General features: G+C 53.8%; 2 protein-coding genes across 2 annotated transcripts in view; one reads left to right on the top strand and one right to left on the bottom strand.

Moving 5' to 3' along the window:
* The first annotated feature begins 9,470 nt into the window (after nt 1–9,470).
* FADS2 (fatty acid desaturase 2) lies at nt 9,471–48,593 on the top strand. The gene is made up of 12 exons (XM_030810928.1): nt 9,471–10,063; nt 19,144–19,254; nt 21,693–21,890; nt 21,983–22,084; nt 29,415–29,540; nt 38,260–38,320; nt 38,703–38,779; nt 44,239–44,336; nt 44,549–44,645; nt 44,972–45,051; nt 46,412–46,537; nt 46,898–48,593. The coding sequence occupies exons 1-12, from the start codon at nt 9,857–9,859 to the stop codon at nt 46,947–46,949; spliced, it is 1,335 nt and encodes a 444-aa protein (XP_030666788.1). The 5' UTR covers nt 9,471–9,856; the 3' UTR covers nt 46,950–48,593.
* A 6,009-nt stretch (nt 48,594–54,602) lies between these two features.
* FADS3 (fatty acid desaturase 3) overlaps nt 54,603–69,554 on the bottom strand; it is an 18,089-nt gene continuing 3,137 nt past the window's right edge. The window contains exons 2-12 of the mRNA XM_030810929.1: nt 61,122–61,232; nt 60,392–60,589; nt 59,826–59,927; nt 59,589–59,711; nt 59,232–59,292; nt 58,591–58,667; nt 57,946–58,043; nt 57,440–57,536; nt 57,183–57,262; nt 56,936–57,061; nt 54,603–54,939 (exon numbers count right to left, since the gene is read on the bottom strand). Coding sequence (XP_030666789.1) covers nt 54,888–54,939; nt 56,936–57,061; nt 57,183–57,262; nt 57,440–57,536; nt 57,946–58,043; nt 58,591–58,667; nt 59,232–59,292; nt 59,589–59,711; nt 59,826–59,927; nt 60,392–60,589; nt 61,122–61,232 — 1,125 coding nt within the window. The 3' untranslated portion in view covers nt 54,603–54,887. The remainder of the gene's footprint in view (nt 54,940–56,935; nt 57,062–57,182; nt 57,263–57,439; nt 57,537–57,945; nt 58,044–58,590; nt 58,668–59,231; nt 59,293–59,588; nt 59,712–59,825; nt 59,928–60,391; nt 60,590–61,121; nt 61,233–69,554) is intronic.

Genomic DNA, 69,554 nt, shown 5'->3' on the forward strand with positions numbered 1-69,554 from the left:
TCAGGAGTTTGAGATCAGCCTGGCCAACATGGAGAAACCCTGCCTCTACTAAAAATACAAAATTAGCCAGGTGTGGTGGCGCACACCGGTAATCTCAGCTACTCGCGAGGCTGAGGCAGGAGAATCACTTGAACCCTGGAAGTGGAGGTTGCAATGAGCTGAGATCGCACCATTGCACTCCAGCCTGGGCGACAAGAGCAAAACTCTGTCAAAAAAAAAAAAAAAATCTGGGTTCAGGTATTTATTTTTTTCATTTTATTTTTCTAATGATTCCTTTTTGTTATATTTTATGAATGTCAGTCTGTGACAGATTGGATTTTTCTTTTTAATAAGCTATTCCTTCACTACTGATAGTTTAAAAAGCACAGTGTAGAGGTTGCAAACCTCCCACTTCCTGCACAGAGCATGGAAGGTCTTTGACCTCAGGATTAACAGAAAGAAAAATAACAAGTGGTTGTTTGGCCAAACTAACAGGTGATCAGAGCCCAAAGGTCTCTCTTTAGTCTGGGGCAGACCCAGCCTCAAGGTCATCAAAGCCTGGCTCCTGGGTGGCTTCTTTATTTTTGGAGTCTCACTTTGCTGCCCAGGGTGGAGTGCAGTGGCCACCTCCACCTCCCAGGTTCAGGTGATTCTCCTGCTTCAGCCTCCCGAGTAGCTGGGATTATAGGTGCCCGCCACCACACCTAGCTAATTTTTGTATTTTTAGTAGAGATAGGGTTTCACCGTGTTGGCCAGGTAGGTCTGGAATTCCTGACCTCAGGTGATCTGCCTGCCTCGGCCTCCCAAAGTGCTGGGATTACAGGTGTGAGCCACTGTGCTCGGACTCTGGGTGGCTTCTGGACTCTCAGTGTTCTCTCCCAGGAGCAGCGGCTTCCTAAGCCATGGGTGTGCAAACGGTGGCTCTATGTGCCTTTCACTTGGGGGCTTGTTCAATCACACCCTCGACAGAGCAGCTGGGAACCTTCAGGATAGATCATCCAATTGCCCCTCCACCCTTATTGTAAAAGTAAGGAACCTGAGGCCCAAGGGGGTGATGTATTGCTTATTTTCCTATCTCCATGGACAAGGAGAGTGCCTGTCACAGAGGATCCACTGGGGTTCCATCAGAAGCCGAACTCCAGTGAGCCATAGAGAATAAGGACTTTCTCCAGGTGTCAGAACTCCTCAGTGGTAGGAGCTGGTTGGTTAGTCTATGTAAGGGGTTATCTCTGTGTCTCTGCTGGGCCTGAGGTCAGCTGGGGCGGCTCAGGGAGACAGGCTGGATGTGAAGGGGGAAAGACAAAGAACAAACTGGGACGGTATCTAGCTCTCACCACCTGCAAGTTCCATGATGCAAGGCCCCTGAGGGACAAACTGGGGATTTTCACTCTAGAGCCACACACCTGGTCCAGGAGCTGGATGACCTGCCGGCCTCGCAGTTGCCCCAGGCCAATAAGGTAAGCCAGCGTTCAGCAACAGCTTGGGGGAGGTGCCGCCACGCGCCTGCCCTGCACAGCCTCAGAGCACAGCAAAAACAGCTGTGCTACCCTTCCGCTTTCCAAATCTTGTGCAGGTTTTTCTCCTGGCCCACTCACCCCAACCCACGACCCTCTGGGCAAGGGAATTCTGGGCAATGTAGTTCAGCTTAGCTAAGTTGACGCACTGCAAAGCCACCCCGATGCCCATTAAATGCTGAACAAACACGTGAATGAATGAATGAATGAATGAAGCGACTTGTCCCGGGGCGTGCAGTAAGCAGTTGAGAGGCAAAGCTGGAATGTAATGTGGGGTGGGTGGAGGGGGCTCCGCTGTACCATGTTTACTTCTGGACAGGACCTGGAAGCTCAGCCCAGCCACAGAGTCACAACACAGGACACACCCACTGCTCAGGTGTGAGGCCTGTGGCTCAGACTTTCTCCAGAGCTCTCTTTAGAGTTGAATTCCACACATGTTTAATAAGCATCCAGCACATGGCCCACACCGAGGACTCCACGCTGATCAGACTCCGCCTCTTCTCACAGGGAACTTCTAGGCTGGCTGGTGGAGGTAGATGCACACATAATTTGATGCTATGTATATAAGAAGTGCTTTGGGAGCCCAAAAGAGAGGACTCCTGACTTTGCCACAGTGGAGGCCCATCACCAGCTGGATCTTAAGGTGGAATAGATTGCAGGCAGCCAAGGTGGGGAAGGGCACTCTGGCCAGGAGATGAGCACGGACCAAGGGCCAGGAGGACTGGCAGGCCATGGTCATGCGTGGGAATGGGGAGCCACCCTGCATGGCCGGAGGGAAGGATGACTGGAAGAAAGAATAGAGCCAGGAAAGTGAGGTAGGTGCCAAACTACCAAGGCTCTTAAATGTTGGGTGCAGAACTCTGGCAGGAACATGCAGATGGCTGGACATCGGCAGTGCCTAGGGCTGGTGAGAGGAAATACACTTTTGAGACAATTAGGGGGAGGAGTTGACTTGGCAGACCCAGAAGATCTCTTTGAGGGCGTGAGAGGTGTAGGTTTGACATTGAGGGCTTAGAGCAATGGCAGAGATGGATGAAGAAGCCCCTCCCTGCGCCACACCCAATGTCAGGGCCTGGAACAGGCAGTGAGGAGAGGTGAGACTAGCAACCTCTTTTACTCTGGACTCCGGGACAGACTCCTACAGGCAGGAAGGTCTCTAGTGTTTGCCAGTCTGCCGGTGCCAGTCCAGACAGGATTCTCAGATGACTCAGAGACCTCCAGACTGCAGGAGGTTCCTTCTGGTAGCCAGCACTGGAGCGGGCTGACTCCTGCGCACACTGACCACCCAAAGTCGGCCACCTTGGAACAAAGGAGGTGGTGCCTTGGGCTTGAAGCAACCTACCACCCTTGGAGAAAGCAGAATCACAGATGAGAGAGGAATTTAGAGGCTGTCTACTGGAAGCCATTTACCAGAAAGAGAAAAGCCAAGCAGACAGAACCAGGGCAATGAACTTGAGCCTATCCTGTTCCCATGTGGCATCCTTCTTACCACAGTGTGCTGTCATCTGCTTTCCCCCTGCTCGACTTGGCCTTCAGATGGAGATGGCCAACGACATTAAGTGGTGGTGCTAGGGTAGGGTGTCATCTCCCCTGGGGGCAAGACCCAAAGGTGGAGGATGTTGCTCATTACCACATTAGCTCATCAGAGACAGGTCAGCCAAATCGAAAAGCCTTTGCACAGATGAAGCAATTGGTGACTGCTGCATTTCAGTGATGCTTTATGTATTTTATTGAGGTCTTGTATGTGTTTTTGGTGAGAGGGTGGATCCAGATGTCTAGACTATCCTAGTCTTAGAAATAGGAAACCTCTCAGATTTCCTACTGTGTAACTTTGCATAAGCCAATCTCTGGGCCTGAGTTTCCCTGTCTTAAGGTAAAGCAAGAGAGTTGCCAGGCTGCTCTCTGCCCCAAGGTACACCACTCCTACCCCGTGGTCTCTTGGCCTGTGCCTCCAGCTGCGTATTTCCGAGGGCTCCTGCCCTGCTGGCACCTTGACCACATTCCCCCTCTGCTTCAGTACTGCCTTCATAGCTGCCATGGGCTCTCTTTCCTTGGTGGCACCTCTTCTGCCCCTCCCCAGCCTCTCAAAATTGGCCATACACCAACTTGACTCAGAAGACATCTGTCCTCTCTCAGAGCTGAGGTCAGTGCCTTAGTGATAACAGCCAAGACAAATATGCATGATAAGACCTGATCCAACACCACAAACAAATGCAAGCATTTGAGGGTGATGCTTACTGGGTCAAAGAGCTCCAAAGGGTCTCAGAGTCTGGATCCTGGAGGATCCCCCTGTGGTCCCCTTTTGCTCTATCTGGGCCCCCTCCTCTCACCTTAGTGTTTGCTGAGAGACACAGCATTAGGAGGCCACAATTTGCCTGGGATAGGGTTGAGAGAACCTCTTGGGTTGAGGGTCTCAGGTTGAGATACCCTCTTAGGGTCTTACCAAGCTAGCGTCCAGCACCTACCTCCCAGCCTTTGGTTTACGGCATGGCTGACTCTCACTGCTGGTGCCCAAACGTGGTGTAACCCAAAGGAGGCAACATATGGAGAAGTGGGCACTACTTTATGATCCCCATTTTACATCAGGGAAACTGAAGCTCTGCAAAGTTAAGTCATTGGAGTTTGACTTGGTCTGATTCCAAAGTATACTCCGTTCTCTAACTAGGCTTACTTGCGGCTACTCATTTAACCTGTTCAATGCTGTTTCCCCATTTGTAAAAAAGAGAAACATACACGTCCTGCTTGCCTCAAAGGGCTATTGTGACAATCATTTGAAATAACTGATAGAAAAAGCACTTTTAAAATTGGTATGATGCAAGTTAAATGATTCCCACACCTATCTATAGATATGACATCTACGCATATTTATGATGTTGGAGCTGGCCACAACTTAGCATCTGATCTAATCATCTGATTTGACTGGACATGAAACTGATCTCAAAGCTGGGTGGCTGCAGAGCCAGGACTAGAGTTTATGTCTTTGAGTTTCTGTTCCAGGGCTCTTTCCCCAAGGGGCCTTCAGGAGCCATCAGGACTGGGCAGAAGCAGTGCCCCTGCTTCTGTGGCACTTCTGTGCATTTTCCTTCCTCCCCCACCCCTACTGAGTTCTCTAGGCCACAAGGAACCACTGAAAATTTGGGTGCAGCGAGATCTGGCCCCAGCAAGATGACCCTGCAGCAGTGTGTGCAACAGCTGGCTGCCAGAGAGCCTTGGCCAGCGCAGGCAGCAGCGGAGGCAGAAGAAAACACCATTGGGGGTACAATCTGCTGAACACAACAATTTTTTTTCAAGGGTGGGTAGTGGGAGATGAGAAGCAGCAAAAGACATTCTGGAATTCCAAGACCAAGTCATAGGAGGAACAGTGGTACCGTGAATAGAAATGAAGGACTTAAAAGGAAGGGGCAGTTTTTGGAAGGGACGATGATGATGTCAGTTTGGGGCCAGAAACAGTGAGGGTTAGACCTGGATAGGTCCCAGAGCACATCTGGTGCGACCTCTCCCAGAGCACATCTGGTGCGACCTCTCCCTTGCCCTGAGAAGGCTGTATTGTCTTTGAGCTGCTAGCAGGAAGCTCAGTTTTGCATGTGCAAGAGCTGACTAGAAATCTGCTCTGGCCCTGGGAAAGGTCTGTGGATGTCCATTTGAGATGCAGTCATCTCCCTAAAGGAGAAAATACGGAGTAAGCCAAGGGCCCAGAGCATTTGGAGGGGAAGACGAGGAGGGGGAAGGAGGAGGAGGAGGGGGAGGGAGGGGGAGGGGAGGGGGAGGAGGGGAACGGGGAGGAGGAGGAGGGGGAAGGGAGGAGGAGGGGGAAGGGAGGAGGAGGGGGGATGGGGGAGGAGGAGGAGGCAGAGGAGGAGAAGGGGAAACAAATGGAGGAGGCAGGAAGGGGGTTGGTCCAGCAGCAAACTGGGAACTGTGCATTGTCAGAGAATCCGAAAGCAAGGCATTTCAGGACATCAGCCGGCTGGATGCCTCGAAGAGGTCTGAGAAGGCACGGCTGGACTTGCTGACCTTTCAGAGAGGGTTCCAGAAGGCTTGATGGGAGCAGGCCAAGAGGGCTGCTTTCAGGGTCTGGGGTTTGTGTTCCAAGACTCAATCTATCATGGAAAGATGGAGGGGCCAGACTTATCTCCATAAGCGCCAGTGTCTTCATCTGAAAAGACAGAGTAACAATACCCACCCTAAGCCTTGTCATGAGGATGAGGCTAGGAGGAAGAAGGATGAGAATCACCACCTACTGAATGCTTCCTCAGCCCCAGACAGCATGCAAATGCTTTTGTCCATTGTTTGAAAGTCCTTTGCACACCTAAATTGATAAGCCAATCAGAAGGATTGTTATCTTTACTATTAGAATCAGAGAAGATTGCAATGATCTGAGAAATGGATGGGACAGAAAGTAGACCCAGAGGCCAGGCACAGTGGCTCACGCCTGTAATCCCAACACTTTGGGAGGCCAAGGTGGGAGGATTGTTTGAGTCCAGAAGTTCAAGACCAGCCTGGGCAACATAGTGAGACCCTGTGTCTACAAAAACTTAAAAAATTAACCAGGCATGATGGTGCGTGCCTGTAGTCTCAGCTACCAGGGAAGCTGAGGTGGGAGATCGCTTGAGCCTGGAGGTCGAGGCTGCAGTGAGCTGTGATTGTGCCACTGCAGTCACCCTGAGTGACAGAGCAAGACCCTGACTGGAAGGAAGGAAGGAAGGAAGGAAGGAAAAAAAAAAAAAAAAAGACCCAGAGAGAGCTATTCATTCACAAAATTTGACAATGAATGGACTGCGATAGATAGGGGTGATGGCTTGAGAAAGACACAACTCAGATTTTTTAAACAATGGTTGATAAGGATTATTTATCAACCAAGGAAAGGAAGAGATAGAAGAGGCCAGGAAAGGTATTCTGCTGGTCCTTTGCCCACCAGGTTCTCCGTATCAGTGTCATAGTCCCTCTCGTGCCCCTGCTGGCTGCTGGGTGGCTGAAGGATGCCTTTCACTTTCACTCTTCCTCTAACCAGCCAGTCTCTCTTCTCCCATGACCCTGCGAGTCTCCCAGCAGACCTCAGACTCCTTGTGAGGACAAGATGGAAAGCCTCCTTCACCCATTCAGTGGGGATTGGTGGCATGGACTCCAGCCCACCAGGCCCTGTCTCCCAAAGCACGCCCCCCACCCAGTCCAGCCTTTCACCCACTTGGCTGCCTGAAAGAGTCTGGGCTCCAAGCCACCCAGGCCAATCTCTTTTGTCCCTGATCAAATAGAGTACGATGATCACAACAAGGTCCTGGCAAGATCCCCAGGAAGCTGCAGTCCTTGGCGCTGCTTGGGGATGGAGGGTGGGAGGATTCTGTGGGGCAGGAGAAAGCCATGGGAACCTCATTCCCCTCTGAGATCACCCCTTTTCCCAAGCGCCTTTGGGGTCGGATGGATACTACGGGGTTTTCTCTGGGCAGACTGTCTCTGGACAGTCTCATCAGTCTCTCCAAGTAGAGAGAGCAAGAAATAAGACAGGAGCAGGAGTCAAGACCAGCTTGGGCAACATAATGAGACACTGTCTGTACAAAAAATAAAAAAATTAGAGGGCAGGGGCCGAGTGTGGTGGCTCATGCCTGTAATCCCAGCACTTTGGGAGGCCGAGACGGGCGGATCACGAGGTCAGGAGATTGAGATCATCCTGGCTAACACGGTGAAACCCCATCTCTACTAAAAATACAAAAAAATTAGCCGGGCGTGGTGGCAGGCGCCTGTAGTCCCAGCTACTCAGGAGGCTGAGGCAGGAGAATGGTGTGAACCCAGGAGGCAGAGCTTGCAGTGAGCTGAGATCGCGCCATTGCACTCCAGCCTGGGCGACAGAGCGAGACTCTGTCTCAAAAAAAAAAAGAGATGAGGACAGGGAGGCACATGGCAGTCTCTGGTGTGGGGTCAGCCCCCTAAAGTTCTCTCTTAATTCAGGCCTCCCCTCCCCTCTCCTCGAGCACTGCCCTCATCTTTGAACGCATCGCTGTTCCGCAGTTTCTCCCCTACATCCCAGTCCAGCCCCAGCCTCTGGAGTTATCTTTCTACACCATGGATCTGATCACAGTACACCTGCTTTACGGATGTCCAAGCCTCCTCCATAGTCAAGTCCTCCCTTCTTACCCCTTACTCAGGCAGCTGGGGCTTTTCCCAATTTGAGCCCCATCTACCGCTGGCTTCATTAGAGCCGTTCTTTGAACTTCATTCATTCATTTGTGTCTTCAACACATGTTTTTATGTTTTTTCAGGACCTACCCTGGCTAGTGCTGTGGTGGGAGCCTCTGGGGACCCCAGGCCCTGGTCGGTCCACGCTTCTCAGCCACCCTACACAGGCCACCCATATGTGCTTCCTTTTAGGGCCTGAACCTTCAAAGCCTCCTCTCTGAGATACTCCCTGGTTCTGCCTTTCAGATATCACTCCTTGCTCTGAGCTCCACACCCTTTACAAATGTTCATTAAAGTTATCTATATGGTGTGTTAATCCATTTCTGAAAAAATAATTTTCTTGGTTCCATTTCCGTCAACGTTTGACAGGCATCAAGGCCACCGTACTCTCTGGAGGTCTTGCTTCATCCTCTTATCTTGTACCGAAGGCCTTTGTTTGGGATGTCTGCTCCCACTCAAAGACAGAGAGGCCTTGCTGTCTTTATGTCTGCAGTTTGTGGAGTGAATGAGGGATGCTCAGGGCTGACACCAGCATGAAATGCGATGGGAGAGGTTGGGGACTGTGTGAATGTGAGGAAAGGGAGCCCGTCTGCCCCCTCAAGTACAACCCCACCAGTTGGGCAGAGTGATCCCCCCACCACCTCTGCATCCCTGTGAAGTTTAGATAGGGCAGGGCCCGTTTGACCATCTCTCTCAATCTCAGGCTCTCCATTTTCAAGTGAGATGTAATAATATGGGTTCTGTTTACCTCTCAGCCTGTGATGAGAATCTAATGATTAGGGTGTGCTAGCACACAGGCACCTGTAAATCCCACTGAAATCTGAGGGCCCTATAACTCCTCTAGTGATTCCCAAGCCTCGTGCACCCCACCCGCTCTGTTCATCCTTACTTCCCACGTGTCCCGTTAGCCCTCCGGATGCAGTCAGGCCCATTTCCCCAGGACGCCAGGCACTAAGCCGCCCCATCCAGCTGGGGTCTGAGGGGCCTGCCTCTCGCCCCACTCCTAAAAGACTTAACCCTCTCCCTATCCCTTTGATACGGCAGTCTTTATTTCCTGGAGTCTGTACAACATCACTGCCCAATGATGTGTCTGCTTCTATGATTCCCAAAGAGACTGAGCTTACTGAGACCAGGGCAAGGACCGCGCAAGTTCCTCGTCGCCCCCTTCCTCTGCCTTCCCCTCTCTTCCCCCTCACCGCAGCCATGGCGCCCAGCCCAAGAAAGCAGAGCAGAGGTTCCTCAATTCTTTTCTAAGATTGTCTGATTAGAGGGTTCAAAGCCCTCTAATCCAAGGCCGGCTTGTGTCTCTAGGGAGGTTGCAGAAAGGCGCCAGAATGTGGACGGCGCGGACAACCTGGGATACTGGAGTCTCGACTGCCGCGCGCCAAGGAAGGGCGTCACCTAGCCAAGCCGGCCCTGGAGTTGAGTGCCCCGCAGCCCGCCCGTCCACCCGCCAGGACGCTTGCTGGCACCCTGGTGGCCGCGCCGGCTTTGTGCCTGCATCAGGTGCAAACCCCCAGAGCGCCGGCCGTGCGCGCACGCGCCCCGGAGCGCGCGGAGCCCATTCGTCGCCCCCACCCGATCTCCTCTAGGATCTCCTCCGGCGCCCGGGGCCGGAGAGTGGGGGAGGGAGGAGGTCGGACACGTAGCCTGCCTCGCAGCAGGGCTCGACTCCACGCGGGAGGGCGGGGGAGCCGGGGACCCGCCGCTCCAGCCCGCTGGCCTTCGAAAGATCCTCCTGGGCCAATGGCAGGCGGGGCGACGCGACCCGATTGGTGCAGGCGCTCTGCTGATCGCTGTGGAAACCCGGGCGGCGGGGAACGCGGGAGGATGTGGAACCCGAGGCGGGGGGAGCCGGAGGGGCGGGCAGAGGAGGTGTCGAGGCCCTGAGCTCCCGGGGAGTTTTTACTGGAGGCAAAAGTCCATAGCGGGCGGGCTGAGGGAGGGGCGGAGGAAGGGGACCGCTTGGGGGCACTGGGAAGCCAGGGATCCTCCGCCAGGAAGGCAGGGACACTCCCGAGAGCAGGCGAGGAGGCTGGGGGAGGGGGCGCGGTGGGAGGAGTAGGAGAAGACAAAAGCCGAAAGCGAAGAGGGCCCGGGCTGCACACACCGGCTGGGAGGCAGCCGTCTGTGCAGCGAGCAGCCGGCGCCGGGAGGCCGCAGTGCACGGGGCATCACAATCGGCAGGCAGCATGGGGAAGGGAGGGAACCAGGGCGAGGGGGCCGCCGAGCGCGAGGTGTCGGTGCCCACCTTCAGCTGGGAGGAGATTCAGAAGCATAACCTGCGCACCGACAGGTGGCTAGTCATTGACCGCAAGGTTTACAACATCACCAAATGGTCCATCCAGCACCCGGGGGGCCAGCGGGTCATCGGGCACTACGCTGGAGAAGATGCAACGGTAAGGGTCTGGGGGCGCCCCAGCCACCCTTCTCTGCTGCAGGCGGAGTCAGGATCCCTGGCTCCCCGGGCGCCAAACAGACCTCTGGCGCTGAATGGAGCTTGGGACGTCCTGTAGGGAAGGAAAGTGCATCTATTGCACTCGTGCCCCCTCCCCAATCCTCCTCCTCCTCTGGGCCGACTGGGGTGGAGACCGGATCTGGGACCGGGGGAGGCGGCGCTGCGGTGAAGGTCCCAGCGGTGGAGAACAGGGCAGCATCTACCGCACGCGCCGGGACCCACGCGTCCTCCCCTTCCTCGGGGTTTGTCCGGAGGCAGGGAGTCCCCAAAGGGGGCGCTCGGGCCAGACGGCTTTGGCGCCCCCAGCGGGGAAGATGGCCGCCTCTGCGCGCCGCTGAAAGGAGCGGGAGCTCAGGCAGCCAGGTGTGGAACTCGGAGCTTGTCCCGCACTCTCCATCCAGACTAGGTGGCGAGAAGGAAAGCTCGTCCCCGGCCGGGGATCGCTCCTGCTGGGACTCTTGTCTAAGAAGTTCCTCAATGGCCGCCTGGGAAAAACCGCCCAGTAGCTCGGGTTCCCACGCTCCAGGGATTATCTAGACTCACCCCAAGCTCGAGCCGGCCTTCTTGGGGACCGGCGTCGGGGATTGGTGGAAGGAGAACGGCCTGGGGTTTGCAAAGCCCAGGTCGAGTGAGGCCTTGAGCCGGTGGATTTAGCAGCACTAGACTGGCTTGGCAACAGGTCCATCTGCACTCGAGGTTACTCTCGGGCGTTCAACTCAATGGCTCTCTGTTTTTAAATCCTGCCAAGAACGCCCTTCCCTCATCTTGCACTCCTAAAGGTAGAGGGCCTCTCTAGAGCCATGGCTGCCCACATTACCCGCACCAAATGCGTGGCTCAGTGATTACCCCGCACCAGCTACCCGCACCGGGGACCCCAGTCTGAAATCCCGGCATTTATTTAAAGGTGCAGCTGGTATCCCATGGATTCGAATGGGCCAGAGGGAAAAGAACAGAGGAAAGGAGGGAAGAAAGGGCGGCTCTTGGAAGTAGTGAATTGGATGCAGAGAAAAAAGGTCTGATGGGATACAGAAATTGGGGAAAGTGAATAGGAGAGAGGCAGAAAGGAGGGATGAACTTGACGTAGATCATTCCACCTGGAGGTCTAGGATGCCCCGAACTGTTGGTGGGCTTTTGCTCTCTAAGCTGTGTAGGCCCGATGCTTAACTTCCCCACCTCTTACATCTCATGGAGAAAGGCCTAGGGGAAGGCCAGACCAGGCTGCCATAACCCAAGCTGGACGATGGACAGGTGGTATGGGCCAGCAGGGCCAGGGCTTATCTAAGATTGGGAAGGTCAGCGATATTGAAATTCCCTACAGCTTTCAGCCCCATCCTGTTTTACTTGCCTGTGGACATTGCTTAAGCCTAGTGGGTTTGTGATGCTATTTAGAACCTAGGTGGGTATGTTTCACGTACCTTCAGCGCGATCTCACCTGGACCTTTCCACAGCCCAGTGAGGAGGTTGGGTAAAGGTAATTCCTAAGTAAAGGACCTTCGGGATCCTGGCTGGGATCCTTCCACTGTATGTTGCTGGACTTGGGCTGGTCTGTTTCTGATTTCATAGGTAAATTGTAGAAGTTTCCTGTCCTGTCCAGGCCGTCACCAAAAAGTTTCCAAAAGGAAAAGTCAAATAAGATGAATTTGGTATGATTATTCCACATTGTTAAACATATTTTCTTATGTGAGCGCTTAGTCTGGCAATTGCCTTGACCTTTCTGGTTTAATTACCATATCAGATTGATTTATTTCTTCCTTGTTCTGGATGTTCTCAGTGCTTACCTGACCTTAACACTGAGTTCCCTCCAAAAATCAGTGCTCACATTTCTCCTAGCAGAGGACTAGAATGCCCTACTCTTCCCTGACCTTTTCTCTGTCTCATAAAAATGTAATAGTCTCTTCATTTCTGGTCCTGCTCCAGTGCTTTCTGTATAACTTTCATGGACTATAAATCTGGTATCTTGGATGTTAGTTGCTTTGTTACTCTCATAAGCTAGAGTGGGAGCCAACCTGGGCTGCAAACAGATCTAGAACTGAAGAAAGATGTCATTACTGGGCTCATCCACTAAGTGTTGTCACTTGACTGAGCCCCATCTCCTCATCTATAAGGTACACCTGTACCTGTTTCAACGCGATTGATTTGTGGCAAAGCACCCAGCAACTGTAACCACTAGATGAATGCAATGGGGTGTTATCAGGCAAACGGGAATAAGAACAAGGATTATGAAACAGCTAGAATGGAAAGTATGCAAAGAGGAATTTGGAAGAAAAAATTTAAATCTATGCTAGCTTTATTTGGTGTAGCAACACGTAAAAGCAATCCCTGTCCCCAGAGCTTCCTGTCTTCTAAAATAAGACTTTTGGGGCATGAAATACATGAACTGGGGATACGAAGTTGAATGATGGTGATGGTGGAGTGAGCAGCTGGGTTCTCTTTGTTTTGTTTTGTTTTTTTAAACTGTCCAGGACCAGGTTGGAAAAAGGCCTTGAGCAGCATGGGGTGGGTGGGGCATGTGGAAAGGGGACCTAAAGAGAGAGGCAGGAACAGCCTACTGAAATCCAGAGACCCTTGCCTAGTCTGTTGAGCAAGTGGCTTTGCCCCTTGGGGTGACGGTTTGTCCCCCAGAGCATGAGGAGTGACAATTTATGGACCAGGCACAGTTTGGGGAGGGACTGATCAGAAGCCAGGTTGGATTCCCTGGAACATTCCCAGGCAATGTTCTGAGCCCGTCACAGTGCAGTCATTCCTAATACAAGGCTGGAAACAGGTTGGAAGTCAAGGAAGCCATTCTCGGGACAATCAGCGGCCTCAATGGGGCATTTTCTTTTTTCTGAAGAGGAAAAGATCCAGGTAGTCAGGATCCATCTCCCTAGAAGGATGGGGCAACTGTTACGTGGTCCTGCCACAGAAGCTAAACCCTGGCCTCGCCTATAATAATACAAGTTGCTTGATTTTTGCAGCTTACAAAACACATTCACATGTATCACCTCATTTTGTACTCAGATTAGCCCCGTAGGCATCTCTCATTGCTCTGAGATATCAAACCTGGCTCAAGTGACAGTGCTCAGACTTAAACTCAGGATGTGACCTCAAGTCCTCCCAGCTCACCTTCCTTCCTTTCCTGTTTCTACCTCTGATCTCTTCCCTTTGGTACTGCGGTGCTTCTCTCGCCTTTTCCTTCCTGTGGGCAAAAGGGACCCTCACCCACGCCCTAAGAGCGTGTCTGCTCTTTTCACAGCAGTCCTACCACTGCAGAAATGTTCATCTTCAGCAACAATTCATCAAACATTAATTGAGTGTCTCCATGGCTCTGAGCTGGGCCCAGACACAAAGATGAATTATTCACAGAGACCTGAAGCTGTGGGATGTGCTCCCCCTGCTCTCTCTCTCAAGCTGGGGCTTGGATCTGGACCCTCTGTGTCTAGACATCAGCCCCCTACCCCTAGCCCTTGTCTCAGCAACTGTTCCTGCCCCGTCTGCATTGGTGACCTCTTAGAATCAAGGGAAGGTGAGAAGAGACCAGAGGTTTGTTCCACCTTTCAACCTGCTCCTATGTTGTTCTTGTGAAAACGCAACAGACCTAAACTGGAACTCTGGCCTCCTTTGCACGGGGCAGGAGGGTTGTAGTATTTAGAGGCAGGGGACCTGGGTTCCAGCCCCAGCTTTATGAATTCCCAGGCCTGGAGGCCAGCTCCATCTCCCCAGCTGAGATCTGGGTGGGAGCTGTCCAATTCCTGGGGCTGAAGCCTCAGCATCCCCAGGAAGCAGTTCTGAGATGAAAGTGGTGAATGGCATCAATTTCTTCATGCCCAGGTTGCCTTTGTAGGGGCCTGTCTGCTGTGCAGCCCTGCCCTTCTGCCCTCAGGGTAGTGCGTGGACCCTGTGTTATGGGGAAGACTCTCACTGCGGGGCTGTTTGGCCACAGAGCACTGCCCCACCAGCCTCCATTGCTTCTTTCCTTGGAGGGGACATTGGCATAGGGGCTTCCTGCCCTGCCTGCATCTCTCTGCTGCAGAAAGGAAGTCAGCGTCCCTGTCTTGCTCTTCATTTCCACTGGAGAACGCGAGGGTCCCTCCTGTGCATCTCCACACTCTCAGATCACTTGTTCCATAAAGTTCTGGTCCACAGGGCTGCCACCTACTGCACTGTATGCCCTGCGCTTGCCTGTGCTGCACTTCCCAAGTCCTAGGCAAAGTGCCCAGTTGTGCAGCATTCGATCAGAGATTAGCCTTGCTTCCCAGGGGACATGGGCACAGCAATAAACAAATCCTGGCACCAGGTGCTCAGTGGATGGCGAGCAACTGTGAGTTGTACCCGGAGTGGGGCAGGGGCAGGGAAAATGTCCCTGTGGGGAAGTTCACTGGCATCAGAACTGGGCGATGGCACAAGCAGGAAATGGCAAAGAGCGAAGTGTGACATGCTTTTCAGAATCTGGGTGTTCTGACCTCCCCACCTCACACACCTGCCCTGCCGAGGCGGGTGCATCTCTGCTTTCTCCACCTGTTTACCAATCCTTTCTCTTCCCCATGCCCCGGGTCCTCTTCCTGAAAAGTCTCTGGCTTCTCTCCTGTTACATGACGATAGAGCCTGGTTCCAATTCTTGGTCCAAAGACAATGTTTGGGTTGGCCCTCCCTTGCCTTGAATCCTGGTCTGCCTTATACCTGCCAGATATTTCTGTAACCCGGCAGGTGCTGGGAACTTTCTGCCTGTGTGTGAGACACATTTATGGCAATGTGAAGGGAGAGACAAAATATAATCAACTCTCAGGGAGGAGGACGCTCATGTTGAGGGAAGCCTTTGTATGAATAGCAGGCAATGCTCAAGGTAGCCACATGTGACTCAAACTGCTCAGCTCATTCCCGAGTGTGACAGTGGGCAGGTGGCTCTGCCAACCTACGCTTCATTTCTTATCTCTAAAAAAGGACCTGCCTCACGAAGTTTGGTAAAGATTCCTGGCCGATGTATGCAAGCCACTCCCATGGCTCCGTGGCTCGCCTGTGTCACCTCAGCAGGTGGCAGCTGTAGCAACAACCAGCGTGGGGATGCTGGAGAAGGCTTTTGGTGTTTCAGAGGCAGAAGCCAAGTTGTGTGAAACGCGGAAGAGGACAAGTGCCTGATCATGACTGCACAGTGGGAAAGTATGAGATCAGAGTGTGTGCAGCTGTGGGGTCCTGGGTCCATTCATTCCCTCGTGAGCCATCTTATTAGGCCCCATTACAGGCACTGGGTTTATTGCAGCGAACAAGACAGGTGCAGGCCTTCCCAACCGGGGCTTATGCTCCAGCGGGAGACACAGGCCATAAACAAGTGAGTACGTCATGCGGTCTGATGACGAACCTTGATGACTGCTATGAAGATCTAACAGGGCAATGACCCAGGGAAGGCCCAGGGCTGGAAGAGCTCTTTTGGATGTGATGTTGGGAAAAGCCTCTTGGAGGGTGATGTTGAGGCTGAGTCCCGAATGGAGGCAGCCCTGGTGTGGAAAGGAGTGTGGTATGTTCAAAGGTGGTCCACACCAGGCCTGCTCGGAAAGTTGCCACATTGACCATGGGCAAGGAGCTGATCCAACAGACCGCTCGGTCTTCTGAAACAGCAGGAAGTGTGTGGCACGTGAGAAGGGAGTCCTTAGAGGCAGATGGACCTGGATTTGATCCTGGCTCTGCCACCTGGAGCCCAGGACTTTGCTTCCTTGTGCTCCTGCATCTTCATCTCAAAAGTTGGGGCTTGAAGCCTAAGGGAGTAACATGAACAACACTCCTGGTTCCCTGCCTGGCGCATGCCCATTACTCCTGGGCTCAGGGAGGTGAGGCTGCCCGAGAGCCCTCTTGAAATGGCCGAGGAGCAACCAAGGTCAAGGCAGGACTCTGTCATCTGTCTGCTCCCTTGGAGCTGGAACCTAGACTGCAGGGTTCGGGTGTGGGGAGGCAGCAGGAGCAGAGATGAGTCTATTTGCAAGCCACTGAGTCTTGCCTTTCAGTGAGACAAGAGGAATCCATTAGTTATCAGCCACTGCAGCTGCTTCTCAGGAAACTGCCTTACCAGGGACTTCCTGTTCATTTCTCAAAGGCCGTGGTGTGATGTGAGGAGGACCAATGAAGGGGCTTTTTCAGGCCCAGCCCTGGGCCCTGACTTTGGCAGCTCCTCCAGGCCTCTCCCAGGGCCTTGCTCATTTTGCATAGGCGGCTGAGGCTCTCGTGGGGACTGATCACCCCACCCAGAGCTGGCAAAGCTGGTCACCACTGCAACCTGGGCCTCCTCCCTGCCCGCACCCTGGGCCTCCTCCCTGCCTGCCCTCCGGCCCTCCTCCCTGCCTGCCCCCAGGGCCTTCTACTTGCTTCCCCAGGGCCTCCTCCCTGCCTCCCCAGGGCCCTGGAACAGCACATCTCTTTTCCCTGAAAATACACTTGACCTGATCCTCTGCTACCATCCCTTTTCTGCTTGGCTAGTAGGTAACAGGCATTTTTTTAAAAAACCGTGGGCCCAGTTTTCTCCTGCACCAAGTGTTGCTTTGTCAGTCTGTTCTAGACACAAATAGAACAAAGACCAAGCAAAGGACTTGATGCCAGGGATGCAGTAAGGTGATGATGGGAGACTGGCAGTTACCCTTGGGAGATCCTTACGTGTGGGGGTGAAAAGATTTCCAGGAGTGGTTAGCACTTTCTCCACCTCCCCCCAACACTTTTTTTTTGTGTGTGTGATGGAGTCTTGCTCTGTCGCCAGGCTGGACTGCAGTGGCACGATCTCAGCTCACTGCAATCTCCCACCTCCCTGGCTAAAGCAATTCCCCTGCCTCAACCTACCAAGTAGCTGGGATTACAGGTGTGTGCCACCATACCCGGCTAATTTTTTTTTTTTTTTTGTATTTTTGGTAGAGACGGGATTTCACCATGTTGACCAGGCTGGTCTCAAACTTCTGGCCTCGGCCTCCCAAAGTGCTGGGATTACCGCACCCAGCCCCCTCTTCTTTTTAATTTTGAAATTTTCCCAACATCCAGAAATGTTGAAAGAACAAGCAAACACCTGTGTATCCTCAACCAAGATTCACTAGTCTTAACATTTTGCCACATTTGCGTTTTTCCTCTTTACACATGTGCAGTTGCCTTTTGAAAATAAGCTGCGTCATTACGTGATCACATCCCTAAGATCTTCATCATTTCCGAAGAAAAAGGAAGAGATGCTCTAACATCATCACAGTATCTTTGTCACATCTAAGAAAATTAATAGTAATTCCTTGAAATGATCGAATATCTAGTCCATATTCATTTTTTCTCATTCAACCACTGAAAAATCTGGTATAACTTATTTTTTTCCTTCAAGTGAGAGCCTTTCACATTAAAGAATTGCAGGATTTAATGTTTGTTTTTTGAGACAAAGTCTCACCCTGTCGCCCAGGCTGGAGTGCAGTGGTGCAATCTTGGCTCACTGCAAACTCCACCTCCTGGTTTCAAAGGATTCTCATGCTTCAGCCTCCTGACTAGCTGGGATTACAGGCGTGCGCCACTACACCTGGCTAATTTTTGTATTTTCAGCAGAGGTGGGATTTCACCATGTTGCCCAGGCCGATCTCAAACTCCTAACTTCAGGTGATCCCCCTGCCTCGGCCTCCCAAAGTGCTGGGATTATAGGCATGAGCCACTGTGCCCGTCCTGTTTGCTTTTTGAGACAGGGTCTCACTCTTTTGCCCAGGCTGGAGTGCAGTGGCACCATCATTGCTTATTATATCTTCCTGCCTCAGCCTCCCAAGTAACAGGAGTTATTGGTGCAGGCCACCACGCCTGGCTAATTTTATTTATTTTTAGTAGAGACAGGGGTCTTGCTATGTTACTCAGGCTGGTCTTGAACTCCTGGCCTCAAGTGATCCTCCTGCCTCTGCCTCCCAAAGTGCTGGGATTACAGGCACGAGCCCCTGCGACCGGTCAAGAGTTGCAGTTTTTATATCATTTTAGTCTCTTTTAATCTAGACTATGCTTCCATACTTTTTTTTTTCCACAAACTTGTATTTTTTCCCCAGCTATATTGACTTTTCTGATTGCTTCTCATGGTGGAGTTTGACTGGTTTGCCAGTCCTACCAATGTTTGGAAGTTTGATTTGATGCAGATTAAACAGTGTTCACCACTGGGACATTCTATTGCATCTCCTCAGGGGTGCCTGGTGCTGGCTCATCTCTAACAGAAATACTAGATTTTTTATGAGATAATTCATGTAATATGCATAATATGTATAGAAAAAAGCTGGAAGGAAAAATGCTAAAATATTAGCAATAATGATCACTTTCTGGGTGATATTTATTTTCCTCTTTATTCTGCTGTGCCTTTTCTAACTTGGCCAAAACTCAGCACATTTTTACTTTATAATTGGGAAAAAAAGAGTAAAATGTGTGTCATTATAGCAGTGTTAGAGTTTGGAAAGTAATGAAAATAAAGCAAGGCATAATCCAACTACCTTAAGGTGTCATGATAGCCTAGATCCTCCTAGGCTTTTTTTCAGGAATGCTTTTTACATAATTCTGTGTTTATTTTTTTGTTTACTTTATCACAGCACATTTCCAGTGCCATGGTCATATTCCGTCTTGTCCTTTTCATTGATAACCCTGGACATGTAGGTGAGGAACTGATAAGAGATGGTGGGTGGTGCGGTTTGTGCACCATGCAAGGCACTCAGCCCCCGAGCAGTCGAGGCTCAAGTTCTCCCTGAGCCCCGTGTCTGCCTGGTGCGCCTTCCTGGAGGGTCACCATTTCCCGACCTGCCCAAAGGCAGCCTATGCATCTTTTCACAAACCCCTGGGGAGTTTAGCATGCCTGCACCAGCACAGAAGCCCAGGTGGCTATTGCCATTGGCGCTGGGCACTGAGGGCTCTGTCCTGGAAAAATGCTGGAGACGGCATTTGGGGCCAGATCACAGGAGACCCCATTTGGTGTCTGGGTGCACACATGGAGCTGTTGCTGGTGAGCACTGTCCTCCTTGGGGCCCGAGAGCAGACAGAGGTCGGGTCTCAGCCTCGCCACTGCCCTCTGCTCTCCAGGATGCCTTCCGCGCCTTCCACCCTGACCTGGAATTCGTGGGCAAGTTCTTGAAACCCCTGCTGATTGGTGAACTGGCCCCGGAGGAGCCCAGCCAGGACCATGGCAAGAACGTGAGTCGGGCTTGCAACCTGGGTGGGGGTGGGGACGAGGCTGGGGGTGGCTGGGAGTCTGAGAGAGGCTCCCCTCACCCCAGGACCAGTAACTGGGGCTGAGGCAGGGGTGCTTTTGTCCTGGAGGAGACACTGTGGATCACCTGTGGTCAGGGAGGGCCTCAGAGCCTCCCTGGGAGCCGGGGTTTGACAACAGCTAGTGGCGTCTCCTCCCTCCTGGCCAGTTTCATTTTCCTTCTCCTCCATCCCTTTCCAGAAAGGTGCCGGGTGACAATCTAGGAGAAAGACAGGACAGAAACACTGAAAAATGTCATTTGAAGACAAGAGTGGCTTTGGGATGTGTGGTCCGGGGCTCCTCTTTGAGAAAGAATGACCATTCCCTGGTCATCTGTTCGTTGTCTACGGGTCAGACGCCCCCCTGAGTGCTGGGCTTCCAGGACAGCAGTGTGTGAAAATAGCAACCCCTGAGGTCTCATGGGCTGTTTTGTCCAACAATGAAGTCCCCATGTAAATGGTGGAGCGGTGTAGAAGGAACTTGGGACAGGAGGCAGGGGCAGGGCAGGACGGGGAGGAGAGTTGTTACAAGGAGAGGAGTGGTACCCACAGGCCGTGACCAGGGTGGTCATGGAAGTCCCACCCTGGCCTCAGCAAGCTCTTCCTCCTCTTTTTGCCAGTCTGGGCTGGACTCCTCTGCTTAGCAGAGCCAGGCCAGGACCAGGGTCTCTCCTGGCCTGGCCTCTTGGCCAGTCCCCCACCGCCCCCATTGCCTCTGGCTTTCCTGATGAGCTGCAGGCTACCCTGCAGGTCCTCCAGAGGCCAATGCCCCTCCTCTCACCTTTCCCTCCATGGCACATGAGATCACCTGCCCCGTACCCATGCCAGCCCATGCTTGTCCCCTCCTGCCTCCTTCGCAAGTGGGTCCATCTCCCACTCTCACCCCCAGCACCTCCTGGCCTGCAGCTTCTCCAGCTTTGCTTGTCCTGCCCTGTAGCTCCCTCCTCCATGGCCTTGCTCCTCGGCTCTGTCCACTGCTCTCCCTTTCTGCTGCAGATCCTGCACCACTTAGCATCCAAGCTCCCACCAGGCACCACCAGAACCACCCTTCACAGCACCCTGGTCATGCCCTGTGGGTACCGCTCCTCTCCTTGTATCCACTCACCTCACCGTCCGGCCCTGCCCCTGCCTCTTGTCCCAAGTTCCTTCTTCCTCACAATGCCATTGTGTTCCCAGGGGCCTCCTTGACTCTGCTTTGCCTCCCTGGCTCCACGCGCCCGAGGCTCACAGCCCCCTCCAGCCTGCCTCAGCTCGCCCTCCTGCACTAGTTTGTGTTGCCCCCAACTCAACCCCTCAAGACCCAACAGTGTGCACAGAGCAAGTGGTACTCTGTTGGGTGGTGGAAAATGCAAATTTTCTTTTTCTTTTCTTTCTTTCTTTTTTTTTTTTTGGACGGAGTTTCGCTCCTGTTACCCAGGCTGGAGTGCAGTGACACGGTCTCGGCTCACTGCAACCTCCGCCTCCGGGTTCAAGCAATTCTCCTGCCTCAGCCTCCCAAGTAGCTGGGGTTACAGGCGCCCATGATCATGCCTGACTATTTTTGTATTTTTAGTAGAGATGGGGTTTCACCATGTTGGCCAGGCTGGTCTTGAACTCCTGACCTCAGGTGATCTGCCTGCCTCGGCCACCCAAAGTGCTGGGATTAAAGTTTTCTTTTTTAAAAAGGTGTGGTTAACCATTTTAGTGTACTGACGTGTACAGTTCAGTGGCATTAAATGAGCACATTTACACTGTTATGTAACCATCACCACCACCCAGTTCTCATCTTCCCCAAATTGAAATTCCACATCCATTAAGCACTCACTCCTCATTCTCCCACCTCTCAGCCCCTGGCAGGCACCATTCTACTTTCTGTCTCTGAATTTGACCTCTCCAAGGACCTCCTGTATATGGAATCATACAATATTTGTCCTTTGGTGACTGGCCTGTTTCCTTTAGCATGATGTCTTCAAAGTTCACTCATGTTGTAGCGTGTGTCAGGATTTCCTCCCTTTTCAAGGCTGAGTAATATTCCATTGCATGGATAGACCATGTGTTGTTGATCCATTCATACATCACGAGATCTTTGGGTTGTTTCTACCTTTTTCCTGATGTGAATAGAGCTGCTATGAACACAGGGTGTATAAAATGCAAGCTTTTGAGTCAAAGCCTTTCTCTGTCACTCTTACCTAGCTGGGACAAATATACAGGCCCCAGGGCTGTGCAGGGCATGTGGTAACAGCAGCTATTGTAGGGACTCCTGGAGGGTCGAGGCTTGTGGCTTGGCCCCCTCTTGCCACAGCTTCTCTGGGTTGTGCATTGGCTGTTGAAACGGCAGCCCGAGACCTATGTTCCCTCCAGAGTGGCTGGTGGCTGACTCCTTTCCCTGTGCTCTTGGTCAACAGTCAAAGATCACTGAGGACTTCCGGGCCCTGAGGAAGACGGCTGAGGACATGAACCTGTTCAAGACCAACCACGTGTTCTTCCTCCTCCTCCTGGCCCACATCATCGCCTTGGAGAGCATTGCGTGGTTCACTGTCTTTTACTTTGGCAATGGCTGGATTCCTACCCTCATTACGGCCTTTGTTCTTGCTACCTCTCAGGTGAGGCGTGACACCCTCACCTCCACCAGCCGACAGAGGCCTGGTGCCTGTTTGCTGAGGCTGTGACAGCATGTGTGACCCTCTCTCCCCAGGCCCAAGCTGGATGGCTGCAACACGATTATGGCCACCTGTCTGTCTACAGAAAACCCAAGTGGAACCACCTTGTCCACAAGTTCGTCATTGGCCACTTAAAGGTAAGTGTCAGCAGCCCTGGGCATCTGTCCTGTTGGACAGCAGTTGAGACAGAGGGACCAGGATTCCTCTCTGCTCAGTGTTCTGAGGCTACAGGGTGACAAGGCAGGTGTGCCTATGCTGAGGGCCATGGTGACTCTCCATTCTGCTGCCTTCCTGAGCCCCGTCTCTGGATCAGGTCCAAACCACAAAGACACAGTGTACTACTCATTATGAAGACAGGCACACACGTTTCTTGTCTGTTGGCTCAGCAGATTGTACTGTTTGATGTTCCTTAGCTAAGGACTCATCTAACAATCTGTTTTTGTTTGGGGACAGTAAAGTAGCAGTATTTTTTTTTTTTTTTGAGACAGAGTCCTGCTCTTGTCACCCAAGCTGGAGTGCAATGGTGTGATCTTGGCTCACTGCAACCTCCACCTCCAGGTTTAAGCAATTCTCCTGCCTCAGCCTCCCGAGTAGCTGGAATTACAGGCACCCGCCACCATGCCTGACTAATTTTTGTATTGTTAGTAGAGATGGGGTTTTGCTATGTTGGCCAGGCTAGTCTCAAACTTCTGACCTTGTGATCCACCTGCCTTGGCCTCCCAAAGTGCTGGGATTACAGGCGTGAGCCACCACGCCCGGCCTGTAGCAGTCTTTTTTGATGAGTTGGTATGCTTCCTTTCACTGGGGATGTGAGCTCTTTAATACATTGTGCTGGGTGTGGTGGCATGCACCTGTAATCCTAGCCACCCGGGAGGCTGAGGCAGGAGAATGGCTTGAGCCCGGGAGTTCGAGACCAGCCTGGGCAACATAGTGAGACCACCCCCCCATCTCTTAAAAAAAAAAAAAGAAACACATTATGTTCCTCTCTTCCCCTCAGAAGCCAAGAGGTACAAAGCAGCATTTGAAACAGCAACTATCTTTAGTCTGTGTTTTTGGTGCCCCCATTCTCTCCTTCCTCATCTGGCATTTATGCTTCTATCCTTATTTTAGCCTTCTGTTATATATGAGTCTTTTATCTTAAGCCACTTCAAATATTCTTTGGAAATAAGCGGGGTACAAAAGTAAAAGTCATCCTATAAGGCCTCAGATAGGGGACACCAAACTATGGAATGATCAGCTGGCCCAAAGGACAAAAGTCGTTAGAAGCGCAGGAGTTAAGGAAGTTCCACTCTCACCTCCCCCTAGATAAGGAAGCAGACCACAGGGTCTCAGCACGTTTGTAGAAAGACAAGCTGGAATTGCCAACTGCCTTGTTCCGATCTAACAGGCGTTATCTCCTCAGTTTTGAAAATGAGTCTTTGCCAACTTGCTCTCTGAAATAGACTATCCCCATCCCAGCCCGACCCAACAGTACCTGCTTCCTGAGAAAAGCTGGGTCCTAAAGACTCCATCCCTCCACACCCTGGTGAGGGAATAGCTACATGTTGGGTGTAGCTTATCCCCTCTTCCACCCAGACCGCAACGGGGCCCTTGGCTTGCCGGCTGCAGATACCATTGGTGGCCAACCACCCCGAGCTGGTCACCAGTTTCGCAGTGAGCAGCTTGCCTGGCCCTGAGCCTGAAGTGGCCTGAGAACCTGGTCTCTGTCCAGAATCTCAGGGGCAAAGGGAGAGGGTGCACATAGTGGAGTGCTTTGTTTCATTTTATACTCTTCTCTGTTGGATCAAACCCCCCTCAGTATGGCAAAGTAACATTTAACTCCTGACCCATGTTAGCCCCCACACACTTAACAAAGATGGGCTGTGTCCTGCTTCCAGATTCTGGGCAGGGGCCTGGCAGGGGGTACTGTTCCTGTCCAATTGCCCTCAGTCTTTGAGGGGCCCCAGAGCACGGCTCTTGCGTCAGGCGGGAGATGGGGCCAGGACAGAGGACTGGTCTCCACGTAGAATGTGAATGACAGCAAACAGGGTCTTTGGGCTTGGGGATGTGGGCTCCACTCATGGCCCACCAACCCCCACTGGCTGTGTCTTTGGTGCTGTGTCACAGAGCCAGGCCAAGGACATGGACATGCGGCTCACTCAGGGGTGCCCCAGAGCAAGGAGGTCAAGCTTGCCTGAAATTGGCTCTAGCACTCGTCAGGTGCACAGCCATGGAGACAAATCTTGTAGGTCTCTGTCTCTTCCCATCACTGGGAAAAAGGGGACTGGCTACAGGGAGGTCCTCAAGGGCCTTGCCAACTCAGATGTCTTAGCACAAGCTGGAGAGACCTGTGAGTAGGTTACCAGGGGCTGTGAGAGGCTGGGACCCCCTTCTTCCTGTTGGCTGCACTGCTAATGGGATTTAATGGGAGTTCTCCACATCCTGACCTTCTGTTTGCCTTCAGCCCGTGTCATGCCCAGTGGACATTTCTTCCAAAGCGTGATCTCTTTCGTAGTTCAGCACTGTACCTAGGATAAAATGCAAACTTTGGCCAGGCACAGTGGCTCATGCCTATAACCTCAGCGCTTTGGGAGGTCAAGGCAGGAGGATTGCTTGAAGCCAGGAGTTTGAGAATAGCCTGGGCTACATAGCAAGACCCTGTCTCTACTAAAAATAAAAAAATTAGCCGGGGGTGGTGGTGCATGCTTGTAGTCCCAGCTACTGGGGAGGCTGAGGCGGGAGGATAGCTTGAGCCTGGGATTTGAAGGCTGCAGTGAGCTGTGATGGTGCCACTACACTCCAGCGTGGGTGACAGAGTGAGACACTGTCTCTAAATAAATAAATGCAAGCTGAAAGGCCCAGTAACATCTGGGCGCTGCATCTGGAAATGGACATCACCAGACTTTCTGCAGCCTCATCTTAGGCAACCAGGGCCAGGATTAGGGTGAAGCAAGCAAGGCACTCGCTTAGGGTATAAAATCTAAGGGGACACCAGACAAATTCCGTTATCAAGATAAATGATGTTTTAATGCAATGTGGTTTTGTTTTGTTTTTTGAGATGGAGTTTCACTCTTGTCGCCCAGGCTGGAGTACAATGGCGTGATCTCAGCTCACTGAAACCTCTGTCTCCCGGGTTCAAGTGATTCTCCTGCCTCAGCCTCCCGAGTAGCTGGGATTACAGGTGTGCACCACTATGCCCAGCTAATTTTTTTGTATTTTTAGTAGAGACGGGGTTTCTCCATGTTGTCCAGGCTGGTCTTGAACTCCTGACCTAAGGTGATCCACCTGCCTTGGCCTCCCAAAGTGCTGAGATTACAGGCATGAGCCACCGCGCCCGGCCTGCAATATGTTTTTTAAAAAACCAAAATTAATGCAAAAGAATCCACAATGAACAAAACATCAAAATTTTAAATAAAGATCAGGATGAACTGAGGCAAATGGAAAAACATGAACCCTCTAAACATTTTCGTGTGTCATTTTTTAATGGTTGATTTTTTTTCCAGAGCATTAAAGTAGTTGAAAAAGTATTTAACAGTGAAGAAGTTGATGTATTAAAAGTCATAACATTCTAAGTGTAAATGCTTTATTTATACCAAAACAGCACTTATTATGCTTTTGCTTCAGTTGAATGTAATTAAAAATTAGTTAAGGCTGGGCGAGGTGGCTTAGCCGGGCGAGGTGGCTTGGCTGGGTGTGGTGGCTCATGCCTGTAATCCCAGCACTTTGGGAGGCTGAGGCAGGTAGATCACTTAAGGTCAAGAGTTCAAGACCAGCCTGGCCAACATGGTGAAACCCTGTCTCTACTAAAAAAACAAAAATAAGCCAGGCGAGGGTGCTCGGGAGGCTAAGACAGGAAAATCACTTGAACCAGGGAGATGGAGGTTGCAGTGAGCCGAGATCGTGCCACCGCACTCCAGCCTGGGTGACAGAGTGAGGCTCCATCTCAAAAATTAAAAATAAAAATAAAAATTATTCAAGCTAATCGTTTGGTTGACAGAAGCCATCAAACTCAGCAATTCTTTCCATTGAAAATGAAATGAGGCTGGGTGCTATGGCTCACGCCTGTAATCCTAGCACTTTGGGAGGCCGAGGCAGGCAGATCCCAAGGTCAGAAGATCGAGACCATCCTGGCTAACACGGTGAAACCCCGTCTCTACTAAAAATACAAAAAATTAGCCGGGCGTGGTGGCACATGCCTGTAGTCCCAGCTGCTTGGGAGGCTGAGACAGGAGAATCACTTGAACCCGGGAGGTAGAGGTTGCAGTGAGCCGAGACTGCATCACTGCCCTCCAGCCTGGGTGACAGAGGAAGACTCCATCTCAAAAAAAAGAGAGAGAAAAGAAAGAAAATGAAATAAGGCAAAAAGTAGCCTTTGAAAACGTTATTGATGAGTTTTCTTCCATTAAAGCCAGGAGTGCACTTTTTTTTTTTTTTTGCCTCAGGCTCTGATACGGCTCCACCCAGCACTGCTGGTCACAGTTATACCGAGGAGCTTTCCTCTGGCTTCTGGAACATTCCACACTCCCCCTTCCTCTCCCAGGGCCTCCCCTAGGCTCTTCCCTCTGTCAGGAAAGCACCCCTCACTCTGCCTGGCCAACTTCTCCGGCTGCGTGGACACTTAGCTTTCCTGGCCCCAGCTCAGTTTGGTTTGGTGTGATGAGGCCAGACCCTCCCTTGCAGCTCCGTGAGGACAAGGGCTTTGTCTCTTGGTTCACCTCCCAGGCACAGCACTACAGCTGGCTTAGGGTAGGCAACATCTGCACCACATTCTGGGAACATGGAACTGGCCATTGTTCCCGGGCAAGATGGGCTTCCCGGTGCCCGGAAGGAGGGGCTCTTGAAGGACAAGCCCAGCTTCACCTGGCAAAGAAGAATGGAAGAGAGGCTGGGTGTGGTGGCTCATGCCTGTAATCCCAGCACTTTGGGAGGCCGAGGTGGGCGGATCACCTGGGTTCAGGAGTTTGAGACCAGCCTGGCCAACATGGTGAAACCCCATCTCTACTAAAAATATAAAAATTAGCTGAGCATGGTGGCAGGCGCCTATAATCCCAGCTACTCGGAAGGCTGAGGCAGGAGAACCTGGGAGGTGGAGGTTGCAGTGAGCTGAGATTGCACCACTGCACTCCAGCCTGGGCGACAAGAGCGAAACTCTGTCTCAAAAAAAAAAAAAAAAAAAAGAATGGAAGAGAATCATAGCAGAGGAATAGCACGAACAAAAAATGCTTTCATTACATCTCATCCCAAGTCCAGGGAGAACCAGGACTGCCCACCTCACTGCCTCCTTGTTGTCGGCCCGTCTTGCTTTCCTCCATCTATTTGTTCAATAAACATCTCTGGGTTGGTATCCTCCAAACATCACGCTTACTTGTTTCATGCCTTGCTCCTCAGTTTCTTTGTGCCAGAGATCTTTCAATTTGATTCTTCCCAGGAATTTTGTTCCTTTTGACAACAAACACAAATGTGTCATTTGATTCCTCAAGCCTCTAAGCTTTCTTTCTTTCCTTTTTTTTTGAGATGGACTCTTGCTCTGTTGCCCAGGCTAAAGTGAAGTTGGCATGATCTTGGCCTCCTGGGTTCACAGGATTCTCCTGCCTCAGACTCCTGAGTAGTTGGGATTACAGGTGCCCGCCACCACGCCCAGATAATTTTTGTAGTTTTAGCAGAGACGGGGTTTCTCCGTGTTGGCCAGGCTGGCCTTGAACTCCTGACCTCAAGTGATCCACCCGCTTCGGCCTCCCAAAGTGAAGCCTCTAAGCTTTCACTCTCTGACTTTTTTTTTTTTCTCTCTCTCTCTCTCATGGGTTTTGAGGCCTGCCAATTTCCAGGGCCCTGAGGTCACTGCAAAGGCCACAGCTGTCCATTGCTGTTCCCACCCATGGCTATTAGTGTCCATAGACTGTGTGTGCCAAAAGCATCTCCCAAGTAAAATGTTTGTTTAGCAGATAGGCATTTTTTGCAGACCCTTAGCCAAAGCATTGATCCGGCAACAGTTCACCAGGATAGTCGTGATGCCAAAGGGTCAGGAAAGTGTGTTTTGTTTCATCTGTCGCTGGGCAACTGTTGAGGGCCATAACTCTGAGCTGAGGAGACGGACACCTGCGGCCTCAAAAGAAATATCCATGTTATGCGTCTTGTCTCATGGGATCCTATTTGAGTGTTAGAAACAGGAAAATTCTTCTTGCTCATGTTAGCAGTTGTTTGTTAAGCCCTCCCTCCAGCCCTCCTGGGAGGTGACATGAATCTCAGGACCCACCCTCAGCATAGCAGCACAACTGCGCTCTCCAAATCCTTTATTGAGATACAGTTCTCCCTTTTTTTTTTTTTTTAAACAGAGTCTTGCTCTGTCTCCCAGGCTGGAGTGCAGTGGTGTGATCTCCGCCTCCCGGGTTCAAGTGATTCTCCTGCCTCAGCCTCCCAAGTAGCTGGGATTACAGGCACCCACAACCACGCCTGGCTAATTTTTGTATTTTTAGTAGAGACGGGGTTTCACCACGTTGCCCAGGCTGGTCTCTAATTCCTGACCTCAAGTGATCCACCCGCTTCTGTCTCCCAAAGTGCTGGAATTACAGGTGTGAGCCACCGCGCCCAGCCAGTTTTCCCATTTAAAGTAGACAAATCAATGACTGTTAGTATATTCACAGATTTATGCAACCATCATCACAGTCAATTTTAGAGCGTCTTCATTATGCTCAAAAGAAACCCTACGTTTCTTAGCCATCACATCCCAACCCCCTCACTCCCTCCCCTACCCCAATCCTAGCCCTACACAACTGCTTAACTTTCTGTCTCTATAGATTTCCCTATTCTGGATGTTTCATGTCGGTGGAATCATGCGATATGTGGTCTTTTGTGGCTCCTTCCTTCCCTTAGCGTGTTTTCCAGGCTCATCTGTGTTGTAGCAAGTGTCAGTCATTCGTTCTGTTTTATGGCACAGCCAAACAATATTCCATTGTGTGGATAGTCTGCATTTCATTCACCCACTCATCTGTTGATGGACACTTGTGTTGTTTTTGCTCTTCTGATTCTTTTGAAGAATGCTGCTGTGAACACTCCTCTATGAGTTGGTGTTTTCACTTCTCTTGGATATACACTCAGGAGGGAGATTTCTGGGCCACATAGTAGGGACCACTTCTCGCTGTCCCTGAAACCTTGCACAGCTCTGGCTCCACACCTGGTGGCGGAGAGGTAGAGACTGGCTCCCACACCTGCTGGTGCGCTCACCATGTGGTCCCACAGCAGCACGCCTCATCCGCCATCATCTTCTTATGATCGGGGAAACTGAAGCCTAGAGAGAGAAAGTGACTTCGCTCCATCTGGGGCTGGCCCATGCTCTGAGCTCAGTCATAGCAGGGCTGGATTCTGACCTTGTAGGGGCCTGAGGTGCTATCCCCGAGGGTTGAAGGTTCTGGGAACTGCTCCTAAGCAGGGCCTGTCACAGGCGAGCTCGGTTCCCTGGTGGCCTGCATGGCCACCCCTCTCTCCCCACAGGGTGCCTCTGCCAACTGGTGGAATCATCGCCACTTCCAGCACCATGCCAAGCCTAACATCTTCCACAAGGATCCCGATGTGAACATGCTGCACGTGTTTGTTCTGGGCGAATGGCAGCCCATCGAGGTACGTCTAAGGGGATGGTGTTGACCTAGGAAGTGTTTGTCCTGGGCGAATGGTAGCCCATCGAGGTACAACTAGGGAGATGGTGTTGACCTAGGAAGTGTTTGGCCTGAGCAGGGAGCAGGGAAGGAAGCCTAGAGAGCTGACATTCAGCCAGGCCGGTCCACATCTCCTGCTACACAGATACCTCTCCTAGGTACCCTGAATTGTTCCGGCTGGAATGTATGTGGAATGGCCTCACTTGTAAATATGGACGCAGCTCCTCATTAGAATGGTAGATGCCTCCCTCCTACCCTTAGGCCAGGAAGAGCATTTTCTGGCTTGTTTCTTCCCAGGGTAGAGGGAAATCTTGTTCCAGTTCAGCAGGAAGGCAGGATTTCAGGGGCTCAAGCTTGGTTGCCAACCGACTAGCTCATGTTGAGAAAACCTTATTTGGAGAATCATCATCCTGTACACTGGGAGGAGCCTCAACATGGTTTGGTCCAATCTGCTTCACCAGTGGATGAGAAATTGAAGGTCAGCGAGAGGATGGAACATGTTCAGGGTCACATAATTTATTTATTTTTTTTCTGAGTTGGAGTCTTGCTCTGTTGCCCAGAGCTGGAGTGCAATGGCACAATCTTGGCTCACTGCAACCTCCGCCTCCTGGGTTCAAGCAATTTTCCTGCCTCAGCCTCCCAAGTAGCTGGGATTACAGGCATGTGCCACCATGCCAACTAATTTTTGTATTTTTAGTAGAGACGGGGTTTCACCATGGCCAGGCTGGTCTCGAACTTCTGACCTCATGATCTGCCTGCCTCGGCTTCCCAAAGTGCTGGTGTTACAGGCATGAGCCAACACGCCCAGCCGAGAGAGTCACATAATTTAGTGGCCAGTCTAGGGTGAGGCCCCAGACCTTTTGACTGCTAGGCCATTGCCTTCCATTTACTATACCATTTTATTTTCATATTAGTTCATTGTATTACTACAAATATAGAACACACTTGGTATAAACTGTTAAACAGTACAGAAATATCCAGAATTAAAACACGAGTCTCAGCCTGGGCAACACAGCAAGACCCTGTCTCTAAAAAAATATATTTTTTTTAGTTAGCCAGGCATGGTAGCACGTGCCTAGTCCCAGTTATTGGGGAGGCTGAGGTAGGTGGATCCCTTGAGCTGAGCCCAGGAGGTTGAGGCTACAGTGAGCTGTGATCGCACCACTGCACTCCAGCCTGGGTAACAGAGCAAAGCCCTGTCTCAAAAAGGAAAAAAAAAGTGAGTCTGTCAAACCTCCCCTTTGCCCCAAATTTTATGCCCTTGAGGGTAACCACTGTTAACAAGATGCTATACAGTCTTCTAGATATTTTTATGTGTATATAAACATGCATATATCTGTTTCTTTACAAACAAAAATTTTAGGCCAGCTGTGGTGGCTCACACCTGTAATCCCAGTGCTTTGGGAGGCTGAAGTGGGAGAAGTGCTTGAGCCCAGGAGTTCAAGACCAGCCTGGGCTACATAGTGAGACCCCATCTCTGCAAAAAATACAAAAGATTAGCCAGGTGTAGTGGTGTGCGTCTGTGGTCCCAGGTGCAGGGGAGGCTGAGGTGGGGGAATCACTTGAGCCTGGGAGCTCAAGGCTGCAATGAGCTATGATTGCACCACTGCACTCCAGCAGGGACAGAAGAGCGAGACTCTGTCTCAAAAATAAAAAAATAAAAAACAAAAAAATTCTACTTTGTATCCTGCAACTTGCCACCTCTGCGAATGTGGATGCCCTTCCCCCCAGTTCATGTAGACGGGTCTCATCTCCCTCTAGCCATATGGTATTCTGTTATATTTCTGAACCATAACAGGACCTACATTATTTTATAAGATAGACAAATTGAGTGTTAGTAATTCATAATTTCTTTCTTTCTTTCTTTCTTTTTCTTTCTTTTTCTTTCTTTCTTTTTCTTTCTTTCTTTCTTTCTTTTGAGACAGAGTCTCACTCTCTTGCCCAGGCTAGAGTGCAGTGGCGTGATCTTGGCTCACTGCAACCTCCACCTCCCAGGTTCAAGTGATTCTGCTGCCTCAGCCTCCCAAGCAGCTGGGATTACAGGTGCCCACCACCACGCCTGGCTAATTTTCTCATTTTTAGTAGAGATGGGGTTTCACCATGTTGGCCAGGCTGGTCTTGAACTCCTGACCTCGTGATCCGCCCGCCTCGGCCTCCCAAAGTGCTGGGATTACGGGTGTGAGCCACCGTGCCCGGCCCATAATTTCTTTTGAATAAAAGCCCCACTAATGCGTTCCACAAAAAAAGTTCTTATTTATTACATTCTTTTTTTTTTTATGTAGAGCCTCTATGTCGGGACCTAATTTACAAGAAAAAAATAAATATATGCGCTGCTTTTTGGAAATACATTAATGATGAAAATGAAAGTTTAGAAGATCCTTGTTGCTTTTATGCAGATCTTAGGGCCACAAAGCCATGCATAGAGTAGGGTTCAATCAGCATTTGCCAAGTGAGGCCAATTTTCCCTCACTAAGGAGTGGCGCCGTGAGTGAAGTAGTATTCCCGACAGCCTTGGCGCCTAAGGCTTGGAACAAGGCGAGGAGACAGCCTGGCTCCCCAGTTCTGGTTTGTACACCCTCTTATTTCATTTCCACCGGTGAGACTATCTGAGCAGAAACGTGGATTTTTCTGTAACATGGCCAATTCGCAGGAAATCAGCCACAGTTCTGTACTTTGGAAGCCTCTCTAAGCTGCCACGGATTCTATTTTCTGCCAAAGTACAGGCTATTGTTATTCTTCTAGGAAACAGTTTGCCAGCTTTAATTAGAGGTGTCTAGATAACGGAACTGATGAACTTGAGGCCTTCTGATAAGTGGGGACAAAGGCTTCGTTTTCTCGGCGAGGCTTTGTGATGTAGAGCCGTTGGCTGTCCTGACAGATGTCCTCTGTGTCTCTAACAAAGAAAGTCTAGTCCCACCAGCTGCACTGGCAAGAAGGCGTCTTTCTTGTGCGTGGTGGCCAGAGAAGCCTCTCCTTTCCCGACATCTTCTCACCCCCGACACTTCCGGAATGCTGGCTTTGGGGCAGGAGATGGGGGTGGGAGGCTGTGAGGATCTGGTTGTTCAGTTACCAGTGGCGTTTGGAAGTCCCCAGCCAGTGCCGCGGTGTTCTGTGGAAATGCCCTCTCTCACACTCATGGGGAAAGGATTGGTGCTTCCTGGGTTCCTGGTGTTTTGACCTGTGCTCTGGCTCTCACAGGACCTGGCGGCCCTGGAAGGAACTCTGGTCTCTTGACTGAAGTGACAGTGGGTCTGATGGGACTTGTCACATGCCAGTCCCACACACCACAGCAGGGCCAGGTGGGGTGGCCAGGCCCCAGGGCCTCAAGCCACCATCCCAGTCTCCAGAGCAAGGACGCCGGCCAGGGCTCCTATCTCTGGGGACAGATAAGCAAAGCAGCTCAGCCAGGCGGCTCCCAGCACGTGGAACTGTGAATAGCGTGGGCTCTGCAGTAAAGCCCTTTTCCTCGTTTTCTGCATTTTGGTCTTTGATGTTGTCCAAGAGGATTCTTTTTGTCATATGTAGCAAAGTATATTCACTTTACCCAGAGATTCATTTCTTGTGTGCTTAGAAAGTTCCTCATACATATTATTTTCAGTTCTTTAAGGTTTTGTGTTTCCATCTTTAACTTCTGCCAAATGGGATATGGGTAGGATAATGTTCGGCCTTCACTTTTCTCCAGAGTCGGCCAGTTTTCCCGGCACCCCCATGAGGTGGCATTGCTTCTTCATATGAAGCAGTGAGTGCCCTGAGCCCGGGCTTGGCCTGGGCTGGGCTGTCTGTCCTCTCCCAGGCCACCGTCTGGATGACTTGGGAGCCACACTCACACTCATTCATCCTTGGCACTTAACTCATGGGAAGCTCGTAGTGGGGTGCCTTTCCCCTTCTCTTTCTCTCTCGTTTTTGTTTTTGTTTTTGAGACAAGGTCTTGCTCTGTCACCTTGGCTAGAGAGTAGTGGTGCAGTCTTGGTTCACTGCAGCCTCGACCTCCTGGGCTCAAGCCATCCTTCTGCCTCAGCCTCCCGAGTAGCTGGGACTACAGGCGCCCGCCACCATGCCCAGCTAATTCTTGTATTTTTAGTAGAGATGGGGTTTCACCATGTTGGCCAGGCTGGTCTCGAACTCCTGACCTCAAGTGATCTGCCTACCTCAGCCTCCCAAAGTGCTGGGATTACAGGCACGAGCCACTGTGCCCGGCCAAGGTCTGTACTTCTTTATATGTCTCATGGATGTTTCTTTTAAAACGCAACCTTTATATGTTTTATATTTTGTCATCATGATTGGGGGTTCTCCAGTTCTCAGGAAAGCAGTGGATATTGGGGTAGTTACCTTAATTTTCTTTTTTTTCTAAATTTTTGTTTGCATGGCCTTCCGATGAATGGGATAGTTATCTTTTGTCCCGCTAGTGTCCACTCACGTCGCGTCATAATTCTAGTTGTATTTTGGTTGATTCTTTTGAGTTTCCTGGGTAGATGATCATATCCTAGAAAATAATGAAAATGTAGTCTCTCGGCCCAGCGCGGTGGCTCACGTCTGTAATCCCAGCACTTTGGGAGGCCGAGGCGGGCAGATCACGAGGTCAGGAGATTGAGACCATCTTGGTTAACACAATGAAACCCCCGTCTCTACTAAAAATACAAAAAATTAGCTGGGCATGGTGGCACACGCCTGTAGTCCCAGCTACTCTGGAGGCTGAGGCAAGAGAATCACTTGAACCCGGGAGGCAGAGGTTGCAGTGAGCTGAGATCGCACCACTGCACTCCAGCCTGGGCGACAGAGCGAGACCCCATCTCAAAACAACAACAACAACAAAACAAAACAAAACAAACAGAAAAAAAGTGTGGTCACTTTCTTTCTTCTTTCTTTCTCTCTTTCTCTCTTTTCTTTCTCTCTCTTTCTTTCTTTCTTTCTTTCTTTCCTTCCTTCCTTCCTTCCCTTCCTTCCTTCCTTCTTTCTTTCTAATCTGGATGTTGAAGTAGTCTCTTTCTTTCTAATCTGGATGTTGAAGTAGTCTCTTTCTTTCTAATCTGGATGTTGAAGTAGTCTCTTTCTTTCTAATAGCTCCACTCTGTTTTCTGCTTTGGGTTTTATTGCATTGACGGGAAATTTCAGAGCTGAGTTTAATAGCGGTGATACTGGCAGCAGCCTTGTTTTGTTCTTCTTTTGCCATATCCCCATTTTCTGAGGGGGCTGGTGAGACCATTATCCCAGTAGCAGTGTAAAGGGGCCTCAGAAGCCGTGCCGTGCCTGAGATCCTCCTCCTCCTCCCATCCGGGAAACCATCTCTGCTGCTCTGACTGTCTGAAGCTAACCTCCTCGGCTTCCTGCTTCAGGCAGACCTTCATGAACAGGCTTAAGCCACCCATCCCGCCTTGGGACATACATGCCGCCCTCTCAGGGACCTTGGACTGGGACCTTGCCATTCTGCTCCTGCTGGGAGGTCGTGCCGCCTGTTTCTCTCTGTGTGTGAGTTTACAGGTTCCCAGAGGCAGAGACTGGGCTTTGCGACAGCTCCCCGCCCCCAACCCTCGATGGACAAGGAGGGCCCTTGTCATTCCTCAGACATTTTGTTCCAAAGCTGAAAGGTCCCCTCCACATGGCCTGGCATCCCCCAGGCCCTCATCCAAGCCTGGCCTTGAGGTGCGTGGAGAGGCCGAGGACAGGAGAGTCCGCCCCGCCGCCAGGGCTGGCTGCACTCCCTCCCTTGCCCCTGGCATGCGTCCCTGCCTGTCAACCGCAGCCTGGGAAGGCGCCGTTCCTGATCGGGGGAGGTCCGTGTGTGCCACCCACACCCTTGGCCGCAGCCCAGCCGGGTGAAAGTCATGTGTCTTCCTTGCCACTTGGGCTTTCTGTGTGTGTGTGACGGGGACTCCTCAGGAGGAGGAGATGCGTGGGGTCCTCCACTCCCCACACTTGGGGATCTGAGCCCCCAGTTGGGAAGAAGCCTGACTCTTGTTGAGCGAGTCTGTGGGCCGGCACCGCGATGGTCAGTGTGCGTGCACAACGTCACTTAGTCCCTGCTTAACCCGTGAGGCAGGAGCTGTCGTTGACCCCTTTCATGGATGGAACAGCTAAGGTCAAGAGACATGAAGTGACTTGTTCAAGGTAACAGCAAGGAAAAGACAACACCACTGTCCAAACCGAAACTGTCTGGCTGCAAACCACAGCTTCCGAGTCCTGGGGGCCCTTGCGAAATACGTTTGTTGGGTAGCGCTACCTTTCTGATCAATTAAACAGCCAGGCACTCACTCCCCTAGCTTGGTACATTCTAGAATACCTCTCCCTCCCTTCCCTGCTCCCATGACTTAAACGGCAAAGCTCTGGCAAAGAGCTGAGCGTGGGAAAGATGAGAGCAGAGAGTTAGCCACAGGGCAGGGCTTCGTATCCCAAGCCCACAGTTGTACTTTCTGGTTTGAGAGGGGAGTACTGGCCATCCCCCAGCAGACCCGCTGCAGCTGAGGCCATCGAGATGGGTACGGATGTGTAGTGGTATGTCACCATACGCATGTACATACACGCGCGTGACTGTGATGAGCATTTTGCTCACCGTCCCACAGAGGCCCACTCTGAGGCCTGCTGCTGCCTGGCAAGCAGGGCCCCCTGGCTCCCGAGGGTCATTCTGGGGCATTGAAGGGACGCACACTAGAGCCAGCAGTGCTTACCAGCAGAGGCAGCCCCTGTAACCTGTGTTGTCCACCCAAAGGCCACCATCACCCATGAGAACAGGCTGCCTACTGTGCACATGCAGTTCCAAACAGACTCCCCAGGTGCCTCCCAGGCCCCCACAACAGTGTGGCCAGCCCTCAGTCCCTCCATAGGATGCCCTGGCCCCTGCTGACCTGCCTGGGTTGCCCTCTGTGCTCATTTCCGAGTAGAGCCGGCCCAGCCCAAGAGGGATGGGATGCTCTTTGGGACAGAGCTGCAGTGGGGAGGAGCTCTTGAGCAGAGCTGGAGACACTGCACGCCAAGGCTGGGGCTGTGAGCCTGCTCCCTGTCCTCTGGGAGAAGCTTAGAGCAGGACTCAGGGGCCTGTTCTGTTGAGACTGGCCACCTCAAGGGCAATGTGTGCAGTGCTGGCTCCTCCAGCACCTCTGTCCGCTGGAGACTCATGAAAGGCTCCTGTGAGGCCTCCCTGGCTCGGACCTCTCCATGGCCGGCCTCAGCCCTGGCCTTAATGATAGTCTTCCTGCAAGTGGCCATCCTTTCTGGGAATGAGCGAGATCCTTGCCAAGGCTCAGGGGGCCACACAGAACAAAGGGACTGTTTCTGGGGGTTCTTCAGCTGGGTGTGCCGTGACCATGGCCATTGGCACCAAGATGCAAGTCTTGGGGACAGGGTGGACCTTGTTCCCACCCACGGCCTCTTCCCTCAGGAATCCGTGCTCTCCCTGTGATTTGGACAATCACTTCGCTCACCTGGATGACAGAGGCGCTGGCCTAGGCATCATCCAAGGTTCCTTCCCTCTGTAACTCACTTTGACCTCCTGACTGCAATAAGTATGACTGGACACTATTGGAGGATGCATCTCTGGCCTTTGGATCCAGGAGTATAGGGAGGGTGATGGGCAGTGTCCTGGGGTCAGCACTTGGCATTATGCCCATGTTCTCATTGGCTCCTCTTACCAACCACTGATTCGAATACCAGACAAGGCTCAGCAAGGCTAAGCGACTCACACAGTCTCAGCACTGGTGAGAGGCAGAGTCGGCTCAAGCACATCTGCTGGCTGCAAGCCCAGCCTCCCCACACTGCAAGCAAGAGGAGCAGGTGCCACTCAGTGAGCGGCATCTTTTGGTCTCAGTCCCAAACAGCAGGGTGGGCTGGTCCCTAGGGGCTGGACCATGGAATTAAGGGCTCCAGGGATCCCCTGGGGCCGTGGTTCCTATGCCTGGCTCACACTGAGTGGCCTGAGCAGCTTTGGACAATGACGATGCCCAGGACCCAGCCCAGCCCTCCTTCAGAGCCCCTGGGCATCAGTTTGCCCAAGGTGCAGGCTCTGATGGAGAAGAAACTGGTGCCCTCATGGGGACCTCAGGTAGCCAGATGTGGCTTGAGGAGTCTGTCCTGTGGCCTCCTCTGTCCTCAAGGTTAGGCTCCAGCTGGGGAGGAGTGATTCACTCTTGTAAATTACAGGGAGGCTCCAGGGAGGTAAATGCTCCGAGCCTGATGACTGGCAGCAATTCTGGGGCCCTTACCTAGGTTCTCCCTGCCACTGTGGGCTCCGGGAGCTCTCCATGGTGACCTAGGAACTCCCCTGGGTGCTTATGCTCCACCGAGAGTTGCTCTGTTGCACATTCATTCAACAAATATTTATTTAGTGCCTGCCACATGGGCTCAAAGTCAGCTTTTTGGGTTCTGATCCCAGCCAGGGCTATTTCCCGTGGCCTTGGGCCATGGCTTAACGCTGAGCCTCAGCCTCAGAAGTGCGGCCTTGTGGAGGATCGATGCTATTGGGCCAGTGCTCAGCTAGGGCTGAGGAAGTGTTGGCCGCTGCTGGCTATAGCATGGGGAGCCCAGAGGGCTGGAGGGGCCCCAGGCTTGGTGGGCCCAGGGTGCAGATTGACAGGAAAGGGACAGTGGTGTGCCCTGAGCAGATAGAAGGGATGGTGGCTACAGGGGGGGTTGAGGAACATGGGAGGCCGGGAGCTGAGGCTGCTGGGTGCTCATGACCTCTCCTGTCTCCTCAGTACGGCAAGAAGAAGCTGAAATATCTGCCCTACAATCACCAGCACGAATACTTCTTCCTGAGTGAGTGCTCGGCGCCCCGAAACCACTCTGGGACCCTCCCCTCCCCACAGAGTGGCATCTCTCTCCCTCATACCTGACGTCTTTTTCAGACCCAGAAAGTGACACTTAACTTGTTAGAAGTGGGGGCCACAGCAGCCTTCCCCTGCAGACCCCCTCAGCCCATGTTACAGACCAGATGGGGACACAGAGGCTCAGAGAGTCCCAGGCGTGACACACGTCCTCAAGGACTCCCAGCCTTCTCTGCAGGCCCTGGGGTCCCTGGTGCTTCTGCCCACATCTGCAGGGCTGGCCTCTGCGCTCAGTGCTGGTCCTGGGTTTCCCTGACCTTTCAGCACAGGCAGGGTGGAATGGATGCCTCTAAGTGCCTGTCTCTCTCCTGCAGTTGGGCCGCCACTGCTCATCCCCATGTATTTCCAGTACCAGATCATCATGACCATGATCGTCCATAAGAACTGGGTGGTGAGTTGGGGACACAGCTGGCTTGGCGTGGGGAGGAGGGTGACTGGGACAGGGGGACCCGGCGATCCTACGCTGCCTCCTTGTGTGCCTCAGTGGACCTTTCGGGGCCCCATGCATCTCCTCCCTGGGGTAGCCGCCTCTCAGGAAAGGACTCCCTCTGGGGCCACCAGGACCCATTCCTAAAGATCTCGACTCTCCCTCAGACACAGGGACTCTCCACTGGGGCAGCCCTTGCTTTTGCAGAGGCCCCTGAGAAAGTTCTCAAAGGCAGCGTGATGAGAGGCAAGTGTAGCCGTCTCCCTTCCCCACTCCCTGTGGGCCGAGTCCCATGAACTGGGTTGCCCCACACCCTGGTTTGAAGTTGGAGCAGCTGGATGTTGGCTGAGAGGACAGGTGTGTTCATTTGCGAAGACCGTATGACAAAGCACCACGAACTGAGTGGCATAAGCAGCAGCAATGTGTTTTCTCCCAGTTCTGGAGACGGGAAGTCCAAAACCGAGGTGTTAGCAGGGTGGATTCCTTAGGGCTCTGGAAGGCTGTGTTCTGGGCCTCTCATCGGCTGGTTGATGGCTTTTGCCCTCCCTCTCGGTACATCGTCTCTCTGCATATTTGTATCTGTATCTGTGTCCAAATTTCCCTCTTTAAAAAAATTATTTGGTTTATTTATTTATTTATTGAGACAGAGTCACACAGGCTGGAGTGCAGTGGTGTGATCCCGGCTCACTGCAACCTCCACCTCCTGGGTTCAAGCGACTCTTGTGACTCAGCCTCCCAGGTACCTGGGATTATAGGCACCAGCCACCATGCCCAGCTAATTTTTGTATTTTTAGTAGAGATGGGGTTTTTCCATGTTGGCCAGGCTGGTCTCAAACTCCTGGCCTCAAGTGATCTGCCCACCTCAGCCTCACAAAGTGCTGGGATTATAGGCATGAGCCACCACGCCTGGCCTATTTTTTAATTTTCTTTTTTTCTTCACCAAAAGTGGATACTTGGAAATTTTTCCTTTTTTTAAAATAGGGACATCGGTCATATTGCATTAGAGCCCATTGTAATTATGTCATCTTTTTTTTTTTTTGAGACGGTGTTTCGCTCTGTCGCCCAGGCTGGAGTGCAGTGGTGCAATCTCAGCTCACTCCAAAGTCCACCTCCTGGGGTCAAGCGATTCTCCTGCCTCAACCTCCGGAGTAGCTGGGAGTACAGGCGCCTGCCACCATGCCTGAATAATTTTTGTATTTTTAGTAGCAATGGGGTTTCACCATGTTGGCCAGGCTGGTCTCGAACTCTTGACTCGTGATCCACCCACCTCGGCCTCCCAAAGTGCTGGGATTACAGGCGTGAGCCACCGCGCCCGGCAGATAAATTGTTTATCTGACAATTATCAAAGACTAAATTGTCACTTTCCGAAATGCTTGCTTAAAATCCAGTCTTTCTCAGCAGTCTATTTGTCCCTCATGCTCCAACCAATAGCCATGGGAAAGTTTTTCCTCTCTTAACCAAATGTGGACTTGTTTAACTGTTTTTTGTTTGTTTGTTTGTTTGTTTTTGAGATGGAGTTTCGCTCTTGTTGCCCAGGCTGGAGTATAATGGCGCGATCTCGGCTCACCAAAACCTCTGCCTCCTGGGTTCAAGCAATTCTCCTGCCTCAGCCTCCAAAGTAGCTGGGATTACAGGCATGCGCCACCACACCTGGCTAATTTTGTATTTTTAGTAGAGACAGGGTTTCACCGTGTTGGTCAGGCTGGTCTCAAACTCCCAACCTGAGGTGATCTGCCCACCTCAGCCTCTCAAAGTGCTGAGATTACAGGTGTGAGCCACTGCGTTCGGCCTATTGATTACTCTATCGATTACTGCTTTATCGCTCGCTAATAGAAGTTGTCCTTTCCACCTTGACTGTGAATTTAAGAGCAGCCAAGTCAAATTTTATCTCCAAGGCTTGGACCCATATATCCAGTCTAACTCCATTTGGAGGTGTCCCAGCCATTTCAAATCCAACATATTCAATATAAGTCCTCTCCTCTTCTCCCACAACCTAATCCTTTTCCGATGGTCTCCATGTTAATGAATGGCTCCATCATCCACCCAGTGGCTCAAGTTAGAGACTAGCATCATTATGTCTTTTCCCTCCTCATACATGTTATACCTTCTCCTTGCCTCTAGCATCCAATCCTGTTCTAACTCATAAATGGCCCATTGCCAGGCGCAGTCACTCATGCTTGTAATCCCAGCACTTTGAGAGACTGAGGCGGGCAGATCATGAGGTCAGGAGTTCGAGACCAGCCTGGCCAGCATGGTGAAACCCCGCCTCTACTAAAAATACAAAAAATTAGCCGGGCATGGTGGCATGCACCTGTGGTCCCAGCTACTCAGGAGGCTGAGGCAGGAGAATCGCTTGAAACTGGGAGGCGGAGCTTGCAGTGAGCAACCTCTTTTTTTTGTTTGTTTTTGACTGTGCTTGTTCCCTAAGGAACAAAGCATTCAACATGAAAAGAAATCACCCTATGTTCCTAAAAGGGGATGGCAGAGTGGGGACAATGTGATGAGCCTGCGGGGCTTTCAGAGCCAGGATCGCACCTATGACCTGGGGCACTGGTTCTCAGGGGAGCTGTTCTGCCCTTTGGCAGTATCTGGAGACACATTTAATTGTCACAACTTCAGGAGAGGAGGGTGCTACTGGCATCTGGTGGCATCTAGCCAGGATGGTGCTAAGCACCCTGCCATGCCCTGGAGAACTGCCCACGACAACAAGCAGCCTGTCCCAGGTGCCAATAGTGTGGAGGTTGGGGGACCTTGGCTTAGAGGAAAGAGGTGATAAACCCTAAGATCTTTGAAGGAGGCTTCCCGGGGAGGTTTACATGCTCTGGCAAGGTTCCCCGTTCCCGGGGCCATGTCCTGGATCCTGAGATGCTCCCAGGCTTCACCCTCCTACAATTTTGCTGTATCTGACACCACTGGCCACTCCCTCCTGCAGTTCTTCTTCCTGTTGGCCTCCAGGTCCCCACCTCTGCTGGCTTCTTCCCAACCCCTTCACTCCGCCTCTCTGGCTGCTTCTGATCTCTTGGGCTCTCTGCCCCTGAAACCAGCAGTCTCTGAGTATGTGTTGCTCTCTACACTCAAAAAAAGTCCAGGCCAGGCATGGTGGCTCACATCTGTGATCTCAGCACTTTGGGAGGCTGAGATGGGAGGGATCACCTGAAGCCAGGAGTTTAAGACCAGCCTGAGCAACATGGCGAAATCCTGTCTCTACAAAAAGCTGGGCGTGGTGATGCACGCCTGTAATCTAGCTACTTTGGAGGCTGAGGTAGGAGGATGGCTTGAGCCCAGGAGTTTGAGGCTGCAGTGAGCTGTGATCACACCACTGCACTCAAGCCTGGGCAACAGAGTGAGACCCTGTCTCTTAAAAATAAAAATTGGGCCGGGGCAATGGTTCACACCTGTAATCCTAGCACTTTGGGAGGCCAAGGCTGGAGGATCACTTGAGCACAGGCATTTGAGACCAGCCTGGGCAAATAAGTGAATCCCCCCATCTCTATAAAAACTTTTTAAAAATTACCCAGGTAAGGCCGGACACAGTGGCTCATGCCTGTAATCCCAGCACTTTAGGAGCCCGAGGCGGGTGGATTACGAGGTCAGGAGATCGAGATCATCCTAGCTAACATGGCGAAACCCCATCTCCACTAAAAATACAAAAAATTATCTGGGCATGGTGGTGAGCACCTGTAGTCCCAGCTACTAGGGAGGCTGAGGCAGGAGAATGGCATGAACCCAGGAGGCGGAGCTTGCAGTGAGCCGAGATCGCACCACTGCACTCTAGCCTGGGCGACAGAGCGAGACTCCCTCTCAAAAAAAAAAAAAAAAAAAAAAAAAAAAAAAAAAAAAAATTAGCTACTCGGGAGGCTGAGGTAGCAGTATGGCTTGAGCCTGGGACAGGGTCATGATCACACCACTGCACTCCAGCTTGGGCAATAAAGCAAGATCCTATCTCCAAAAAAAAAAAAAAAAATCCATAACCACATCCTCATTTTGTTTCCATACATGTGTAGATACACTGCACACTATTGCACCACACACACAAAATAGAAGGAGTATGATGGAAAGTGGGAGCAGAACTGGCTACGTCTTCCTCCCTCGTCCCCTTGAAGGCCACCTCATTGGAACGTGAGGTCCTGCCCTGAGGCCATCTCCAGCCCCTCCTGAGCGCTCCCCTCCTCCTTTCCTGTTCAGCTGCTGGCACCCGACCTTTGATCACCTAGGACCAGCCTAGATTCCCCACAGCCAAGCAGACACAAATGCAGCCACCGTTGCCTCTGACAGTTCTGGAATCTGTCACCTCCTTGTCAGTGCCGTAGGTTCTGGTTTAGGCCTCTGTCATTTCGTGTCTGAGCCGCTGGAATAACTTCCTAGTCTCCCCCTCTCCAGTGGGTGGGGATCTATTTTAAGACACAAATGTGACCTTGTTCTTCAGTCATTTGAAGTGAGACAGGGCAGTCCCTTGGCCTCACCTTCCACCTCGGACACCTGTGCTGAGCCTGTGGCATATGTCACCATACCTAAACTCATGGCAGGATGAGCACCCTGGCAGTGGGAACAGGCTGTGCAGAGGCCCCGGGGAGGGAGTGAGCTGGGTCAGGGGGCTGAGTAAAGACAGGTTCTTAACCCCATGAGGCTCTGTGGGTGACTCTGGGTGGGATGGGGGCTTTAGCAGGGGAGAGTTGGGACCTGCTTGGAGCGAAGGCCACTCTGGTTGCCATGGCCACGAGGACAAGCAGGGGACTGTGGGAGGCTGCTGCTGTGGTCCAGTTGAGACAAGACTTGGGTGGCAGAGAGGCAGTGGACAAGGTGGAGCCGTGAAGTCACCCTCCCAATACATGAGAGAAGACGTCCAAGCCTAGTCCCTGACACCACTCCAGCCAGGGGCAGGGAGGAGAGGAGAGTGGAGGGGCACAGGATGACACTGGGGCATGGGGGGGCCAGCCTCTGCTGCGAGAGCCCTGAGGTAGGGACGATGGTACCTCTGACCTTCCCTACCCCTCCAAGCCCTCTGTCCTGCGGGAAGGAGAGGCCAGGAGGAGACCCAGGTGCTGAGGAGCAGGGACAGGACTGGGGGACGGTTGGGGACCTGGCCCAGGGTTGGGGGCGCACCTTCAGAATCGCCCTTGCCCCACGAGAGGGCTCCGGACCCCTACCCCTATCCCATGGCTGCCCCTCAGCAGGACGGTCCGTTTCTCTCGGACAGGGCACAGTCACTTCCTGATGCTAAAACACTCAGCATTTCCCGAGAAACAAAGGCAGCCATGCAAACCCTGAGCAAACAGGTGGCGTGTAGTTTACCATCGCGTTTCGGTGGGCTGTGGTCCAGCTTCTAGAGGCCTGAGCATGAGGTGCGTGCACATCTGGGGCAGGCACTTGGTGCCAGGGCAGAGGAGAGGGCAGGTTGCACCTAACTTCATCTTTCCCCGCAGGACCTGGCCTGGGCCATCAGCTACTACATCCGGTTCTTCGTCACCTACATCCCTTTCTACGGCATCCTGGGAGCCCTCCTTTTCCTCAACTTCATCAGGTGCCTGGGCTTTGCTGATTCATCCCTGGGCCCTCCACTGGCACTGATGATGGCTTTGGCATGAGAAGAGGCTCAGACGGCTCCACTTTGCCCGGGGACCTCCCATCCTGGCTCCTTGGCAGGGGCTGTCCTGGGCTGGTTGGGAGAGTGGATCTGTTCCCATCGTGGCCGGGCCCCCGGAGGCCCCTGCGCTGAGCTGTGTTCTCTTGCAGGTTCCTGGAGAGCCACTGGTTTGTGTGGGTCACACAGATGAATCACATTGTCATGGAGATTGACCAGGAGGCCTACCGCGACTGGTTCAGTAGCCAGGTAGGGAAGTCAAGGCTGGTCACCACAGCCTGGTCCCGATGTCCATGTCCTGGCCCCAGATGCTCTGCACCTGCTAACGCAGGGCTGTGCTGGGCCTCCCGGGGCTGCCTGTGTCCTCTGCTGGGAGCTTCAGGGCTAAGCAAGAAAGGGCAGCAGGAGTCCCCCAGAGGGACAGGTGGGGCATCTGGGTGGGCTGAGGCCATCAGGCAGGACGGTATGACGTGGATGGGTGGCCTGGAGACCCTGGGTAAGGCTGGGCCCCGGGGAATGAGGCCGGGCCGTTGGGCCTTCCTTTGTTCCCTGACACTCATCCCCTCCACTGACAGCTGACAGCCACCTGCAACGTGGAGCAGTCCTTCTTCAACGACTGGTTCAGTGGACACCTTAACTTCCAGATTGAGCACCAGTGAGCGTGGGGCTGCGGGGAGGTGGGGAGACCCATAGCGGGAGGGAAGTGGCCACTACCCCATCTGGGCAGAGTGCAGAATGTGGGGGCCACTTCTTTGTCTCTCTGACAAGGTGTCTGCCCAATATAGAGCAAGGCTCCCAGCCAGCCCCGCTGAGGTCAGGAGAGGGGCTCCCCTGTTCCGTCTCCCCGAGGGGCATCCTGTGCCCCTCGTCCTGTGCCACTTGGTCATAGTGGTAACCACCTCCCTCCACGTGGGCCTGGGACTTTGTAGTTGTGGAGCCTGCACACGCACCTCATGACCCTGTGAGGCTAGCAGGGCAGGGCTACATAGCTTGCCTGGAACATTGGCCGAGGGACTGCCCTGCTGCCCCTTGTCCTTGCCTCACCTCTTGTCACTGTTTTTCTTTTTATTAAAAAATAAAAAATGTAGAGACAGAGTCTTACCCTATTTCCTGGGCTGGAGTGCAGTGGTGCTTTCTTGGCTCACTGCAGCCTCGAACGCCTGAGCTAAAGCCATCCTCCCACCTCAGCCTCCTGAGTAGCTGGGACTGCAGGTGCATGCCACCATGCCCAGCTAATTTTTTATTTTTTTTTACTTTTATTTATTTATTTATTTTGAGACAAAATCTCACTCTGTTGCCCAGACTGGAGTGCAGCAGCACAATCTCGGCTCACTGCATCCTGTACTTACCAGGTACAAGCAATTCTCAGGCCTCAGCCTCCCACGTAGCTGGGATTACAGGCATGTGCCACCACGCCCAGTTAATTTTTGTATTTTTAGTGGAGATGGGGTTTCGCCATGTTGGCCAGGCTGGTCTGAAACTCCTAGCCTCAAGTGATCCACCTGCCTCGGCCTCCCAAAGTGCTGGGATTACAGGTGTGAGCCACTGCGCCCGGCCTAATTTTTTATTTTTATTTTTTGTAGAGAAGAGGTCTTGCCATGTTGCCCAGGCTGATCTCAAACTTCTGGCCTCAAGTGATCTGCCCACCTCGGCCTCCCAAAATGCTGGGATTACAGGTGTGAGCCACCGTGCCCCACCTCACTGCCTCTTTTCCTAGCATTCCCCAGCTATTTCATTTCTTTTTTGAAAAACATGACACTTTGTCTCTGGCCACCCAATATCTTCCCAGTTCCATAGAGCACAAATGCCCTCCTGCTCACGGAGGGCTGCACTCACCCCTCCACACACGTGGCACCCCACTGGGCACACATGAGGAGCCACACTTTGAGCCTGGTCCTGGCTGTGGACAGGGTCTCTGAGGGCCCCAGCCAGCCTCTGTCCGGGTGGTGGGAGGAAGTGGGAGCGGCACGGCCCTCTGGAGTCCTCACGCTCTGCCCACCCCATACGCTCCTCAGCCTCTTCCCCACCATGCCCCGGCACAACTTACACAAGATCGCCCCGCTGGTGAAGTCTCTATGTGCCAAGCATGGCATTGAATACCAGGAGAAGCCGCTACTGAGGGCCCTGCTGGACATCATCAGGTGAGGGGTGGAGGTCCACAGGCGCTGGGCCCTGGGATCACCCGTGGTGCAGACAGTGGGATCACAAGAGGGGCTGGGCGCTCCTGGCACAGTCACCTACCAGGGCACCTGCCTTACTCCTGAGCCTGCGTTAGGAGCTGTTGGGCTTTTCTCCCTGGGCTGCAAGAAGACCGTCCCTTTCTGCGTGGGGTTCCTGGTGGGCTCTGAGCTGACAGCCCCGCAGGCCCAGTGGCAGTGGTAAGCCCTGGTTAGGGCCAAGGGGACGTACCTGCCGCCTTAATGATGGCCTCCTCAGCCTTTGCACTTCCTGGGGCCAGACCCATCCTGGTCCCTGACCCTGGTCCATCCCCAACTTTGCAGGTCCCTGAAGAAGTCTGGGAAGCTGTGGCTGGACGCGTACCTTCACAAATGAAGCCACAGCCCCTGGGACACCGTGGGGAAGGGGTGCAGGTGGGGTGATGGCCAGAGGAATGATGGGCTTTTGTTCTGAGGGGTGTCTGAGAGGCTGGTGTATGCACCCCTCACGGACTCCATGTTGGATCTTTCTCCCTTTCTCCTCTCCTTTTTCCCTCCCATCTCCCCCATAGCACCCTGCCCTCATGGGGCCTGCCCTTCCTCACTCGTCAGCCGTCAGCCATGGCCCTCCCAGTGCCTCCCAGCCCCTTCTTCCAAGGAGCAGAGAGGTGGCCACGGGGGGTGGCTCTGTCCTACCTCCACTCTCTGCCCCTAAAGGTGGGAGGAGACCAGAGGTCCATGGGTCTGGCCTGTGAGTCTCCCCTTGCAGCCTGGTCACTAGGCCTCACCCCCGCTTTGGTTCTTCAGATGCTCTTGGGGTTCGTAGGGGCAGGTCCTAGTTGGGCAGGGCCCCTGACCCTCCGGGCCTGGCTTCGCTCTCCCTGACGGCCGCCGTTGGTCTGCCCTTTCGTAGAGAGAGGCCTGCTTTGTTACAAAGCTCGGGTCTCCCTCCCAAAGCTGGGATCAGTAGCCGAGGCCTCTCTTAAGATGTCTGGGGCCCCGGGCCTGCGGGCACAGCCAGCCCAAGCCTTGGGCCCTGGAAGAGTCCTCCACCCCATCGCTAGAGTGCTCTGACCCTGGGCTTTCACGGGCCCCATTCCCCTGCCTCCCCAACTTGAGCCTGTGACCTTGGGACCAAAGCGGGAGTCCCTCGTCTCTTGTGGCTCAGCAGAGGCAGTGGCCATGTTCAGGGAGGGGCCGGCTGGCCTGGAGGCTCAGCCCACCCCCCAGCTTTTCCTCAGGGTGTCCTGAGGTCCAAGATTCTGGAGCAATCCGACCCTTCTCCCAATGCTCCGTTATCAGCTGGGCAGTGCCAGCCAATCCCTGGCCATTTGGCCCCAGGGGACGTGGGCCCTGCAGGCTGCAGGAGGGCACTGGAGCTGGGAGGTCTCATCCCAGCCCTCCCCATCTTGGGGCTGCTGTGTGGACGGCACTGCCTCAGGCACTCTCCTGTCTGTACCTGCCCTTGCTGTGTTTAACCTGTTGCTCTAGGATGCATTCTGATAGGAGTGGGCGGCGGGGCTGGGCCTTGTGACAATCTGCCTTTCACCACATGGCCTTGCCTCGGTGGCCCTGACTGTCAGGGAGGGCCAGGGAGGCAGAGCAGGAGGGAGTCTCAGGAGGAGGCTGCCCTGAGGGGCTGGGGAGGGGGGTACCTCATGAGGACCAGGGTGGAGCTGAGAAGAGGAGGAGGTCAGGGCTGGAGGTGCTGGTAGCTGATGGGACAGGCAAGTGAGAGGGGAGGGAGGGAAGTCCTGGGGGCATCCTGAGCTGCTGTTGCAGTCTAACCCACTAATCAGTTCTTAGATTCAGGGGAGTGGCGGGCACCAACAACTCAGAATGGGGGCTTTTGGGGAGGGCGCCTAGTCCCCCCAGCTCTAAGCAGCCAGGAGGGACCTGCAGCTAAGCATGCCCCCCAGCTACCGTATGCCCCCGACTCCCGCAGAGGCAGAATGAACCCATAGGGAGCTGATCGTAATGTTTATCATGTTGCTTCCCCACCCCTACATTTTTTGAAATAAAATAAGGAATTTTATTCTCACTTCCTGTGTTTCCTGCACGCAAATGCCAGGCCATGGTATTGGGTGATAGATGAGGCCTCCTAGCTGGGCCTGGGCACCAGGAGGGGTCCCCATGCTTGCATCTTTCTGTATCCCCTCCCTCACCTGTGGCCATCCCACTCGCCTCCCCCTGCTGCCTCTGAAGTTCATTCTGGGGCCCGGAACTTGGTGGAAATGACCCAAAAACATTGGCCCATCTTCCTCCTCTCAGCAGCCGACCCCAACCCAATTCTAAAACAGGGCTGAGAGCCACCTCTCAGCAGCTGACCCCTACCAAAGGAGGGTGGCATGGAGGGGCTTGCAGAGACCCCTCCTAACTTCCTCCCTCCCCAGCTGTCTCCCCAAGTGCAGTCTGCCCTCCCATCCCTAGGCCAGCCGGCTTCCACAGAGCACCAGGCCAAACAGAATTCCTGGCCTCCTTGGAAGGTGCTGGAGAAGGCCGAGCGCCGTGGCTCATGTCTGTAATCCCAGCACTTTGGGAGGCCGAGGCGGGCAGATCATGAGGTCAAGAGATCGAGACCATCCTGGCCAACATGGTGAAACCCCGTCTCTACTAAAAATACAAAAATTAGCTGGGCGTGGTGGTGTGTGCCTGCAGTCCCAGCTACTCAGGAGGCTGAGACAGGAGAATTGCTTGAACCTGGGAGGCAGAGGTTGCAGTGAGCCAAGATCACTCACTCCAGCCTAGCGACAGAGTGAGACTCCGTCTCAAATAAATAAATAAATAAAATAAAATAAAAAGGGGGCTGATGAAGGCTCTGGAGGCTGATGATTCTTTTTGTGGCTCCCGTGCCCATATATGCAGTGGCCCATTCAGAACCCACAGGCTGTGGGGAGGCTGATATCATCCTAGCCCAGGGTCACCAGTTCATAGGCACAGTCATTGGACCCTAGGTCTGTCTGACCCCAGAGGCTGGGAAGAGTCTAAAGCAACATGCCAGGGGCACTTGTAGAGTCGGCCTCCCGTGGACCCCCATGCTGCTCTGTCATCGTCTCTGGGCTGGCTCTCTTGGCAGGGCTGAGCCTGGGAAAGTGTGCCAAGGAAGGGCCAAGAGGCACTGGCTAGTCAACACCTTGGGGCCTCCCCTTGGCTTTGTAGCTGCTCCCAGCAGGGCTGGGGAGGGCGCCTGAGTAGACCTCAGCTCCCGCCTGCTTCCCTGACTGCCGCTTTGCCTGGCCGAAATCCAGCCAGGTAGGGACAGCCAGCAGACTAGCTAGGGTACATATAGCTCCCCAGTGGCCACAGGGTGTCCTGAGTAGGGCCTGGCATTACAGAAGCCCTGAGCGAGGAGGCAGACTCACCCCAGATTCACCAAGTGGCTCTGGGGAGTCCTTAGCCCTCCCTGGCCCTGTGGGCCCTAGTCCACAGGGGCAGGCTAGAGGGGCTCCAAGGATGCCATTATCTCAACACCCGCTTACCCTAGGCCTTGCCCTCCTGGTGGACATGCTGGCAGCGGCCTTCAAGGTTGCAAGACCCTGGCAGGCACGCCTCCCGCCCTCTGCCCTGTGCCTGTGACCCGCCTCCAGGATGGCGACCAGCCCGGGCCTCCCAACCCTGCCAGTTGGAAATCCATGGGTCCATCACCCGTAACAACCAGGGGGCTTGGAGTTGGGGATACCGAAGGCCAGATGGACGCTGAGGCTATGAGGGCACCAGGTAAACTTGGCCCAGCCTCACTGGGCACTTGGAGCTTCTCTGACTTCCCCAGCCCCACCCAGCCCTGCCTTGCCCTTGAATACTTCCCTGGGTCAAGAAGCTGAGGACATTCAATATCTGCTCTCTGCTTAACCGCCCCCTCCTGTCCCTGTACTCAGCTGACCCCCTTGCCAACACACCCAGAATTGTGTTTCTAATCCCTATCCCCTGCCAAAGTCATGGTGCCCCAATATTCAAGGCCCTGAGCAATCAAACCCCAACACCTCCATCATGGGCGAAGAGGCTGAGCCCAGAGAGAGGACAGGACTGCAGCAGGCCACACAGCAGCAGGACCCTGCTCCTAACCTGCAGGCCCCTGGCCACCTCTCCCGCACAGAAAGGGCTGGTTCCCAGACCCTGCCCCCATCACATCAAATGTCAGACAGCTCCCAGGAGGCCCAGCGGCTGGCTGGAGGGGTGGGGGCAGTGGAGGGCAGTTAGTCTTTGCGGAGGAGATAAGAGCTAAGAGCGAGGTAGCTACGCAGATAAAAGGGTATCAGCTTTGTGGGTAGCGGGGACATCTGCAGCGCCCCAAGCCTAAGCTGTGTGTGTGTGGGGCAGGGGAGGGTGCTGTGGCACCACAGGCAGATCCTCGGGGTGTTTGGCTGGACACTCTGAAGCTCTTTTTTTTTTTGAGACGGAGTCTCGCTCTGTCCCCCAGGCTGGAGTGCAGTGGCGCGATCTCGGCTCACTGCAAGCTCCGCCTCCCGGGTTCACACCATTCTCCTGCCTCAGCCTCCCTAGTAGCTGTGACTACAGGTGCCCACCACCACGCCCGGCTAATTTTTTGTATTTTTAGTAGAGACGGGGTTTCACCATGGTCTCGATCTCCTGACCTCGTGATCTGCCCGCCTCGGCCTCCCAAAGTGCTGGGATTACAGGCTTGAGCCACCGCGCCCGGCCACTCTGAAGCTCTTGTGCCTAGTCGGAGGTGAGAGGAAGCCTTTACCAAGCTGAGCCAGGGCAAAGCTGGCAGCCACTGGGGCTGGGCTTGGGTTGCCATCAGGAGCGGCTGGACATTGCTTGTGTGACACAGTGCTTTGGGCCCATCGGGACTCCTCAGCTAGCCGGGCTGCACCCTCCCCCGAGAAGTGTGCCCCTCTGGACAAAGAAGCTGCCTCTCAAAGAGTCCCTGTTCCAACATCTGAGAGGGAAATGGGGTGCCGTGGGGACGGCTTGCCCCAGGCTGAAACGCCACTGCCCTCGGGCCTGGTTTTCCTTTTCTCAGCAGACTGGCTTCATGTGGCCAGTGCATACACAGAACAAGCAGCCCCCCAGCGTGCTGAGATTTCAGGATCATGTCCCCATCGTCCTCCACCATCACAAACACTTTGCTTTGGATTTTAAAGGCATTCAGGTCTTTCTTCTAAATCGTCCCATTCAAGAGCAAGTGTCCAAGAGAAAGAGTGACAGCAGCCAAGAGCTTGGAATAGGCCAAGCTCCCAGTAGTCGTGGTGGCTCATTGCCTGAGGACATAGTGTGGTGGGGGGAGGAACCTTGAGAAACCCACTGCCTGTCCCATCACAAAGGAGTTTGTTGACCCCCTGCCCCCCCCCCAGCTACTCCCAACCTGCCAGGCAGGGGCTGGCTCTTGGGCATCATCATTTCCAACATCTGCCTGGGCTGGGAGACCCGTAGCAAATGTTGATGATCGAAGGAACAAACCAACACTGCGGTTATGGTTTCCCTCGGGAGCTGTTTTTCCTCTGGTCCCACGCCTCTTGTACAGACAATAAAAAAGGAACATGGTTTCTCAGAGGTTCCACCAAAGCCTCTTTCCTTTTACGAACCTGGCCCCTGTGCCCTAAGCCTTTGTTCTGAAACTGGGAGACCTACAAATGGAGAAGGGGGAGCTCAACTCAGGACTGAGGGTGACCTGTTCCCAGGGGATCTAGCATGGGGGACAGTGGGACAAGAGCAAAGATTCCCCTGCCAGTGATGGATCCCAGGCGGTCCGGAGAAACCTAGGAGTGGCTGCTGAGGTCGGGGCCTCCCAAGGGTCCGCGAAGCAAATTACCGGGGACAGTAGGGAGCACGGCCCGCCCCACACTGGCGCAGATGCTCCGGGCGCCCCTGGGTGGCGCTGCAGGCTCGGCTGTCGTGGGTCCTCGGCGTTAGCATCTCCCTGGCGAGCGCCTCGGAGCCAGCGCACAGCGATCTCTACCAGGGTGTGGACGGGGGGAATGCCATTCGGAGCCTGCGCTGGCTCAGGGCGCCCGCATGGCACTAGGAGCCAACAGGATTTCAACAGGCGGTGACAGGAAGGCGGAGTCCCCGCAGAGGGAACAGCCTGTGCAGAGACCCTGAATGCAAGGCAAGCCCTGGGCATGAGAAATGTGTGTCTGAGGCAGGAAGTACCTTTCAAGGAGCATCCAATCTTACCCTCGGCTGAAAACTGAGGCTCAGGGAAGGCAAAAAAGAACTTGTCCCAGGTGACAGAGCAAATGGTCACCCTGGGGGATTGGGTTGTGTGCACAAAATTTGTGAATAAACTGAGACTGCTGCTGTGCCCTTTGCTAAGAGCCTTTCTTCCATCACCCTAGGTACTACTGCTCAGAGGGGTCAAGGAACCCCCCAAGGTCACACAGCCTGTGCCCTGGCAGAAACAGGACTTGCCCCCACCCCACCCCACCCCCAAGTCTGTCTGACTTGAGTGGATCAGGTGGGGCTGGGTGGCACCCAGAGGAGGGCAGGTATCTCACTCACAACCAAGCTGAAGGGGCTGCCACCCTCTGCTTCCCTGGCCCTACCAGGAGGACTCTGCTGGCACTGCCCTGGGCTGGGAGGCCATAGGGAGCTTTGGGCTGTCTGTTCCTGTGTCTGGGAGATTATGTGAGCTGAGGAGGACTTCCCCCAGGGCTCTCCTGCCCCAGAAGTCAGGGTGAGGGAAGCAGGACCCAAACACCCTGTCTGTCATCCTTTCAGAAAACACACACCAGGGTCTCCTGGGCCAGGCTCTGGGCTGCCACCAGTCTCCAGCAGCAAATGACGTCAGTATTCCAGGTGCTGTCACAGAGACCCTAGTCACAGGCTGGGCAGGGAAGGGGAGGAGCCCTGCGGGTCAGAGAGAACTTTCTAGAAGGGGAGCCCCTGGGAAGAGCCACAAGAGTCCATGGGAATGTGCAGACAGCCCCTCCCTGCAGAGAGGAAGCAGATGTGAGACTACGGTGATCAGCTTTAGCACTGAGGAGTTTTCTGGCTGTCTCGGAAGAGAAGTTCATGGGCAGCAACACTCAGAGCCACCTTGTGTGTGTGTGGAGTGGGGGGGTGGGTTGATGGGGCAGCGGGGCTTCCCCTCCAGCTCCATCCCACGGAGGATGGGCCTGGGAGGGGCTGAACAAAAATTGGCAGAATTTGCGCCTTTTCCACCTCCCAAAGAGAACCCAGTCCAGGCCAATGGAAGCCCAAAGAGTGGGGGCAACCCCTGCAGCTGGTAGGGCGACCCCGGCTCCCACTCCAGAAAGGCCTCATAGAAATCCTCGCTCAGCTTTTTCAAGCTGCCGACACTTCAGATGAAACCCTCAGCTCAGCTTGGAGCTGTCGGGCTGTGTGGATGCTGGGGACTGAGTGGTACAGCCAGATCTTCTTCCCAATTCTGGGTGCCCCAAGAGGCAACTCAAAGCCCTCCCCAGAACTGTCCAAAACCCACACGCACAGTCCAGCCCATTGCCAGACGAGGAGCCTGAGACCTGACTCCAGGGACTCAGGGACAGGAATGGCCATGCCTCGGGGGTCCAGCTTATTCACTGCAGTAACTACAGGCAAGCACCTGGTCCCAGGTGGGCTTGAGGGAGATCGATGTTGCCTCCTTGGGCCAGCGGGCACAGGCTGCACCACCATCACTGGTGTGATGCCAGGTGTGGTGCTAAGATCAGCAGGTGGCCCGCTGTGCGGGGCCCTTTGAGGCCCCCCATCATGGAGGGCTGTGGGAGGCCAGTGCAGGTCCAGAGGCACAACCGTCTTCCCCAGTCCATGTCCAGAAGCGTCTGCAGACACGGCCCCCAGCCCTGGGTTCTCATCTGCTGGGCCCGCTCATCCCATCATGCAGAAGGGTCAAGTGACTTGAAGCCCAGCATGAATAGGAAGTGAATAGACCCTCGGGCAGGTTTGAGTCCAGGCAGCCCTGGGCTCCCAGGCCCAGGGCATCTAGAGCTGAAGAGAGCTCCTTAGCGCTCCCCCTCAACCCCCCACCGGCCCTAACACACACATTGATGGCCGAGGGCCTGAATGCTGTTGGGGAGTCTGGGCAGACCCCAGCTTCAAACTCATGCAAATTCACCACTCCACTGCATAATACATCTGAATGTATTTTAATATAAAAATAACAGCTTTCCCCCAATTCTTGCTCTAGGAAAATGTGCTATGCTCACCTTCCCTCTACCCCTGTCCCATCAGGCCCAGAGCCAAGGCCATAGGGCTGCTAAATACACGTGAGGGGGCCGAGGGGAAGACAACAGTACCAGGAGGGCAGGCAGGGCACCCCAGGCTGGCCAGTGGAGGGGTGGGGGTGTCGATCCCGCCGGGGGCTGGCTTGGTTGCTGGTGCCCTGAGCCCTTCTCTGCCCGCCTGGGTGTTGCCTTCACTGATGGAGGTAGGCGTCCAGCCAGATGTCACCAGACTTCTTCAGGGACCTGGGAGGTGGGGGTGGGTGTTAGGAGCTCAGTTGCAAGATCCTATCACCCCTGTATCCCCCATGGTAAGTGTGAGCGAAGATATCCCCATTCCCTGTGGGTTCCCTTCCCTGGGGGAAGGCAGCGATGTGGGCCGGAGGGTGGGTTGGGAGAACAGCTGAATGCTTATTCTCTGGAATGGAATCTAGACCAGGGTGAGGGGTGTGGGGTATGGGGTAGGGGAGCTGGAGGGCAGCCAAGGCCAAGTCCAGGCATAAGCCTGGGTGGGCCTGTCCCTCCTGCACCCAGTTCTCCATTGCCTCCTCTTGCTGGGCACTGCAACCCAGGGACAGAGAGGATGTGGAAACTGCCCACCCGATCTTGGGCCTGATATTGGGCAGTGGAGCCAGAAATGTCAACAACCTGCTAGGAAACCCTGTGCCAGGTGCTCTAAAGGGCTGTGCCAAATGGCAGGGGCTCAGAGCATCAGACTGGGAGAGATCATGAAGGAGAAGTGGGCATCTGAACACCAGCATAGGAAGGAAGGGCAACCAAGTAAGGAGAACAGCGTGTGCAAAGGCACAGAGGTGTAAGACCTGGAATCTGGCCTCTGTTCCCCACCTCCAAGGTGACCACAAGGGCTGAGCCCCATCACCCCTCGCCTGGATGGCTGCAGTGTCCTCTGCTCTCCTTTTCCACTTCCACTCCTGCCCGCCAGTCATTACCAGTAGGGGCAGCTTTCCAAGATGCAAGCCGGGCGTGTCCCTCCTCTGAGTGCCTGCATGCCTGCCTCGGTTATCTATGCCATGAGCTTGGCATTCAGGGTCAAGTGCCCTCTGCCTGAATGCTCTTCACCAGATGTCCCTGTGGTGAGGCCTCTCCCCTCCTCCCTGTCCCTGCTCACATGTCAGCCTGTCAATACTGCCCACCCTACCACCTTATTAAAAACTGCAGCCCCTGCCTGGCCGCCCTCCTCCCCTCCCCTGTCCCTGCCCTGAGGGGCTTTTCATTGTTCTTTTGCCCATCTTCTGTAATTTACTTATTTGTTATTTTAACTGCTTGCTGGTTTCTCTGCTAGAAGGAACATCAGCTCCAAGAGAGCAGGAAGCTCTCTGGAGCCTGCATTGCTACAAGGGCAATGCCATCTTCAAGGAAAACTGTCTGATAACCGATGCTTGACCCTGAATGCCAAGCTCATGGCATAGATAACCTTCTTTTGTAGATGCTTAGCTAACCTCCAGTGGTCACCAGGTTCGTAAGAACCACCTGCATGGGGTTCACCCTAAAAGCTTGCTATATAGACGGTTCTTTCTGGAGGGCGTGTGAGGGGATGTCCCAACTCTTGGCTGCCTGAGACATGATTTTTTTGTTTGTTTGTTTTTCAGAGAGTCTGGCTCTGTTGCCCAGGCTGGACTGCAGTGGCGCAATCTCAGCTCACTGCAACCTCTGCCTTGTGAGTTCAAGTGATTCTCCTCCCTCAGCCTCCCAAGTAGTTGGGATTACAGGCACCTGCCACCACACCCAGCTAATTTTTGTATTTTTTTTTTTTTTTTTTTTTTTTTTTTTTTTTTTAGTAGAGACGAGGTTTCACCATGTTGGTCAGGCTGGTCTTGAACTCCTGACCTCACTCAAGTGATCCGCCCATCTCAGCCTCCCCAAGTGCTGGTATTACAGGCATGAACCACCGCGCCCGGCCCTGAGACATGGCTTACTGTTTGTAAGTCCCTATTAAGCGTTTCCTTCTGAGAAACTGGATCTGTTAGCTTCTTTCCCTCAGCCTTTGGGGGTAGGTTTGCATAGACCTGCTCACCGCAGGCACTGCTGTGTTTGTGAGTCTGCAGTAGGTGCTCCAGAAATTCTCGCTGTGTGCATGAAGGCTGGGGAAGGGAGGAAGGGCATGGGACGTGGACAGAAAGGCTCAGGGACCCCGGGGGCTCAGCATGAGGCTGACCTGGACAAGGGCAGGCATAGGCCCTGGGGAAGCCACCAGAGCAGAGGGGCCCGGCTGCCGCCTCACCTGACGATGTCCACCAGCGCGGTGAGGAAGGGCTTCACTTCGTAGCTGAGGCCGTGCTTGGCACACAGAGACTTGACCAGCGGGGCCACCCGGCTGTAGTTGTGCCTCGGCATCCTGGGGAAGAGGCTGGGGGTGGAGAGCGTATGCTGGCACCTGAAGTGGGAGATTCCAGAGAGAGGCCCCACCCACGGGTCCCCTCCCAGGACCCCCACCCCACCTCCCACTGGCCCCCAGCACCCACACTCACTGGTGCTCGATCTGGAAGTTGAGGTGCCCGCTGAACCAGTTGGTGAAAAGCGAGGGCTCCACGTTGCAGGTGGCTGCCAGCTGCCGGAAGCCGGCGGGACACAGGTGAAGGAGGCTGTTGCAGATCCCTGACCCCACGGCACCAACACCCTCCCGGCAGCCCCATCAGGGCCTCATCCCTCCTTTGCCATTTGGCTCCTAGCTGGCCCCCCACCACACCCAGGATGGGCCCTACCCAGCCCCACCCCTGCTGCCCACCTGAGAGCTGACCCAGTCCCGGTGCTTCTCATGGCCGATCTCCTTGGGGATGTGGTTCATCTGTGTGATCCACACGAACCAGTGGCTTTCCAGGACCCTGTGGGGAGGCTCGGGCACTGCCCTAGGTCCAGCTCACCACTTAGGCACCCTGAGTGGAGGCTGGAGAGCAGCTGTCCCCAAGTGGCCTTGACTTCCTTATCTGTACAATAGGGTTGTGGTCATTGCCCCCTTGCCAGTGTTTAAAGAATCTGAATGGAGCAGTGTCCACTGTGAGGCTGAGCCCAGAGCAGCTCTGACACCCACGGGGCCACTTACAAGCCAGGCCATGCTCCCTAAACCCACCAACCCTGGGCTCCTGTCACGCTTGCGTTTATGTGATTCCGCCAGCAAGTCAGGGAGGCAGTACCACTGGCCCCATTCTGCAGATGGGAAAAGGGAAGCTCTGGTGGGGGGGTGCAGTGGGGTCACCTGTCGCCTGTGTGTGACCTCGCCACTCCCTGCCATACCTGACAGCAACAAAGAAGAGCAGCACCCCAGGGACGCCGTAGAAGGGGAAGTAGGATAAGAAGAAGCGGGCATAGAAGCTGGCGGCCCAGAGCAAATCCTGCAGAGGAGGGCAGAGGTGATACGGAGAGGTCTCCAGGTGCCCGGAGGTCTGGAGGCCTGGTGGGTGGGAGGCGGACCTCAGGCATCCAACTCTTCTGCCTCATTTGCCTCAGAGCCCAGGACAGGCCACCACCCTCTCTGGTTTTCTCAGTTGAGTAAAGGAATAGGGTCCTTGCCCTGCCAGCTCACGAGGCTGATTTTAGTGACGAAGGTGTCACACAGGGTGAGTTGGGGAAGACCCTGCCAGGGACACAGATGCCTGGCAGAGTCAGCCCAGCAATTCCTCCTGGGAAGACACCCTCACCAAGAGAGACCCACACACCCCCCATTCCTCAACCCCCCCACCCCACACGTACAGTCACGGGCACACTCGCTGTCCTGCTGCGTGCACACATGTGAGCCACACTGTTGCACGCACACATGTGAGCCACACTGTTACACGCACATGTGCACCCTGTTTGCCTTCATGGGCAGGTACTGTCCCCCGAGGCACCACCTCCTGCCACGGCAGCCGTATGCCCGGGGTCCTGGGCAACCCCACTCACCGCCCACTGCATGCACACCAGCATGTACGCCAGATTTTCCACTTCAAAGTTCACCAGGGTGAGCAGCGGCGGGCCGACTGCAAGAAGGGGCACGAGAGCGCTCAGGAGTGGGGCTGGGCTGCCAAGGTGGGTGGGCAGCAGAGTGAGGGGCTCTGTTACTCCAGGAATGCCCCTGGGACGTTGGTGCTGGTCACATCCAGCTGGAATGACCCCGTATCACCCCCGACCCTGTGTCCAAGCCTCCCCAGGCTGCCCTTACCCCACCACCTCCCACCACCCTTCACCGCAGGTCAGGGCCAGCCTTGAGTCCTCGCTCTGTCCACCCCAACAACTGCCCAAAGACTCTAGGGCTCCAGACCACTCTAGTGAGGGCAAGAAGAAATTCTACGTGGGGCTCGGGGAAGCTCCCAGCACGCTGTGATGGCCCGTGGCTGCAAGGTGTCCCAGGCACGGGAGACAGCTGGGGCAAATGCATGGTGCTGGGAGTGTACAGACTGCAGAGGCTGAGAGGGTGACATGACAAGGGAGACTTGACAGGCGTGCCCCTGCCCCAGGAAGTGGCTGGGAGTGGTCCAGGACAGCAGGGAGGACAGTGCAGGCCCAGGCACTCCCTCACCCCAGAAGGACAGATGGACACTCACTCAGGAAGAAGTACAGGTGCTGCTGGTTGTAGGGTAGGTATCTGCGTTTCTTCTTGCCATACTGTGGAGACAGGCAGCGGCTGGAGACAGCAGCTCTCCAGGCCACCTCCTTCTCCTGGGCAAGGTCACAGGGCTGGCTGGGGCCAAGGGTCAAAGGCAACTCTAGATTCTAGCAACCAGGCTGGTCATCCCCAGCAGGCTGGGAGGTGGGAAGGAAAGACACGGGGGCAGGGCTTGGCCCAGCCAGAGTGGAGGCTAGATCAGCAGCTAGGTCAGGGGCAGAGTGGGGACCCAGTGCATTAGCTCCCCCTCAGCTGCAGGCCCAGCCAGAGGGTGTCCACGTCCCTCCCCACCCACCTCGACAGACGACTCCCCCAGGAGGAAGACGGGTGCCACCGTCACGTCTGGGTCTTTGTGGAAGATGTTGGGCTTGGCATGGTGCTGAAAGTGGCGGAAGTTCCACCAGTGGGCGGAGAAGCCCTGTGGAGGAGGAGGGGGCTCTCAGGGGCAGGCTGTGGCCCCCACTCTGTGCCCACACACTTGGGCAGACCCAGTGCCGCCCAGCACCTGGCTGCCCACCCACCCCATCCTCACCTTTAGCTGCCCCATCACAAACTTCTGGGCCACGTGGTTCCACCGGGACTTCTTAAAGATGGAGGCATGGCCCAGGTCATGCTGCAGACACCAGGACTGAGCCTGGGGAGAGAGGCAGGGTCAGAAGCTGTTGGGATGGACGGAGCCCGCCAGGGCCTGGGGCCCCAGTGAATCCTTTCAGCTTGCAGGGTACCCCTGTGCTAATGCTCCATTTCAAGACCCTTGTGGGCCAGTGTCCTCTTTTTACAGATGAGAACTGAGTGCCAGGGAGGTGGAGGGGCTGGTAAGTGTCATGAAGCTGCAGGGCAGCAGCCTCTGGCTCAGTGGCCCTGTGCTTCATCAGGATCTGTTCAAGAAGGAACTTCTTGGCTCATCTGAAATGCAGCCTGACCCACAGACACGCCTGATGGGGCTTCAGACTGTTCACTCATTCATCCCTTTATTCATCCATTCTTCCTTTCATAGGTCCATTCATTCATTTAGCAAATATGTTCACAGTGCCCAGGTGCATGGGGGCCCACGTCTGGTGGGCAGTTAGGGTGGCTGCAACACGGAGCTGGGGTCACCTGAGAGATGGCCAGGATGAAGGCGGCCAGGGCACTGGGCACCCAGCCAGGACCCAGGAGGTAGATGAGGAGCCAGGCCAGCACCTCCATGGCCAGGATGTGGCCCAGTAGGAAAGCAAAGAAGGTGGGACTGGCATCAAACAGCTTCATGTCCTCGGCTGCTTGGTGCAGGGCTCGGAAGTCCTCGACCAGCTGCGCCTGCCATAGCAGAGGGGCCCATCAGCCAAGGAAGAAATTCCTCCCCAGCCCCATTCTCCCGGAGCCCCAGCCACTCCTCCCATCGCCAGGCCCAAGGGGTGTGGGCAAAGGGGAATGAAGTGACAAGAGTACCCAGCCCAGGGTGTAAGCTGGAGCACTGGCTGGTGGCAAAGCCTCCTCTCCCTCCCAAAAGGTATGGGGTGGGTAAGACGCTAGAGCCAGGAGAGAAATCAGTTCATCAAAATCCTCCTTGTAGATGGGGACGCTGGGCGACAACAGGGAGGGAGCTTGCCTCAGGATCCAAACGAGTGCCTGGCTAAACCAGATCTGGAGCCCTGGACTGCTCAGGGCATCCCTACAGCTTCACTTTCAACTGCCTGCCCCCCTGGGAGGGGAGGGCAGGCCCAGCCCTGGCTCTGCATCCCTTTGGGCGAATGTCGAGGGAGCTGCTCCTGGCCATGTGGCAACGTCTTCCAGCCCTCCAGCCATCCCCCTCCCTCAGGGGCTGAGCCTCCCTTAGGGCCCTGCTCACATTCAGGGGTCCATCCTGGCTGGGTTCTTCCGGAGCCAGCTCTCCAATCAACAGGGGCTGTAGGAACTTGCGCACAAAATTGAGATCTTGATGGAAGGCACGGAAGGCATCCTGAAATAGAGCAGACAGTCAGGCGGACAGACAGACACAGCTGAGTAGCACAGTAGCAACCAGCAAAGACAGGCGGAAGGACTACGGATGGATGGGCAGAGCAGACGACAGGTGGACAGAAAGTCAGCCGGCTGATGAACAGTCAAAGACATGGGACCAAGTGGGTCCGCCTTGCCCATGGGCCCTCCCTGGTCCTCCCAGGGCCCCGGGTTGTCCTGCTTTTCACCCATTGCCTGCTGTGCCCCATCCACTTCACCCAGCACAAGGGCCCCTCTCTGAACACGGTCAAACATCTACAGCTCTGAATTTACAGAAAGACCTCCCGGGAAGACTGATTTCTTGAACCACAAAAAAAGGTTCTGCTTTTCCAAAAAGCTTAAGTCATACATGTTTCCACTGCATGTAGAATAAGATCTGGGTCACAAACATTTGATTTACCCCGTTTTTATAAACATTAGCAGTGGGTGAAGGGAAGGTGGGCAAACCTGGAACTGAGGACCACTGGGTCACGCAGTGAGGGGATCAGTCAAGGGCCACACACATTGAGTCCTTGGGGGTTTGCAAGGAAGACACTTGAACAGTTAAACCGATTTGACTTACCAAGCAGGAAGCAGGAGCAGAAAACATAATTTTTTTTTTTTTTTGAGACAGAGTCTTGCTCTGTTGCCCAGGCTGGCATGCAATGGCATGATCTCAGTTCATTGCAACCTCTACCTCCTGGGTTCAAGTGATTCTCCTGTCTCGGCCTCCGGAGTAGCTGGTCTCAAACTCCTGACCCCAGGTGGCCAAGCTGGTCTTTAACTCCTGACCTCAGGTGATCTGCCCACCTTGGCCTCCCAAAGTGCTAGAATTATAGGCGTGAGCCACCGCGCCCAGCCTAATTTTTTTTTTTAAGTAAATAAAATGGGCCAGGCATGGTGGCTCACATCTGTAATCCCAGCACTGTAAGAGGCCAAGGCACGAGGATTGTTTGAGGCCAGGAGTTCAAGACCAGCCTGGGCCACATAGTGAGACCTTGTCTCTATTTCTACAAAAAAGAAAACATAATAAATAAAATGAATAATCTAACGTTCTTGCGATTCTGTGTAATAGCTGGAGTGGGGGTGGAGTACGATGCAGGAGAAGGAAGAAAGAGTAAAGAAAGGGGGTGAGAAGAAAAGACAGACCAGGAGAAAGATAAGGGCCAGGGAAAGAGACCAGCCAGGAAGTGGCCCCAAAAGTACAGTAAACTTGAACTTCACACCTGGGCTCACTTAGCCTTCCGGGTCTGCCTGTGGTCTTGGTATTGTAATCGGCTCACTAACTATTCACAGCTCTTGGACTGATCTTTTTCCTTGTGCTTTCAGAGGCTCTCTCTGAATGGGCTAGCCAGAGCCATACAGCAGCCTCGACTATAGAACCAGTAGCTGGGTGGTGTTGTCCCCATGGGTCTGGAGAAGGGAGGCCTACCCAGTTGCTAAAGGAAACACCTTTGAAGAAAGCTGACTGAGGACAGGGGCCTCCTATTGTCCTCTTGCTAATGATCCTACCAGCTGGTGTATCTTAAAACAGAAGTGACAGCGGGCCCTGAAGTCACTGCCAGGACATTCTCCTACCATCCTGGGGGAAGAAAGCACTTCAGGCTCCTCCAGCACCCACTAAGAGGTAACACCTACATGATCTACTAGGGGTCCCCTTGCCTGCTTTTATAGGCCCAGGGCAGCTTGGGGACTGGGGGTCTGGTAGGGTGCCCCTTCTAGAATAACCTGGGCTGACTTGCCTCCCTCATTACAGAGGAGGGGGCTGTATAAGTGCAGATCTCACCCCTCTGGACATGAATCTTGAAGGGGGGGCAGCAAAACTGGTAGAAAAAGGGGCAGAGGGAAGGCCGGGGGTCCCCAGGAAGCTGTCTGGGCTCCTTGGCTACCTGCGGAGCTGGGGCTGGTATATAGGGAAGCCAGGAGAGAAGAAGACTCTTGGGGCTCTACTGACCCCACTGGGTGACTTTTTTTTTTGAGGCAGGGTCTTGCTGTATCGCCCAGGCTAGAGTGCAGTAGTGCAATCACGGCTCAGTGCAGCCTCTACCTCCCGGGCTCAGGTGATCCTCGCACCTCAGCCTCTCCCGTAGCTGTTAGTACAGGTGCGCACCACCATGCCCGGCTAATTTTTTATTTTTATTTTTCGTAGAGATGAGGTTTGCCACGTTGCCCAGCTGGTCTTAAACTCCTGGGCTCAAGCAATCCACCCACCTCAGCCTCCCAAAGTGCTGGAATTACAGGAATGAGCCACCACGCCCAGCCCAAAGAAACACTGAAAAATTTTTTTGAGACAGGGCCTCGCTCTGTCACCAGGCTGGAGTGCAGTGACGCAATCACAGCTCACTGCAGCCTTGAAATCCTGGTCGTAAGTGATTCTCCCACCTCAGCCTCCCCAGCAGCTAGGACTACAGGCACATGCCACCATGTCTCATTAACTTTTGAATTTTTTGGTGGAGTCAAGGTCTCACTATGTTGCCTAGGCATGTCTTAAACGCCTGACTTCAAGCGATCCTCCCACCTCAGCCTCCCAAAGTGTTGAGAGTACAGGTGTGAGCCACACCTAGCCTCAATTTTTTTTATTTTTTTTTTATTTTTTGAGACAGAGTCTTGCTCTGTCGCCCAGACTGGGGTGCAGTGGCATGATCTCGGCTTACTGCAACCTCCACCTCCCAGGTTCAAGAGATTCTTGTGCCTTAGCCTACTGAGTAGGTGGGATTAGAGGTGCAAGCCACCACACCGGGCTAATTTTTGTATATTTTGCAGAGTCAGGGTTTCACCATATTGCCCAGGCTAGTGTTGAACTCCTGAGCTCAAGCAATCCTCCCGCCTTGGCCTCCCAAAGTGTTGGGATTACAGGCGTGAGCCACCATGCCCAGCCAATTTTTTAAAAATTGTAGTAAAATATACATGAAATTTACCATTGTAAGCATTTTTAGGTGTACAGCTCAGTGGTATTAAGTGCGTGCACAGTGTTGTCCAACCATCACCATCATCCAGCTCCAGAACCTTTTCACCTTCCCCAACTGAAACTCTGTCCCCATTAAATACAAATTCGGCATTCTCTCCTCCCCCTGCCCCTGGCAACCACCACGCTACCTTCTGTCCATACAGATCTGCCTCCTCCAGGAACCTCATCTGGGAGAAATCACATGTTTGTTCCTTTGCCTCTGGCTTGTTTCACTCCGCACAATGTCCTTAAGGTTCATCCATGTTGCAGCACATGGCAGGATGTCCTACCTTTTTAAAGCTGAGCCAGTGTGATGCCGGGTCCCTCTTTCTCCTTTGAAACTCCCCAGACACACACGCACATGCAGACACACCCACCAGCCCACCCCAGCAGGCATCACTCAGACACTCAGAAACATGCCTACAATCACGGCCCACATGAACACCCAGCCAAACACAGCCTTGCACACATGGTACACAAAGATGCAGCCGGCACGCACAGACGCACTCGGCACAACGTGCAAGCTGTGGCTGCGGCCCCAGAATCTCCTCCCTCCCAGCCCTTCCCTCTATCATCCCGTGTCAGTTCTGGGGCCACCTTCTTGAGCTGAGGATCTTGGGTCCAGATTGGTCTCCTCGCCTCCTTTCCCGTTGGTCCTGATTCACCCAGGCCAGCCCTGTCGAGGCACTGACAGGGGAGGACAGAGCCAAGCCTGCCCAAGGGTCTTCAAGCCAGATCTACCCCTTGCAATGATAAGGGGAGGTGTGAGCCCCCTCAGGGCTGTGTCAGAGAACCCCAAAGCCATTGACAGGGCTCCAGGTGGGGAAGGGACAGGTGGGGCTGTGACAGTTCCCTGGGAAGCAGGCTGGGCTCTCAGGGCTGGGTGGGCACCCCAGGGCTGGGTGTTCGAGTAGGGCAGGGGCCTGGACTCAGGCCGAAACCTGACGGACCAGCAAGAGGTTCCTGACAGACCTCTGGAACTGGCTGAGGTCATGTGACCTAGTCCTCTGTGGGCCTCTCCTTAAGGATGGGGGGGCCACGCAGAAGCTAAGACTCAGAGAGGTTAAGCTACTTCTTCAAGGTCACACAGTTCCATTTGACTGAGGTTAGATCAGAGCCCAGGTCTCTTCTCACTCCTAAGTGAGAGTTGAACAATGAGAACACATGGACACAGGGAGGGGAACATCACACACTGGGGCCTATTGGGCGGGTGAGGGGCAAGGAAGGACAGCATTAGGACAAATCCCTAATGCATGTAGAGCTTAAAACCTAGATGAGGGGTTGATAGGTGCAGCAAACCATGATGGCACATGTATACCTATGTAACAAACCTGCACATTCTGCACACGTATCCTGGAACTTAAAGTGAAAAAAACAAAAACGAAAACGAAAAACTGTGCTTGTCGCCACTCCTGGACCAGAGGGGAGGCAGCAGTTCTCCTAGGTAGGGTGCGGGGGTCCTTGCCATGAGGCCAGTCACTATCTCAAGAAGCCAAGGGCCCAGCTGCTGGGAGCCTGGGCTGGGGGGCAGGAGGGCGGTTCTTGGGCCTCATCAATGGAGCCTCAGGGAACTGTGGGAGGTTCCACCCTCACCCACCCTAAGTGCACCTAGGAACATCCACCCAGGGGTATGTGCACCAAGCCCTGTCCCCCCAACCCCCACACACACCCAAGCGAGTGGAAAGCGGCACTCGAGGTCTCTCATTGGGTACCGGAGCAGAGCTGGGTGAAAGTGCTGGAATCAAAATGGTACCCCTAAACACAAACTCCTGGAGGCAGCGACAGGCTCTGTTCACAGTGGCATCCTCAGAGGTCGGCACAGAGCAGCTGCTCAACAGCAGGAATGAATAAGTAGACAAGAGCCAACCCTCCACAGCCCCCAAAGCAGGGGCGCGAAGCATTTTGCTGGTGAGGAAATGAAGGCTCAGCGGGAAGGGACACCTGCCCAGGTCCCAGTTAGTAGTGGCAGAGCTGGGATTCGAACCCAGGCCCATCTTCTGTGATGTTCACGCTCTCTCAGGATACAGAGACAGCTCAGCCTGGCCTTGGTCCCTGGAAGCCTAGAGTGGCTCAGTTGGCCCCAAGATCCCATGCCCTGCCCCAGCCCCACCATGAATCCCACACAGCAGCTGGTCAGGGCGGGTGTCCCAGAGCCAGCCTGCCCAGGATGGAACCTGAGCTGCTATCCAGGAGCCAGGGAGCCCCAGACAAGACCACACACATCTCTCATCAGTATTTCTCATCAGTAAACCGGGAACCACAAATCCCCATCTCACAAGGCTGCTGGGAGGATGGAGTCGGTGGCGCTAAAGCACTTAGAAGGGGCCTGGTGGTTGGCAAGAGCTCCACAGCCCAGCTCTTTCTGAGCCCTGCAGCCCTGATGAGCCTCCTCCTGAGAGTCCACTTAGAGGTAAGTGCCTGCAGGAGGGGCCTACAGGTGTCGGGGAAGAGAGTGGAGAAGCTGCTTCTCTGCTTGCCTGTTAAGTCCTGGCCAAGCCTGAGGCTGGGAGAGAGGAGGGGCTGGTAGCCTCCTTCCACCCCAGAGACACAGCAGGGCAGAGAGGGATTTTTGGTCACTCCCTAGAAGAATCGAGAATGTACCAGATCAGTCAGGAAGGGGGTGAAGCAGGGAGTGTGGCAGGGCTGCTGAGGGCTCAGGTGGTCGGGGTCTGTCCTCGCTGCCTTCTCATGCCTTTGTAGGATGTTGGGGTGACAGGGCTATGCCTCAAAGGACACCCCCAGGACAATCCTGCCTCTCTCCTCTCCCAGGTGGGTGGGTACAGCAGCAGCATGCCTAGCACACCATGCTCCGTCCCATCCTCTCCCTGGTGCCCGTCAGAGGAGGCCAGTGGGGAAGCACTATCAGTATCCCATTTTACAGATGAGGAAACTGAGGCCCAAAGAGGTCCCAAAGAAACACAGCTCTAAACATGGGACATCCAAATGTGTAGCGGAGCCCAAGTCGAAGGCAGACACCCCCAAAAAGTTACCTCTGTCCCCCAGCACCCCTCAATGTCCTGGTGAAGGGTGGGCATATATGTGAGGGCTCCTGCAGCCAGGACGCTTGGCCTCACAAGTGTCCCTGACCCCACAGTAGCCCCAAAGCAGCTATACCGTCTGGCTCCTGGTCCTCTCTCCACCACTGACCTCTGGCTCCACTACTGGAGCCTGGCTGTTTCATCAGAAACCCGCAGGAAGAGACCGGGAGGGATGCCCAGGGGCAGTATCCTGCTGACGCCAGACAATCCCAACCCTTCCCACAAGGAAGGGGCAAGGCACTGTAGCCCCTCTGAGGAAGGGGCCTGGGTGGGCAGTGGCCTTGCAGAAAATGCCTGCGGGGAGCCCAGAGCAGTCACACTTCATGGGAGTGGCCATTAGGGGACTTTCAAGGTAGTCAACGTGGTAGGAGGGAGTGGAGTGGCTCTGGAGCCACCCCTCAACCAACTCCCGTGGCCTCAGATCTGCCCAGTCCTAGTTCTGCCTCTCCCCAGCTCCCACCCAGACACAAATCCCACCCTCGTGGCCCAAGTACGAAGGCCCTACCTTTCAAGGGTCCCAAGAAGGTTCCATTACACCACCCAGTTTCAAACTCAGTCTCCTCATCTACAAAATGGGCTAACAACAGGACTTACCTCATAAAGCTTTTAGGCAAATTCAGTCAGTTACCACATCTAAACCCCGCAGAACAGTGCCTAGTCAGTAACCGTTGGCTGCAATTACTATGATGCAGCCTCTGCTGCAGCACTGGCCACTACCTCCTCCAGCTCAGGCCAGGCTCAGGGAACCACCTAGAAGGAGGGTCCTAAGGCAGAGGGCTCAAGACGTCTGTTGGAACTTGGATTTTCCCACAGTTGTTAGGGCTTCAGCCAAAGGGCACCAGGGGCAGCTGGGAAACCCCTCATCTGCCCTGAGGAGCTGTGGGCAATGCATTCACCACACCCATGAATAGCTTTGTTGCTCATGGTAACCAGGCACCCACGTGCCCAGCACCACCCTCATAGTGTGCCCAGGACAAAAGCATTCTCATCCTCATCACACTAATGGGGAAACTGAGACCCAGAAGTGAAAGGATGTGTCCAAGATCACAGAGTGAGGCCAGGCTGGCTTCCTCTCTAAAGACAACATGAAGCTAAATCTAATGTCTAATGGCTCTCACTGGAGGACTAGTGTGCCTGTGTCCACAGCCTCTCTTGCTCTCTGCCCTGGCCACACTCTACCTCTTCTGAGTGGCCTCCCCTGGGGGAGGGCAGGTCTCCATCTTCCCGTCTCTTACCCTTCTGGAAGGCTCTGCCTTCGCTCTCTCCATTAAGGATCTTTTTAAATGTCCATCAGACTCCCCAGGCTTCCCTGCTCTGCTCTCTGGGGCTCCCCATCCTCTTTAGAATAAAGCCAAAGTCCTTCCGAGGACACAAACATCCAGCATGAGCCAGCCCGGCCACCTCTAGACCTCACTGCCAGGCCCTCTCTCCACTGCTCTCTGCTGCAGCCATGCTGTATTCCTGGAACACAGGACGCACAGTTCCACCTCTGAGCCTTTGCTCTAGCTGATTCCTCTGCTGTGAACTCATTCCCTGTAGAAGTTTTGCTCAAGCTACATCTTCAGAGGTGAGAACCATGCATGACACAGAGAAGATGCTCGCTGATGGATTTAATGAGTCAAACATTGAAGAATGAATGAGTGCCGGAAATAAACAGGCTAGGTGGCAGCATAGCATGCACTTAAGGCTTTGGATACAAATCCCAGACCAATCACTGAATTTCAAGCCACTTTGCCTCTCTGAGCCTCTGTTTTCTCATCTGTCAAGTGGCAATAACAATAAATGGTACCTGCCTCATAGGGGCACCTTGAGGATTAAAAGAGAGGGTTTCAATAAATCAAGTACTGATTTCAAAACCTGGCACATAGTAGGCGCTCAGCACATGGCCCTTATATACTTATGGCCAGCAGTGGCTGGGCTTCATCCCTCCCTGGCTGGCTCCACTAGTATCAGGCTGCCATCACGACTCTCAGACAAACCTGGCCAAGGGCCCAGAGTACTCTCCCCAGGGCACCCGGCCTTGTGTCCCAAGATGGCCACAGGCTGACTTCATGGCACAGAAACTCTGGGAATTTCCTGGCAGGAAGGCTTCATTGCCTGGACTTGAGAACAGCTGATGGGCAGCCGGGGCTGGTGAGAGGTGACGGACAGAACACATCCCTGGCAACTGGCTGCCCCACCTCCACCTGAGGCCACCGCCCGGGATGGGATGCCTGGGGCCTGGGCTCAACTACACAGGGCACTGGGCTGGCCCAACCCCTGGTCTGCCCTGTTTGTTCATCATGGACAAAGACTGATTGCTCCACCCCAGCAACCTCAC

The sequence above is a fragment of the Nomascus leucogenys genome, chromosome 4, assembly GCF_006542625.1.
Source record: "Nomascus leucogenys isolate Asia chromosome 4, Asia_NLE_v1, whole genome shotgun sequence".
In the NCBI taxonomy this organism is placed as follows: domain Eukaryota; kingdom Metazoa; phylum Chordata; class Mammalia; order Primates; family Hylobatidae; genus Nomascus; species Nomascus leucogenys.

Coding starts and splice junctions, on each gene's coding strand:
- FADS2 (XM_030810928.1), top strand. CDS start 9,857: ATGGGGAAGGGAGGGAACCAGGGCGAGGGGGCCGCCGAGCGCGAGGTG. Junction 38,780..44,238: donor TCGTCCATAAGAACTGGGTG/GTGAGTTGGGGA, acceptor CTTTCCCCGCAG/GACCTGGCCTGGGCCATCAG. Junction 44,646..44,971: donor GCGACTGGTTCAGTAGCCAG/GTAGGGAAGTCA, acceptor CTCCACTGACAG/CTGACAGCCACCTGCAACGT.